The sequence below is a fragment of the Lepidochelys kempii genome, chromosome 8 (assembly GCF_965140285.1).
Source record: "Lepidochelys kempii isolate rLepKem1 chromosome 8, rLepKem1.hap1, whole genome shotgun sequence".
Taxonomy (NCBI): domain Eukaryota; kingdom Metazoa; phylum Chordata; order Testudines; family Cheloniidae; genus Lepidochelys; species Lepidochelys kempii.
In genome coordinates this window covers 5,114,259-5,185,245 of record NC_136387.1, presented here as the reverse complement: position 1 = coordinate 5,185,245, position 70,987 = coordinate 5,114,259, and the positions used below count along the sequence as shown (strand labels likewise).

General features: G+C 49.2%; 1 protein-coding gene and 1 long non-coding RNA gene across 5 annotated transcripts in view; both read right to left on the bottom strand.

Moving 5' to 3' along the window:
* LOC140915534 (uncharacterized) overlaps positions 1-3,680 on the bottom strand; it is a 46,991-nt gene extending 43,311 nt beyond the window's left edge. The window contains exon 1 of the long non-coding RNA XR_012160191.2: positions 3,581-3,680. This is a non-coding gene — a long non-coding RNA (uncharacterized LOC140915534). The remainder of the gene's footprint in view (positions 1-3,580) is intronic.
* A 9,634-nt stretch (positions 3,681-13,314) lies between these two features.
* Positions 13,315-66,085, bottom strand: LOC140915533 (LON peptidase N-terminal domain and RING finger protein 1). 4 transcript variants are annotated; one of them, XM_073355287.2, is made up of 12 exons: positions 65,062-66,085; positions 58,378-58,496; positions 55,128-55,250; positions 54,015-54,158; positions 53,010-53,160; positions 51,678-51,780; positions 47,627-47,741; positions 46,726-46,847; positions 46,058-46,216; positions 45,121-45,283; positions 44,192-44,338; positions 38,165-41,611 (listed from the first exon to the last, which is right to left on the bottom strand). In XM_073355287.2, the coding sequence occupies exons 1-12, from the start codon at positions 65,366-65,368 to the stop codon at positions 41,414-41,416; spliced, it is 1,851 nt and encodes a 616-aa protein (XP_073211388.1). In that variant the 5' UTR covers positions 65,369-66,085; the 3' UTR covers positions 38,165-41,413. The 4 variants fall into 4 exon arrangements, with proteins under 4 accessions (XP_073211390.1, XP_073211388.1, XP_073211389.1 ...); XM_073355289.2 differs by lacking the exons at positions 38,165-41,611; positions 44,192-44,338 and adding an exon at positions 13,315-13,474; XM_073355288.2 differs by lacking the exon at positions 44,192-44,338.
* Between the last annotated feature and the right edge of the window lie 4,902 nt (positions 66,086-70,987).

Genomic DNA, 70,987 nt, shown 5'->3' with positions numbered 1-70,987 from the left:
ACTGTATTGTCAACTCATAGATAGTAATAATCATAGGACTGGGAGGGGCCTCGAGAGGTCATCTGGTCCAGTCCCCTGCACTCAAGGCAGGACTAAGTATTATCTAGACCATCCCGGACAGGTGTTTGTCTAACCTCCTTAAAATCTCTTTAAATCTCCAATGATGGAGATTCCACAACCTCCTTGGGCAATTTATTCCAGTGCTTAATCACCCTGATAGGAAGTTTTTCCTAATGTCCAACCTAAACCTCCCTTGCTGCAATTTAAGCCCATTGCTGCTTGTCCTATCCTCACAGGTTAACGAGAACAATTTTTCTACCTCCTTCTCATAACACCTTTTATGTACTTAAAAACTGTTATCATGTCCCCCCTCGGTCTTCTCTTCTCCAGACTAAACAAACCCAGTTCTTCCAATCTTTCCTCACAGGTCATGTTTTCTAGACCTTTAATCATTTTTGTTGCTCTGCTCTGGACTTTCTCCAATTTGTCCACATCTTTCCTGAAATGTGGCACCCAGAATTGGACACAATACTCCAGTTGAGGCTGTATCAGCACGGAGTACAGAGGAAGAATTACTTCTTGTGTCTTGCTTACAACATTCCTGCCAGTACATCCCAGAATGATGTTTACTTTTTTTGCAACAGTGTTACACTGTTGACTCATATTTAGCTTATGATCCACCATGACCCCCAGATCTCTTTCTGAGTACTCCTTCCTAGGCAGTCATTTCCCATTTTGTATGTGTGCAACTGATTGTTCCTTCCTAAGTGGAGTACTTTGCATTTTTCCTTATTGAATTTCATCCTGTTTACTTCAGACCATTTCTCCAGTTTGTCCAGATCATTGTGAATTTTAATCCTGTCCTCCAAAGCACTTGGAACCTCTCCCAGCTTGGTGTTGTCCGCAAACTTTATAAGTGTGCTCTCTAGGCTATTGTCTAAATCATTGATGAAGATATTGAACAGAACCAGACCCAGAACTGATCCCTGCAGGACCCCACTTGATATGTCTTTCCAGCTTGACTGTGAACCACTGATAACTACTCTCTGGGAACGGTTTTCCAACTAGTTTTGCACCCACCTTATACTAGCTCCATCTAGGTTGTATTTCCCTAGTTTGTTTATGAGAAGGTCATGACAGACAGTATCAAAAGCCTTACTAACATCAAGATATACCACATCTACCGCTTCCCCCCATCCACAAGGCTTGTTACCCTGCCATGTGGTACTTTGACACAGTTGCTCCCAGTGGGAGCTGGAACCTGGGAGGTGGAAATAACCAACTGGTGCTACCTGAAGTCAGAACTCCTCAGAAATGGAGAAATTGGGCCTGATTTAAACTTGGGATGAAAGATGTGGGGAAGCCAGCAATTCCTATTGTGTTTGGACCAGTACTCTCCTTCTTAAACATGAATTCCTGGGTGGAAGGAAATTGTGTGTGGTGGGGTCAGTAATATTTTGTGATATGTTTAGAAAGCTGTTGGGGAAGGAAGACAGGATGAAAGTGAATTAAGTAAGGGAGGGGGGAAGCCAGAGGAGGAGGCTGCTGAAAAGCAGAAGAGGATTAAGCAGAGGCAATATGATCCATTTGTAATCAAATAGGGAGTATCTCAAGAGATCTGGGTTCAAAGCATGGTTCTGCTACCAACTCAGTCTGTGACCTTGGACAAGCCGCTTGATCTCTCTGAGCATCACTTTGTCCATCTCTTGTCAAGTGGAAATAATAATCTTTTCTCAGAGGTAAGGGACTTGATTCATGTTGAGCGTGTGTAGCGTACTGTGAGATCCGAGGACAAAAGGCACAAAGTATCATTCATGGTTCTGATTTATTCCGGCATTTCTGGCTGTCCACTGCCTGACTGCTGATACTTTTATTACTTAGACCCAACATTTCCCTTTTCATTCTATTCCCATTATCCAGCTCTTTCAGCTCTTTAATCTCGAGTGGCTGAATTGGGGCGCAACTGGGAAATAGCTGTTTTTGTGCACAGCCAGGTGAGACACTGGCAGTGAGAAATCGCTGATGCACAGGAACTCATTAGCACAAATGTCTAGAAAGCCTGATAAGAGTCCTCCAATAAGCCTGCCCAAGAGATAACAGCACTGGAAGAGGAAGAGAAATGGCCAGCCAGGGACTACAGGTTTGATTGGATTGTAACGAACCTTTAGTTCAGACACACATTTGCCTGTAATAAAGTTTGTTGGGCCAAAAAAACTTTGCTAAGAGTACACGTGATGGATGAGTGCCCAAGAGACACAAGGGCCCAGAAAGTGGAGCTGCTAATATGCAGGTGGGGTAGGTGGGGAACGTAGGAACTCTCTCTGGCTGGACCGGGGAACCCAGAAATGACCAAGCCCAGTTTATAAAGGTTAGAAATGCCTTGGGCAGGAATTGCCATCTCGTCTCTACAGGGGAGACTCTCTGGTCAGAGTCAAGGAGCCTTGCTCGGTCGCAGCATGGTGATGCTCGCTCTGCCTGTGCTGTATCTGCACTGTGGAGCAATGCCGGAGAGGACTTTAGTCGCAAGGGCTCGCAGTGCCTTTCACACCTCCTTGGCACAGTGGGTGCTGTCGGGGGATCTCCATTCAGGCTTCCCTCCTGTTGACCCTATGGCACTCATTCCTGTGGGCTGACTTTTTTTGTTGCCCATGAAATCCTGGTTCTGTGGCCCCTCCCTCTTCTGAGGGGTGGGGCTTCCACTCCATGGGTGGCTTCTGCCACTCCATGGGTGACTTCCTAGGACTTAAATAGGCTAGTGCCTTTCACACCTCTGGGTGCTGTCCAGGGTTCTCTGCTTAGTGTCCCCTCCCAGGCCCCTAGCCTCACTCCCCTTCCTGTTTTGTCCCCTGTACTCAGTTGATCCTTGTGGTCTATCCCTTTGATTTTAGGGGAAGATCTTTATTGCATTTGTGGCTGGTGCTTTGAAGGCTCCACCTGCCAATGTGGGAATCAAACAAGCCAGTACCTTTCACTAGCACTGACCGACGCAAAATCCATTGCACGTGTGTGTGCACCTTGGGCTTTTTCCCCCCAGGGCTCCCGGCTCCCACCTCAGGCTTTACTAAAACCACACAGAACATGGCTCTCCCTCAGCCGTGAGCTTGCCCAGATTCCGTGCTGCCGGGGCTCAGTGAGGAATCTCACGGCCTACAGGGGCTACGTTATCCCAGGGCTACCTGGGGCAGGATTAGGACGGTGTCTAACTTCAGCTTTGGAATTTCCTCAGCCGCTCCTGTTAGCTGAGGTCGCCCTGCCTACAGCGACTATTAATGCAAAGAGGCCCTCTGCAGTTGGCGCACGAATCTGAGCCAGCCAGCGGAGTCACTCCACGGCCCAGCTCTGGTGCAAGCGTGGTGGGTCTGTCCTCTGATATGAAAGAACGACAGCGTCCAGGGCATTATGTATCCTCCTCCCCACCACCCGCCAATGCTAGATTCTTCTTATCAGAGCTAAAATAGCCACAGGCTTTTTCTCACAGTGACAGGGTCTGCTTGGGCCCTGAGAACTCTGCTTCCTCTGTGGCAAAAGAGCATTTAATTTCCAAGGTAATTTGGCTTTGGGCAAAAAGCGATCTCCTCACCTCAGCCTGCTGCAGTGTGATCTGCCACATCCCGCGCTGCCTTGCCACTGAGAAATGGCTCTGCTAATCAGCTGCCCTGGGTAAGATGTGAGTGACTTAGAGCCCCGGGGCGCAGGGGCCAAGGAAAGTTGGTTTGGTTGACGTGTTTGTTTTAGTTACTTATTCAGCCTCTCTCTCCGGTGCAGAGCCCCGTCTGCTGCTGAGCGATAAGCAGCAAGGAGGCCGTGGTCTCGTCGCCACCTCTCCAACCCCAGTCAGTTCTCTCAGCCTCCGTTTCCTGCCAGACCCTGTTGCCACTAACACGCCGGCTGCACGGAGGAGCCCCTGCGTAAGTCTCTGCCAAGCTGCCGTCCTGCCCCGTGTCTGGAAGGCCGCGCTGAGCGCCATGGAAATGCTGTCAGCACAACGCAGACAGAAGGGCAGGATGGCAGGGAGGAGAGAAGGACGGGGCAACTCGTGACTTACTCAAACAGAATCCACCAGAATGGCTGTGCTGGGACAGAGCTGCAGCACCGGGATTATACACCCGCCAGCAGCTGCCCTACCTGTGGCATGCCATGCAAATTGTTTGACCTCGACGCTAATTGCTTTGCTAGCAATTTGCATATGTGCTACTAATATGAATATGCCCACATGCTTCAGCTCAAGACACCCTGCCCCAAGCCGTGGCAGGGATTAGGACCTTCAGCCTGGGCTCTGGAGGGGGCGTGTGCCACTTGGCAGGATGGACCCAACCTCGCCTCCATTCCCCCTCCCAGTGCCCCCTGGCTCCTGTACACAGAGCGACTTCCCTTGTTGTAGGTGCTACCGAAGCTCAGAGCTCTTGGCCAGCAGAGCATTGCAACCCATGTGGTGCTGCCCAGCAGGGGGAGGTTAAGGAGATGTCTCCTGGTTCCCTGGAATGTCCTGCTTGGGTGTGGGCAGGGAGTGGGGGCTAAAAATCCAGTTGGAGGAGAAATGGAGCCTCTCCCCACCCATTCTGCCAATACACCTCAGTACCGCTTTGCAAAACCACAGCTGTCTGTCTACCCAGATATTTGCATCACGCCCATCACCATGGTCTTGGGCCATGAAAAGAACTAAGGAAGCAAAATCCAATCAGCAGAACTGGGATCCTCCACTACTGCCTTTAATGATGGCATTGGAAGAGAGAAAGTAATGAAAACAGCAAATAAAAGTGGCGTTGCTGGGCCATCGTGAGATAGCCATTGTGAAAGGCAAACGCGAAGAGATGGGGCTGCTCTTCTGCTCTGAAGCTGGTGAGATCTGGGCTCATTCTAAGCTGTTCCAGCCCTGGCTACCCACCCCCCGCCCACACACACACAGCTCTGTTGATGCACCTCAATCCTGACCCCTCAGCCCCCCTGCTATTCCAGCCCTGGGTCCCCACACACAGCGCTGCTGATGCACCTGAATCCTGACCTGAAGCATTCCTCGCTCTGCCTCTGGTTTGGCATGGAGGCACCTGTGTAACTGAGCTGTCTATGGCAGTCTGATGCAGGGCGCAGACAGGGGAGCAGAATATACACATGCAATTGTCCCAAGTCCCTAGCCAGAGCAGTGACAGCTGCTTTGTGTTCTCTACCCACCGACTGCAAGCACCTGGGTTCCAGGCTGCTCTGCGGAAGGGAATGAGCAGTGTCTGACAATCCCACAGCACTACACAGCCTTCCTGCTCCCCCTCCTGGCACGCTAGAGCTAAACAGCCACATGGAGGTAAGATCCCAGGCCTGGGGAGAGGGAAGAAAAAATCATTCCAATTGCTCTGTCGTGTCTCCAATCTTGAGCCCCAGCAAACCCATCTGATGGTCTATTAAGTTATCCATCACACCAGTCAAAGGAACAGCAGCACAGAGAAACTACTCAGCAGGATTATATGGATCATTTACTTCTCCTGCTTTGGAAGATCTTTTTAGAAGCTTGTAAATATCATTTTTCTTTCTACTGATGTGTTCTTTATTATCTGTATCACAGCAGCACCCAGAAGCCCCCGCTGAGTTGAGGGCCCCAGTTTGGTGGGGGCTGTACAGACAACCTGTCAGCCAGTGGATATGCCAAAGAGCCTACAGTCCCAGTAGGCAAGACAGATACAGATGGGAGGGGAAACAGAGGCACAGAGAAAGGAACTGACTAAGGCCAGGTCTACACTACAGATTTCTATCAGTCTAACTACGTCACTCAGGGGTGTGAAAAATCCACACACCCACCCCGAGCGATGCTGTTATACCAACCTAACCCCCCAGTGTAGACAGCGCTATGTCAACAGGAGAGCTTCTCCCACTGCATAGCTACCGCCCTCGGGGAGGTGGATTAACTGCGCCGATGGGAGAAGCTCTCCCGTCGGCGTGTCTTCAGTACAGTGATACAGCTGCACCACTCTAACGCTGTACGTGGAGACGAGCCCTTAGCCAAAGTCACACAGCTAGGCCATGGCAGAGGCAGGAGTAAAACTGGTCTCCCGAGTCTTAGCCCAGCGTCCTACCAACCCCGCCCCTTTCGAACCACACCTTTCCTTAGAATTAAAAATGAACTGCAGGCAAAGTCAGTCTCTGCTTCATTTACTTTCTGTCCTCCCCCATCATGAGTCATACCACTACTAATCATCATCATTAATTAATCATTTGTATTGTGGTGGAGCCTAGGAGTCCTGGGCATGGCTCAGGACCCCAGGGTGCTAGGGGATGTTCACGCACAAACCCCACCCCTGGAATCTGGTTTCATTAGCTGCCGTGCACTTCCTCCGCTGGCTGCTTTGGCAGCAACAGAGAGTTCATCTTTTTAAGAGGTGACTATTTGTTTCTTTAAGTTCATGGGGACCCCGCTGTGTATTTGCAAAATGCAGAATTAAAAAAGCCAGCAAGAGTATTTTGCCACTTTAGAAAAGCAAAGTGTTACATTCTGTACTTGTTCTAGGTAAAAACCCATCACCCCGAGAAGTGTGAATTGCATTGCTAATTGGGCAATTATTTTGTTCGGTAACAAAGAAAAACTTGGAGTGCTTTCAGCAAATTCTGGGGCGGAGCAAATGATGACTTTTTAAAAATTACATACCACAGAAAGCAGTTCTTTGTGAGATTTGTTATTAGGCTTCAGGCATATTTTACTGCCAGTCCTTTAAAAAAAGACTAAAGCAATTTGTCTCATTAGCAAACACGTTACATGGTGGCCTTGCCAGCCAGGCCTGCTGATGCAGGCACCTGCATGCACCGAGAGGATCACTGACATCCACACCTGGAGTCATTTTGCAGCGAAGTCCCCATGAGCAATTTGTATTCACAAACGTCAGCTCTATGGGCAATCTGGGTGTCCCATGGTCTGGGCTTCCTATTTTCGGAAGGCGCCATTTTTCCTTCGTGTACATTTTATTTCCTAGGATATCGCAGGTTGAGAGGTGGCACAGTCTAGTGGCTATGGTACAGGATCGAGTCTTGGGTTCTGTTCCCTGTCCTGCCACTGCCCTGCTGTGTGACCCCATCTCTGTGCCTGTTTTCCTTCCCACCTTTCTCTCTCTAAACAATCACGGTGGGACCCAAAGTCTGTCTGAGCCTCTGTTTGGCAAATGTGGTTGTTATAGGAGTTGATTCTCTCTGTCTCCTACCGTCCTTCCCTCCTACCAAAAAAAAGTATCTCCTGGGTCAGAATGAAGTTTTCTCTCCATCTTGGCCCCAGGCTGAGCGTGTACCTGGCGCCATGAAAGAGAAGCAGAAAATAGATGAGAGAGAACGATGTCCCTTCTTAGCAAGTGATCACAGATGTTTGGGAAACAAACCTCTCCCAGACCAGAGGAACACTAAATCTCTTTGCTGCAGATCCATCCCCAGTACCAGCAGAAGCAACGAGCAGCAAATTACGGGGCATCTGCCTGTAGAGTTTTCTGAGATATTAGGATCCCGATCTGGAAAACATGGTGACATTTTAGCCATGAGACTTATTGGGCTGTTCAGTGGTAGCTGGCTGGTCAGGTAAGCCAGGTCTGTTGGTACTCTGTAGGCCAAATGAAAGTTGGCGTGGCTGTTTCCTAAGCTAATAAAAGCAAACTCAGTTTCTATTTATCTTTCCTGCAAATGCCCGTGTAGCTTGCACACATGCTCTGCCATTCAAAGCTGATTGCTTCAGAAAGAATGGGCAGAATTGTGGGTGTAAAGCCTTTACATTAGACTTCCAGTGTTTCCTGCTTTCACGGCAGCAGTGTCCGCATGCTCCCAGGGCAAACAGGCTCAGCACGAAAACTAGAAAGAATCAGCTGTCATGTCACTGAACATCCCACACATGTATTGTGGATGCCCTTAAAATCATGCAAATCTGTCCTTAGAATGAGGAAATGCTGAGAGGATCACATCAGCCAAACAGTTAAATAGTTTTTAATGGTGCCCAGTGTACACACAGAAACAGACCCGAGGGGTGGGTTGTGACTAACATCGTGCAAAACGTTCAAACCATATTGCTTGATTTTAGTATGGATTTCAACACAGCCTCACAAGACATTCTCAGAAGAAAATCAGGGCAATGCAGTCTAGATAAAAGTTACTATAAGGTGGGTGTGCAACTGGTTGAAAGACCATACTCAAAGAGTAGGTATCAATGGTTCACTGGGAGGGTGTAACTAGTGGGGTCAGTTCTTGGTCTGGTACTATTCAACATTTTCATTAATGACTTGGATAATGGAGTGAAAATAAAATTTGAAGGTGACACCAGGCTGGGAGGGGTTGCGAGCACTTTGGAAGACAGGGTTAAAATTCAAAACAACCTTGACAAATTGGAGAATTGGTCTGAATTCAACAAGATGACATTCAATAAAGACAAGTGCAAAGTACTTCTCATAGGAAGGAAAATCAAATGCATAACCACAAAATAAACCATAAACCACATAACTGGCTAGGTGGTGGTACTGCTGAAAAAGCTCTGGAGATTACAGTGGATCACAAATTGAATATGAGTCGATGATGTGAGGCAGTTGTGAAAAAGGTTAATATTCTGGGATGTTATAGTGTTATATGAAGACAGGGGAGGTAACTGTCCCGCTCCACTCAGCATTGTGTCCAGTTCTGGGCACCACGCTTTGGGAAAGATGTGGACAAATTGGAGAGTCCAGAGAAGAGCAACAAAACTGATAAAAAGTTTAGAAAACCTGACCTGTGAGGAAAGGTTAAAAGAATTGGGCGTGGTTAGTCTTGAGAAAAGATTATTAGGCGGGGGGGGGGGCTGATAAACGTCTTCAAATATGTGAAGGGCTGTTATGAAGAGGATGCTGATCAACTGTTCTCTGTGTCCACTGAAGGTAGGACAAGAAGTAATGGGCAAAGTCTGCAGCAAGGGAGATTCAGGTGAGATATTAGGAAAAACTTTCTAACAGTAAGGCTAGTTAAACACTGGAACAGGCTTCCAAAAGAGGTTGTAGAATCTCCATCCTTGTAGGTTTTTAAGATCAGGTTGGACAAACCCCTGTCAGAGATGCTCTAGGTTTAGTTGGTCCTGCCTCAGAGCAAGGGGCTGGGTTTGATGATTTCTCGGGGTCCCTCCGAGCCCTACATTTCTATGATTCTCTGCAATTATTGATCTCAAACTGCAACTAAATATGTGCATTCGGGACAACTTTCATTGCATCTGACTTTGCAAATGATCTCTCTAGCTTATGCTGTTGTGCAGAAAGTGCCTGATCCTGCTCCCAGGCGAAATCAAGAGCAAAATCCACACTGGCTGAAAGCAGACCCTATTTCCTTTGCTAAAAGTTCTCTCATCTTTAAAGTGTCTAAGGGTCCAATCCAAAGCCCACAGACTCCAATGCAAAGACTCCTACTGACTTCAATGGGCTTTGGACTAGGCCCAAACTTGTGTCCTCCTAGATGCCTCATGGGAAAATGTTGCACGTTTTCCAATGCCATTAGCTCAGACCCTTGTCAGATGGAGGCCATGCCTGGGTTACTTCCCCCTTAGACTTCAAGCCTTCAGTCCTTCTGGGAGCTGATCCTGCCACCCTGAAGCCAGTAGCTCTTCCTCATATGAGTAGTCTCAGTGACTGCAGTGGGGCTGCTCAAGTCAGCAATGGTTGCAGGAACGGGCCATAAGTTATAGGCATAAGAAAGCTGATATTTTTTTTCTGAGAAGGTTAGTAAGGAGACCCAGTTGCTGTCTCTCCTGCTGCCAGATCTTACAGCACCTTCTGAGTGGTTTCACAGATAGGTTAAAAGCTTCAATTGTGTCAGCTTTATCCCCATCTGATCAGTTTCACAGCAACTCTTTGGTTTGTGCAAAACCACCCATTATTCAACAGACCAGGTGTCCCCATGCTGAAAGCCACCGCAAGGATTTGCCCATTGGCAGGCTTGTTGAAACAAGCCGAGGGCTAAACAAGGGCAGAGGACTCTGCATTGGGGAAATCCTTTGTGCAAAGAACTCCCATGGAGACCAGTTCCATGTGGAAAGCATCTACAGGATGAGACCCAGGGACTGAACTACCTCTTCAGCCAGGGCTGAGGTGCAGAAGCTTGCTGCCCCCATGTGTGGGTGGGGGAAGCTGGCATTGCTCCTGGATTTGGAGAACTAGTTCTGAGGAGTCACAGAGGGCACCACGCCCCAGGACAGCCAGGCTGGTACTTCTCAAGAGCATTATTGTTTGCAGCTGGTGGGGGCTTTGGCATAGGGCTAAGTTCTAATAGCCAGTGTGAACACTCACTGGTGAAGTGAGCTGCAGTCTGAGTGTCTGCAGCCAGCTGTACAGTTCCTCGGCCCTAACACTTCTTTGTAATGGGACAGAGTTCCTAGCAGACCATTTGTCTCCTGACCTGTACTGTACTTCCATAGGGGCTCTTGTGCCAGAAACTACAGATTCAGCTGGTGCCCTCTTGCTTTTAAGCCTGCTAACCTCTCCTAACAGTTTCCTGGCATCTACCTTCCCTTCAGCCCTCCTTAAGGGGATAACGAGTGCCTCTGGTTTTGGTGTTCAAAATTCACTGTGGCCTTTCCTCTCATTATTTCATCTGCCTTCTTAACCAAACGTGAACCCACCCCAAATCTGAATGAATCATTCTGCTCTAAGAAAAGGAGGACTTGTGGCACCTTAGAGACTAACCAATTTATTTGAGCACGAGTTCTCCTTTTCTTTTTGCAAATACAGACTAACACGGCTGTTACTCTGAAACCTGTCGGTTCTGCTCTAGTTTCCAAGGTTTACGGACTCCGGTGTCTCAGAGCAATCAGACCTTCCAATTAGCCTTAGTCTCTAAGGGTCTGCTCCAATGCAGACTGAGGTGAGGGGAGTCTCTCCATTGGCTTCAGTGGGGTTTGGATCAGGCTCCTAAACAGTGTCATTCAGACGCTAAACCTAGAAACACTAAAGGCACATTTCCAGAGGCGGCGTCAGTGGGTGTGTCCACACAACCTGAGGCCTGTTTGCAGAAATAGTATTGTGTAATTACACATCAGTCTGCATTCCAGTGCAGGTTTCTGTGCACACAAAATGACCAAGTGGCAGCAGGCACTGCAGTTAAATCCGAACTTTCGGTATCAGCCCCTTTTTTCACCTGCTTCTGACTTTCTCAGCCCTCTCCTTCTGGACAGAAGTGCATTTACCAGATGCGTGAAACGGGAAGAAAGCAAGCTTTGAATGAGGGCCGGATTCTCCCAGCAAGACACAAGGGATCAGCCTGCTTAAACACATGATACTTTCCCAAACGTCGTGCACCAATTTGCATAGCTATTTTTCAAGTTTGGAAATTGACTGTCTGGTTGTCCCCTTTGGAGAATCTAGTGTTGTGAACATGGCTTACTGATGAAAGCAGCAATGAAGGAGAGATAAACAGCGCTCTACCTGGAGAGCTAGGTGAATGCCAATATACCTGTTGACACATCCTTTGAGAGGAAGGATGGTCTTGTGAGTAAAGCACTGGACTGGAACTCTGGAGATTAAGATCCCATTCTTAGGTCTGCTACGGACCCACTCTGTGACCCTGAGAAATCATTTAAACCCTGTGGATCTTAGACGCCTATCTATAAAATGCAACAACAATGTTTCCTTTTTCCCACCCTTTGTCTTGTCTGTGTAAATGGTGCCGGATTTGGGGCAGGGACAGTCTCTCGCAATGTGTTTGTACAGCACCTACCTCAATGGAGCTGAAGTTTCACTGTCTAGGCACTAGTGAAAACTGTTCCCATGGATATAAAATGAATTGGCTTCTTGTCTGCTCCTGTTTGCCTTCTGCAGGCCTCCATGAGACAGCTGTGTTTGGGTAAATCCTTGCATAAAGCACATTTTAACAGCTCACAGGTGATTTTTCATGGCAGGTGAATTTTAAACTGACCAGTAAATAAGCCAATCGAAGATATGCCTGAACCGTTTGGAGTTAGATCTAGGCGTGCACAAGCAATTACTTTCTGACAGGGATTATGCTGATGACAGAAATTTCCACCATGAAATGCCTCATCCTCTAAGCTAAATAAAGACATGTAGGATGAATTTTGGTTTTTGATTAATTATTTGTATTAAAGTAGCATCTAGGGGCCCCAGTCATGGATTGCAGCAGGATCATATTGTGCTAGGTATTGTACAACCACATAACAAAGAGATGATCCCTGCTCAAACGGAGTACAGTCTACCTTGTGGTATGACTTCCCCCCGCCCTTTTGTCTCATGAGTGTCAGGAGTAGGGCTATATTGTATGGGTGGTTAGACTGACAACCTACACCCATGAACACAGATTGAGACCATGCGATACATCAAGGAGAACCACAAAGGTTCTATATATCACCTGAGGATCTGGCCCTCAGAGTCAAAGATCTCAAATTATAGCAAAAACTGCAGCACTGACATGGACAGGTTAAGGGCCAAATTCAGTCCAGTGTAAGTGATCGCATCTGTAATTCTGCCTGAAGGGTGAAATCCTGGCCTCACTGAAGTCAAGAGGAGTTTTGTCCAAGACTCCAATGGGCCCCGAATTTCATCCTAAATGAATTCATTTAGATTAGAGCGTTCTGCATTCTTTCTGCTCCATTCCCTCTCTATATGTATGGGGCTCTCTGGTTTGGGGACGGGGTGCCTGCCTTCGAATTAAGCCACGCAGCTGCCGTGGCTGTTGCGTCAGCCCACTAATCTGTAGATATAAACTCTCTCTCCGTTAACTGGAAAGAGTTAAATGACCCCAAGAGCCCCATGCCTTTGCATGTAGGTGTGTATGAGAGAGAGGGCAGGGCAGGAGAATTAAAGGAAAAAACCAGTTCCAAGTGTTTCTATAATCTCTGAGAGTTGATTTGTATCCTGCTTACATTTAACTTTGCATGAGGAGTCGGGGAGTGTTTTGCAGAGAAGGGAAGGACCTTCTGATGGAATTAACACGTGCTGATTTTTCATCCTTGCTAACAATAAATTACTTGAAGAGAAAATCAGTGGGGACCAGCTACTGTCAGTTAACCAGTTTCAGAGTAACAGCCGTGTTAATCTGTATTTGCAAAAAGGAAAAGGAGTACTTGTGGCACCTTAGAGACTAACCAATTTATTTGAGCATAAGCTTTCGTGAGCAACAGCTCACTTCAAGTGAGCTGTTGCTCACGAAAGCTTATGCTCAAATAAATTGGTTAGTCTCTAAGGTGCCACAAGTACTCCTTTTCCTTTTTGCCAGTTAACCACGTACTTGAGGAAAATAATTGGAATGCACAGTTCAGTCATTTGTAGCAATACCCAGAATGTCCGTGCTTCCTGAGTTCTTATGCAGCAGGATCTGCCTCTCAACGACTTGGCATCCTTCAAAGGTTTTCTTCTGTTCTCTCTCTCTCTCTCTGGTGCTAATTGCTGTGTCTTTCCAGGAATGCTTGTTAAAATTTCAGGATGAAGGAGTCCCAGGAAGGCTGGCTGGACCCACGATTGTGTCTGTGACTTTTCAACTGTCATCATTTCCAGTGGCACTTTAAATAAAGGAGTTAGATTTAAGAAGAGTTGTTGTTAGAATGGAGACAAAGCCCAGCTGATTATTGGAATCACTTAGTTGAAAGCTACCAGTTAATATACTTGGCTCTTATGTGGCACATCTCATCCATAGCTTTACAAAAGGAAGTTAAGTATCATTATCCTCACCTTACAGATGGGAAGTCTAGGCACAGAGACAAGGGATATGCCCAAGATCACGCAACAGGTCAGTTGCAGAATCAGGAATGGAACCCAGATCTCCTATGTATTTATTAATTATTGTTCTTATTATTTATTGTTTCTGTTGCTGGAATGCCTAGAAGCCCCAGTCAGGGACCAGAACCCCATGTGCTAGGCACTGTACAAACACAGAACAGAAAGACAGTCTCTGCCCCACAGACCTTACTGTCTAAGCATGAGACAAAAGACAACAGATGAACACCAACAGACAGACGGAGGAGCACAAGTACTGATCAGAATGACAGGCATTGGTCTCAGTATATGAGCTACCTAACTGGTGTCACTTGGCAAAGGAGAGTTTGCAGGAGCACAATGAGTTAGCTTTGCGTGATGGTTACAGGAAGTTCCTTGTAAGCAAGAGGGACAGAATGGGCGAAAGCAGGAAGATATTTGTTTGAAAATTCAACAAGTGGGCAATGAAGCCTACCTGAGATTCCACCTCCACTGGACACCACGACCATTCAGAATTTCACGGTGATAGAGGAGGCAAAGCTCAGATCATTCTGCCTCAAAAGCACAGGCTCCTATTACTCAAGCTACAAGAGAATCTCCATTAGGTGTTTGCAGTCTAGGGCCTAAGACACATAGCTGATAAATTCTTATAATCTGATACCAAGACTATTGTTGCACCAGGTGGTGCCTGCTGTGGCGTGACTTTTGCTTGGAAAAATGTATACCGAAATAGAATGATAGAAATGCAGGGCAGGAAGGGACCTCAGGAAGTCACCTAGTCCATCCCCTCACCAAGGCAGGATTAAGTATACCTAGGTCATCCTTGATAGGTGACAGGTAACCTGTTCTTAAAAACCACCAATGAAGGGGAGAGGCAAAACAGAAAAAGCATGGGAGGAGAAGCAGAGAGACAAAGAAGCGATTGGCAGAGGCAGGGATAAAATTCAGATTTGCTGACTCTCAGTCCAGGGGCCCCTCCTGTGAAATGAGTTTCACTTTGTCTTCATGGACTACTTAGTAACTGCAGACACCAGTAAGTATTCTGTGGGGTCCTGACTTAAATTCGTCACCTGTGTCTGCGAAAATAAAAAGCAGCGATCACAAGAGAGAGCCTGAGATTTTGTGCGCGTGCACACCCACAAAGCTAACTTTTCCTTGGTTCTTTCCTACCCCTTTAGATAGTCAAGGACTCTGCTGTCTGCAGACGCTGACAGCCACTTTGTGCTGAGGCCAGTGCAGAAGTACAGAGAAGACACACATAGCATGCTCTCTCAGGGAGACTTTACTTTTGTTCTTCCTTTTTGGTTCTTTTAATCCTGGCTGGAAGGACATGATTGCCCCTTTGGGTATAGAGTAACAGGCTGCTACCTCTTTGTGTATTTGTGATGCATCCATCACCATGGCATCTAGGTACCATCTCGGTTCTTCATAATCCCAGAAATTGCTAAAGAAAAGAAAACCCTGCTTCAGATAAATTACGTAACTGATAGTGATGTAAATTAGGGAGCCCACTCCGACAGCGAAACAGAACGAAGAAACCTAGGATTTTCCTGCTAAAGGCTGCTGCCTCTGGAATGCACTCAGTTCAGAGATTAAATGACCACCAAAGCATTGGGGTCAGTGATGGGATGGAGGGAGAAGGACAGACTGAATGGAGGGACAGTCATTCTCATTCTCCTGCAGCTAGTGCCTTAAAGGAATGATCGCTGGGTTTAAATGCACCTGTAAGTATGTTCCTCATCTGTAATGAGCAGAGGCCCCTTCACAAAAGTTTGCTTTCACAAACCAATAGGGTATGGAGGAAGGGCAGGCGGCATATGTCCCTCCCATTCCAAAATGTCCACTCACCTCTTCCACACATTCCAGGCACCAAGTGCTGGACAGATGTGCTTGATTTCCTATGCTCCTTATGCCCCTGTGGTCACTATTGTGTTCCTATTAATCACCCACTTCACAAACCAGGCATCTGTCTTCTCTCCAGCAGTGATTGTGCAAGCAGCCACATGAGGGATGGCTAAACAGTGGAGGGAGGAAAACGCCTCATGTCCCATCTATTTTCCTTGTCTGGCTGGATTGGCGCTATGCCTGTCATGTGGAAGTGTGCTTTAATAAACAGCTGGATTCCCAATGCCTGCTGCTAGCTCCAGAATCATGTTGCTTCTTGAGCCAAAAGAATCAGATTAGAAGTAGAATCATCCCTGGATCCCAGCCTCCCTGAACTGCAGAAAGGGGATGGGGCAGGAGACCAGAATCCAAACCCAGATCTGGAGTTGAATTTGTAATGGACCAAATCAGATCCTCAGAGTCAAACACTTTGAGGAGTTTGAAGCTGAGCTGTATTGAACTGGTGCCCGATTCTGAAATACCAGTAAGAGAAAAAGTCTACCCCAAGTGCCCGGGATGATCCTTAACAACATCAGTGCAGCCCCAAAGAGCCTTAAGAAAGCCCTACGTGGATCAAGGCGACAAAATCATGATAGTTCCAGCTGAGAATCTGGCTCCCCCTGAGTGAATCAGTTGAGTTTCACTGCAGGATCAATTGAAGATCCAGGCCAGCCCTGGAAAAGCCAAAGCAGTGATGCTAGCCTGCCTTTCCTCTGCAGTAGGCTCTATTCCACCCCTGTGCACAAAGCACAAAGACCTTGGAGGAAATGAAATGACAAGAAAGAGCTCGGCACTCCGTTGAATGAGGCACAGAGCAATGACAAAGCAGAGAGCGAAGAGATGCCCACAGAGGACTCTGACCTTTATGGGAAATGCTAAATCATTGTGGGTTTATTTGTTATTTAATATTCTTCATTGATTCATTTCTATCTCCCTGAAGGGCAGGAGGATTTGACTAAGAGCCAGCACGGTGCATGCCATTAAGGCTAAGGGTATGTCTGCAAATGAGCTGGGAGGTGCGATTCAGTTTCCTAGTGTGGTTTACTGGTCCCTAAAGCAACAGACGCACAGCACTGGCTACAGCAAGGAACATTACAAAATACCTCCCCCCAGTCTCTGCTGGTGCTCCTCGGTCCCCACCTGCACCACTTCCAGCCCTGGACCCTTCTCCCAGCTCTGCCAATGCACCTCAGTCTTGGCTTCCTGCTTTCCAGCCCTGGCTGGCAGTCTCTTGAGCAAAGGTGGCCAAACATACTCCAGTGTAGAGGTGAGTGAGCACTGCCAAAAAGTATGTGTGGATATTCCTTTAACTTCCATGGAACTCCATTGTGCTGCCATGTCTGGGCCTTTCTTTGTTTGCTCCCGCACAAACATTCGTGAGCATCAGGTTTTGTTCTCAGGATGCTGGGGGAATAGCTGTTCTTCATGGGAACATCCTTTTCTATGCACAAACGGTATGTGTTTGCAATGTTTTGTTCATCCAGTCATGGAGCAGAAATAATACCAGATGACTCGGGGACCAATCACACGCAAGGAATAACAAACGGTGAACAGCCAGAGACTGGTTTTGTCCTCGTGGTCACCTGTAAAGCCCCAGTGCTTTCACTGCAGTTGCACAGGCCTCAGGGATTGGAACTTAGTACATAATTCCGTTGTTGATGCAAAAGGAAGACCAGACTCCAGACCAGCCATTCTCATGTGCGCTGGCTCAGAAGGGCTAACAGGAGCAAAAAACAGGAACCACGTAGGTTTGTCAGCAGTTCTGAGTGTGAATATTTTCCAAAGGAGTCTAAGAGAAGTGGTGTTGACGCATTTCATATAACAGGGTGCATAAGTTATCCCCTATAACCATTTGCAGCCATGACTATTGCCATGTGACCGGGAATAAAGGCCAGGTTTTTCCCCCTGCGTTCCTGTACACCCGCCTGGTCTGTTGCATGTGCAAAGAACCCTTCAACCCAACCATGCACGGAGTCTTCCTCGTCCGCTCTTCAGACTCTGAGTAATATCTGTCCCTGCAAGGATACGCACTTCTGTGTGCCACACTGTACTACCAGGAGCAGAACTGGTGAGCAAAGAGGCATCCATTTTAGAGCCTGTTTCAGGGTGCAGCTCCTCAGAGACACTTTTAGCAGCAACAGAAATAATAATCAATAATAATCAATAGAAGGCTCATATCCCCAAAAGAGCAGCCATTATCCTGCATGGTTAATAATTGCTTGTTCTCCCGATGCTCTTTCCACAAAACTCTCACTCTCTTCTTTCTGCTGAGTCATAACAGCCGATCCCCCCTACTCCCAGTGTAGTTCTCAGTCTCATCACTGGTTTTAAGGCCTTCATTTCCTGGTCCCTGACGAACGCCTTTGGGAATCTCGCTTATGAATTTAATTTTTTCAAAAACTATTTTAATTACTCCCTAATGTTCCGAACGCGGGACCAGCACTCAGCGTCTCTTTGGCACTTCGCTTTGTCGCTCAAAGGTGCTGTAGGCAGCATTTGCTAAGTGACTGCTAGGGAATACCATCGCTACCCCTGGTGCGAGAAGACAGCACAACAGGAGATGAGGCTTCTCTGAGAAAAAGCCCTCAGAAGTAATCAAAGGCTTCATCCCATCCCATTTCAGGACTCTGTATAAGTGGGCAGTATCTTGCAATAATGCAGCTGAAAATGAGTGACTATTATTATTCTTTATTACAGTAGCATCTAAAGGCCTCGTGTGAGATCAGGGCCCATTTGTGCTAGGCTTTGGGCATCCATGTAGCAAGAGACCGTTCCAGCCCCAAAGAGATCACCACCTAAATAGACACATGGTGCACTGGGATTTGCTCAAAATTGTGGCAGAATTAAGACTGGAACTCAGACCCCTAGATTGCCAGCCCAAAGCCATAGCCACAAGGTCACACTGCCTAGCCCTAAGGCAGCATACTGTCTTGTGCCATGCAAGCCTCCTCTCTCTCCCTGTGATGCTCAGGGCCCACCTGCAGCATTTCCTCCTACTATTCCTGTGTAAAGACCAGCTGACTGTGTGGAAGCTTTGGCAGTATCTGTAAATAGACGCAAGGGAAAGACCAGCAGATTCTCTTTCTCCTTTGAGCTTCGGCTATTTATTTGAACCTCTCTCCCTAGTATATTAACCCCTTTGGCCATTTCCTCTCTCCACGCTAACATGGAACTCCCCTAAAGGCAGAGCTGGCTTGGGAATCCATAAAGCCTGCAGCCGTCCTCCCCATCCATGTCTATCAAGTTGCCGGTTGCAGGATAGTGATGCCAGGGCTAATCTCAGCTTTGATGGTCAAACCCGACAGTGTCTAGTCTTTCTTCTCTGGCAGACCACGTTGGTGTCAAGCAATTGCTGGGTCTGAATATCCGTTACTGATTTTTCAACAGGTCATAGGTTAGTCAGTCACCATCTTCACCTCACCCACCCGGTTTGGTTCTGGGCCCCATGTTGTACTAACACAGAATAAAGAGATGGTCCCTGCCCCACATTGCTTACAATCTGGGTATGTAAGTGGCATGGTTCTCTTGATGGGTCTGTAAGCTAAAGCCTGAGTGTGACTTCTATTTGGGCTGGTAACCCAGCCACTTTGGAGTGGGAATGGCAGTTAAATCACTCAAGTGTGGCTAGCCCCCCAGTGCCTTCCCACAATTCCCCCCCGCCCCCGTGCCCAGAAGCGCAGACAAGTCCTCCCACAATTCACTGGGCAAGCATGAAAGAGCGGCTCATCTTACTGCAGTGTGAAGAACCAGGGGATATGCCCTAGAAGTCCTAGCAACACACATGGGAGAGCACTGCACCAGTCAGGACACAGTAACTTGGGTAAGGCTTGGCGGTGGAGGTGCTCACACCCGGGCTATGCTCACCCAAGGGCCCAGACATGGAGCCAATCACCCGAGTTAAGTCTGTTCTGAAGACCTACCCATAAACAAGGCAAACTCCTGTTCACTTGGCACCCGGGAGAGGTGAGAAAACTCAGCCCAGCTGAGCAGGGGAAGTCAGCACTTTTGGACATGCCGAGCTCCTGTCTGTAAGCAAATTTTAGGCTTTCTGTGAATCTGTTATTAGCAGGGAGAATGGAAAGCAATTCCCCCCTGTCCCTCGCCTCCAAAACAAATCACTCCTGGACATTCCCGGGTGCATTGCTTTCTGGTTTTCAGTGATTCCTTCCCCCATCATAAGCTTTTCTAAATAACCAGCGTTCTCAAGCGGCTGTTACACTTATCTCTTGTGCCTCTCGCCCCCTACCTCTTCTATACCTGCTATAATACTGTGTTCATTAACAGGAACCTTCAGTCTGCAAGGTTATGAAGCAGCTTCCCACTCTTATATAAGCTCTTATCAAGCATAAGGAGTAAAAAGCAGGAGGAGCTGGGAAACTGGAGAGTGTTTATTCTTTTTGTTTTAAGTGAAGTCGTTTTCCATTTTCAGGAGTTCATTTGATTAAGGAGGAATAATGATAACAGGAGATAATGTATAGATATTGAACTAGTAAGATGCTCCTTCAAAGCGATCTCAGAATATTTTTTTAAAAACTCATGGAAATATCCCTGCTAACTCCCTTATCTTTTTGGGTGCACCTGGGACTGTGAAAGATTTAAACTTGCAAATCCAAAGCTCGAACAGGGTAAATATTCTGGCTTCAATCAAACTGCCCTATAAAAAAAAATGACTCACTATATTTGGCCTTTGGATTTGTTGCACGTCTGTGGGAGGGAGGGCTTCATGGGAGCTTATGGATTTGTTTGGGAGCTGAAAAGCTTGCGCTTGCTTAGTAATCTTCATAGCAATGCGTTTAGGGGAGAGAAGCCCGTCTGCTGCTTTAAGTAGGGTTTGCTGCTGTTTCCTTCAATGCCCTCTTTAGTGGAGGCAGCACCGGCTCTGACTGTGGATCTGTATTTAAAGGGTCCCTGCTGGCACTGGAATGGTATGAAAGGGCTCCCGCCCGAGTCATTCGTGATACTCCGTGCCTGTGAAAATTGTCTTCAGGCACCGCTTTTTCCAGTGCAGTTCTTGCCTGCTTCCTCCTCTGTCTCCTCTCCCCATTGTCCTCCACTGACTGCCTTCTGCCCCCTCCTATGTTTGAGATAGCGGGCTTGGGGCATGCTCATTGCAGCCCTTTGCACTGAGGGTCCATGCTTCCAGGTGCCCAGCTCCCAACATTTAAGGCTGGGGTTTCCTTAAGAGCTCAGCTCCAATTTAGGCAGCTCACCGAGGGCCAGGTTTTCAAATGCTCAGCACTCAGCCCTTAGCTCAATGCCCAAGGAGCACTGGCCAGGCTAGCTCTTCTGAAAATCTGGCTACTTGCTTCAGTGCTTAGTTGGGTGGCCCTTGATGTGGGGCAACGGTGAATCAAGCCCTGTTTCTCCCACGTTGGTTATTTGAACACTACCATCCCTCACCCATGCTCCACAAGGATGCTTGCAATGGAAATTTTGGCTGCAGTCCCTTTGGCTCGAACCTCAGGCTACTTTTGGAAGAGTTAAAAAAAAACTATCTAGGGAGGGGTTGCCTTTTACTTTTATGCATAGATTTCTCCTCCTCCCCCCCTCCACCCTCCAACCCATCCCCCAAAAAAGCTATAACCAGCTTCTGCATTTAAAAAGCGGAAAGCCGGGTGATTCCAGAATTGGCCAGGAAATCACCCTTGTCATTTGCCCAATGCAGTCCCGGGAATCTGTTCCAAAGAAGCCCTGTAACGAGAAGAGTTCACCCAAGAGCTGAGGCCACGGGCCTGAGATGAGGTGCTTGGAGTGACTAACGTCAGCTGTGGAGCAGAGCCAGAGCCGGTGTAGACTGTCAAGGCTCCAGTAAAGCGCTATGATGGTTTACACCAGCTGAGGATCTGGCCCTGTGCCTCCCCGAGGTGAGGGGGAGGATCTGGGGTTGGCTCTCCTCTTGCTTGCACCAGTGTGATTCCATTGCCTTCAATGGAGTTGCTCCAAAATTACACCGGTGGGAGGTGGCAGAGAATTAGACCTGATAAGGTCGGAGTCATCTGGGGCAGGCTGCTTATCCCTCCCCTATTCTGCTGCTGGGGGCAAAGATACAGGCTTGGACAGCCCTAACTTGTAACTCCTACTGCCTTAGTCCCTAAGCAGCTTGTGGCAATGGGGAATAGCAGGGGTGCAAGACTGCCTGGGCTAGGCCTTCTAACCCCACTGTGCCCTTCCCTCCTCTGGCCCACCCCTGCTTTGCCCCAGTCCAGCCCTACAGCGCCCTCTGCAGCAGGGCAAGTGTGAAGGTGGCACACAGCTGAATGGGGGGTGTATTGTGTGTTGAGGGGGGATATACCAGAGAGCTGAAACACAAAGGGGACATTGCATGGGGGAGGGGGTGTCTGCAGCCCACCAGGGATGTCCCTCCCCCTCCCCCCCCCAGTTGACCAAGGTTTTCTGCTCATTCCACTCCAGGATTAAATCCAGCTCAGTGCCTGCAGGAGAAAGTCAGGAGTGTCAGACAATAGCCTCCCCAGCTGGAGATGGGGCTGGTGATCGAAGTCCCCCAAAGGCTCCTGGGCACACTCACTTTTTGCAAAGCATTCGGGCAGCTTTTGCCACACTGCCAATTTCTGCACACATTAGCAAAGTGAAACTCCATGCAGACAATAAATCATTCGGCTTCTGAAAGCTGCTCTCCCCAAGGAGCCTCTAGGGTGTCCTAAATGTCCTATCTGCAGACGGGCAGACTTCAGGGCCCTGAGACAACATTCCCGTCCTCATAGACCACAGTGGCAGAGGCCCAAACCATGTTGGCTGACCGTGAGATGACCCCTGAGCAAACATATCAGCCACTTGCTGTTAAAAATACACCACCCGAGGGCTCGGCCCGAACAATAAATGTAATGGGATGCACTTAACGCAGATAGACGCAAAGGGACTGTGCCAACTGTCCTTACTGAGGTTAGTGAGACTTTTGCCATTGGCTTCAGTGGGGACAGGACTGGGCCCACGGTACTGGAAGCAACCTTGTCTCCACTAAGAAAATGGCCTGTTGCTAATGAGAGCTGTAGACGAACCAGTGCTGAGCAGAGTTTAACTGCAGGCAAGGACAAGGGCAAACCACAATCAGCTCCATGTCAGAAACTGGGGTCAGACCTGTCCGCTGCACCTATTGTCAGCAATGGGTCATTTTCCTAGGCTGAGGGGTCAGGAAGCATCACGATAGCCACTGGATCCAAGTACCTTGACTTCTGCCATCGCAGTGGGACACGGGTCCTTTTGTAACCCTGATCCATGTGATATGACTGGAGCCAGGAGATGAAAACCAAGGCTGGGATTTTCAAAGTAGCTTGGGAGCTGGGTGTCCAACTCCCTTGGGCCATGTTTGAAAATGCCATGCAAGCTCTCCTGCATGTCAAATGGGATTCATGGGGTCTTTGTCTACACAGAGGACCATGCGCAGAGGACCATAAAGCATTCCCGGTACAGCCACAGTGTCAGTCATTCCCAGTGGAATGGCTCTCATGGTTTGATCATCAGTCTCACGACATTTGGTTTGTTTCTTACAGCTCCAGCTCCTGGAGTCCTGTGAATACATAGGGATTCCAGCTTTCATTTTTAAAAAAAGTAAGTTTCTAGCCCACATTGTTTCATAGATTCACAGATTCCAGGCCAGAAGGGACCATTTTGATCATCTAGTCTGACCTCCTGTACAGTACAGTACAGGCCAGAGGACAGCCCAGAATAATTCCCAGAGCAGATCTTTTAAAAAAAACAACCAACCTTGATTTCAAAATTGTCAGTGATGGAGACTCCACCACAACCCTGGGGAAATTGCTCCAGTGCTTAATCACTCTGACTGTTACGAATATATGCCTTATTATTGCTGAGAAAAGCTGGAACAAAAGTCATCCAAGTTCATCCTAATGGCCCAGAAACCTGAAGGCAAATAAAAAGAACCCTCCATGTATTGTTTTGTTTAGGGGGTTGGGGGGCTGACTCATGAGTTTTGAATGCGTGGGATTGGCAGTACAGTATCAATGGCGTGTTGGGGAGAATGGGTGTTCATATCTCGAAGGCATGGAGACCACAAGAGGGATAAAGCAGGTCCAGAACTGAATAGGAGAAACAGGTGTTCCTCTGCAGCTCAGAGAATGGAGAGAGAGACAGCGTCCACCTGCTGCCTTTCAGTAATGACACAATTTAGTTTCCGTTACTTTCTCCTTCTTCTTTTTAACATTGAGGTTTATGGCAGGCAACCTGCCCAGATGAACTTGAGTGTAACAGACATCTCCCTGTAGGTAGAAGCTGAACAGATCTATTCCTCCACCTTGTTAGCAATAATGAAGAAAGAGGAAGGTGGAAGAAATTCAGGGCAGCTACAGCATCAGGAAGATGATTACCAATATTATGAGAACGAGAGACCCCAGGAGCACACGAGAAACAATTGCAATTTCACAAAGTCCTTTATTAACAAATCCATTAAGGAGATAAACAGTCCCGCGAACACTGAAATACAACAGCAGATACAGAGAAAATACACAAGGTTTAACCCGCCGAGTGGCATCACTCCCATCTCCTGTGTGTCAGCTATTGTCTCCCTTATCATCTTCATTGTCGTCATCCTCACGAGTGCTTGACATTTTGGAGTCTCGCATGGCCTACAGGCCAGGTTATGCCTTTTGATAAGGTGTTACGCTGATGCCCCCTGGGGTTCATACATAATCATGAGGGTTTTAACCCCTATCTGTACTTCCACACCCCACTAACTTTGGGGTGCCCCATTTTTCACAGGCAGGGTGGGGAGGAGGCATGAAAATGCAGCTTCTTTTCCCATTGTCAGTGTTGCTGAAGGGGAAGCAATGGGTAATGAAGGATGCTGGGTGCATGTCACAGAGGGGAACGGACTCAGCGACGCAATGCAGAAGTACTTCACCAGATACCTTTCACCAGCTCCTCAGCTGCCTTTCCTTAGTTTTCCCTGCCCAGCGTTGAAAGGCATCACTTCGCCTATTGCCCCACAATGGTGCGTTGTTCCCGCAGAAAGGAACTGAAAATGATGATTGTTCAGAGAGCTCTTTTGCCGTCTAATTGTCACTGATTCCGGCATGTTCGCGTTCCCAGCCCTCCCGCAAAGGGAGGCGGTAAATCTAGGAAACATAATTAACTACCCCAAACATGCCGGCATAATTGAAAGAAATTAATCAAATTTATTTAGGCTTTTGTGCGCTGGCTTCTGTGGATCTCAATTTGTACAAGTCTCGCTCTCAAATTGATGGGGGAGAACAATTAAGGTAAACAGAGAGCAGCTTAGAGAGCTGTCCTTGCGAAAAGTCACATTTGATTTTAATAACATTATATTTATATAAGTCCCCCACTTTTAACGAGTTTCCCATCTTCTCGCCATTTAATCTTCTTGTAAATGTTTTGCTTCAGCTGAACGGTCTAATGAAATCATAAATCATCAGAAAGGGAGCTCTGTGGGAGAAGGAATGAACAGTTGATGGGTGCCTAATGGTATGTGAGCTGCGGGTTAGGGACTCAGAAAGAGGCTGCGTTAGACAATGGTTAGAGCAGAGTCCTGGCAATCGGCCCTCCTGGATTCTACTCCAGTTGATTTCCTGGGGCAAGTCACTAACCTCTTTGGGCTCCTCTTTACTACAAAATTAGCCGTAATTAACACTTAATTGCACTCACAAGTAGCCTCCCCCTTGTGGCACAGCCATGTGACAATTTGCAGGCAAGGGGCCTAGTTGCTCACTGAAGGAATAAACGGCCAGGAGCTGAGATAGGATTAGATATGTGGCTAAACGGTTAATGGTCTCCCTGTGCATGCAAGCAGCTCCACGTAAACTGCTGGGTTCCTCTTGCCTCGAAGAGGCTATGAAGAAAGGAAAGCTGGTATTTTATTGCAAGTAGTGTTCTAGCCTGCAGCTGTCCTAGCTGTGCCACTGCTGATGGGAAGCGAGCTGGTTCCTCTGCGGGTCACGCAGCTGCTTGGCCATCTTGCGCTTCGAAACCCTTGTCTGCAATTCATACGGAAACCCAACTGGGTGCTTGGAGAATCTTCAGTGCAGACCAGCAAACCTCATTGCTCAGTATTGGTAAAGTCCCTGGCAGCAGAAACCTGAGTCCAAGTTTTCATTGTATTGGCACGCTCTTTGACCCAAGCAGTTAGGTAGTATTTGGTGCCTTGCACGTTGTTTCTGTTAGGGGAAGAAATTGATGATGGAAACAGGTATTTCTTTGATGAAATCCTTTCTCTACAAAGAATGTTCACAAAGTTCTGTTTCCCTGAACATCGTATGAATCAAACAGGAAACCGTTTCCTTGGTCAATCCTCCAAGCCTCTTTTTCCAGCCAGCACTATGCCCAAAAAGCTTTCTCTCTCTTAGCTTTCTCTCAGGGTGTCACTACAAGTGCTTGTCTGGCTGCCTTTGGCTTTCTGCTTGCCTTCTCTGGCTGCCTCTCCTGTGTGTTTGGCTGCCTCTCCTCATACATACAGTTCCTCCAAAACAATACACAACCCTCTGCATTTGCATTCAGTCCCCAGTGAAACCCCTCTGCCCACATAGCTCAGTTTCTGACTGGCCTTGCATGCGTTTTGGGTGGTGACTCTCATTGTTTCAGCTATCCCACTCCTAAAGGAGTTTAACTATGTCTTACTTTTATTGAGAATGAAGGGTGGTGATTACAACTACCCCCTTCAACAAGGTTTCACCCAACCCCCAGAATAACAATACTGTCAGCTATTGCACTGTGCTATTGTTTAGTGGTGTAAAGACTTCAGTGAGCAGAGAATCCTCCAGCAAGTGACCCGTGCCCTATGCTACAGAGGAAGGTGAAAAACCTTCAGGGCCTCTTCCAATCTGCCCTGGAGGAAAATTCCTTCCCGACCCCAACTATGGCAATCAGCTAAACCCTGAGCATATGGGCAAGATTCACCAGCCAGATACCCAGGAAAGACTTCTCTGTAGTAACTCAGATCCCACCCCATCTAAGTTTTGCTTTGTCCAAGGGAGCCATGACCATTCAAGTTACGGGACCAGACCCTCAGCTGGTGTAAATGCATGGAGATTGACACCAATTGTGGAGTTGGGCCATGAGTTCTCAGTTACCAGCCCGGATAGAAATGAGAGCTATAGAACTATCCAATCCTGGGCCCTAAGGTCATGTCATTCTGCTGTCTGTCTTGCCTCTATGCACCACTTATCTCAGTCAAAACCTGATGTAAGCAGACATAGCGGTCATGGTTCCCACGTACTGCTGCATCTGGGTGCAGAAGCACTCGAGCATCATGAGAACAATGAGACCGATCTGTAAAGCCGTCCCGCTGCACACCCCTTCTCGTCCGTTTTGTTCTCGGCACCCTCTGACGAGCCACGTGTCTCTGCAAAGGGACGACTAGTAGTACAGCAGCTTCGGCTCGTTGGCATTTCTTTGATCCTGAGGCTGGCTTGTTATTGTGTAGGTGCCTTGGGCTGCAGCTTCTGTCATTGGAAGGCCCCATGATGCAAGAGAGGAGTGTGAACTAGTTGAGAGGACCAGAAACTCCGCTCTGATACATCCTACTCCCTTAGATCAGTCACTGGCAGCCAGGGGTCCTGGCACTGAAGGTGCTGGGGGTGTGGCAACACCCCTTGGCTTGAAGTGGTTTCCATCATCTACAAGGTTCACAGTTTTGTTCAATGGCTCTTAGCACCTCCCACTATGAAACCTGTTCCAATACCAAAGCTGGCAGCTCCCTGATAGGCTTCAAATCAGTTATTATTGCTATTTATTATTTGTATTGCCATAGCACCCAAAGGACCCAGTCATCTGGGTCCCTCTGTGTGAGGTGCTGTCCATACACCCGCACCAAGTAGCTTAGTCAGACCTTCATTCTTCATGCATGTCACTCAGGGCGTTCATTCCTTTCTGTGCTCTCGGGGCTCTGATATCGTGCCTATCTGAGGGTTCCCAGCCTGGCATCTTGTAGAACCGCTTCCCTGCCCCAGGACATGAGAAAACAGGAGGAAATGGGATGATCCCTGCACCCCTGCTGAGAAAAATCACCTGATCAGGAGCCTCTTCCTGCCCTCTCCAACTCCCCGTGTTTTTGCTGTCACCTCAGAAGCCCCTAGCTGTTCCCTTTCCATCTGAAATGCCCAACTGAGGTAATTCATTGGTGTGTAAGCACAGGGAGGAGAAGGAGGCTGCTCTGTAATTATAGATAAGCAGCCGAGCGTGCCATGCTATTAACGGCTGCCTGGCTCTAATATGGGGAGGGAATGAGAGGCTGGGTTTTTTTAATGCCTCTTACAGGCACTTCTCAGGCCTGTGTTTTCGGGTTTTTTTACATCAGCCTTTCTCCAGTCTGTGGTGACCTCAGCGACCAGGGGAGCACTTTGTGCAAGAAGTTGTGGGAAGCTGAAGCAGAAGAGCAAAGTGGCAGCCCGCAAGCTCAGTCTTTCACGTTCCCTCTGCCCAGGGCTTTCGCCCAGCGAGCTGCTGCCCCTTTCTCACATGAAGGAAAGCGCCCCAACTGGAGAGCTGGCACAGAGACGTGGGCCTCTGATGACAGAGGCAGTGGCTCGAGTCTGAAAGGAGGGCTACGTACGGACACCTCCTCATGCAAACTGGAGCACTGAGGCCATGCAAACAATGGCATCACGTCACTCTGGCCAGAAAGCACTCCCAGCGAACGTGGGAACTGGGCCGAGACTTGGTCTGCTGCAGTGAGCCCGCTGCATGGAATTGCCCTCATGCCTGGAGTCTCACGTGTATGCTTTAAATACAAAACAGCAAGTGCCATAGAACACTATGTGGAATGAGCCAAATTCTGCTCTCTCGGCCACCCAGGGGTAGCCCCAACTGGCCTCAGTGGTGTAACCTTCTGAGATTGTTTGTTTGCTTTCCACCATCTTCATGGCTCTGCTGCAAATAGGCTCCTCCTTTCTTCAGCCCTCTTCGGCCAATACAAGACTTTCATTTTGGTCCTGTGACGTAGGCAGCTGGTGGGGTGTGCCCAGTGCAGTGCTTTGGTACCTCCACGCTGGGCAAGCCAGAAAGCCGACTGAAAGAAAGAAGCTAGAGACGAAGAATGATCTTATGGTGAAGACACTGAGAACCAGGAGATGTCGGTTCACATCTTGGCGCGGGCACAGGCTGATTGTGAGACCTAGGGGAAGTCATGTGAAGCCAGATTTTGAAAGGTTTTTTTGAAAGATTTTTGGGCTGTATAAGTAGGATCATTGCTAGCAGATCAAGGGATGTGATTGTTCCCCTCTATTCGGCATTGGTGAGGCCTCATCTGGAGTACTGTGTCCAGTTTGGGCCCCACACGACAAGAAGGATGTGGAAAAATTGAAAAGAGTCCAGCGGAGGGCCACAAAAATGATTAGGGGGCTGGGGCACATGACTTATGAGGAGAGGCTGAGGGAACTAGGATTATTTAGTCTGTGGAAGAGAAGAATGAGGGGGGGGATTTGATAGCTGCTTTCAACTACCTGAACGCAGGATTTCAAAGAGGATGGATCTAGACTGTTCTCAGTGGTAGCAGATGACAGAATATGGAGTAATGATCTCAAGTTGCAGTGGTGGAGGTTTAGATTGGATATAAGGAAAAACTTTTTCACTAGGAGGGTCGTGAAGCACCGGAATGGGTTACCTAGGGAGATGGTGGAATCTCCTTCCTTAGAGGTTTTTAAGGTTGGGCTTGACAAAGCCCTGGCTGGGATGATTAAGTTGGGGATTGGTCCTGCTTTGAGCAGCGGGTTGGACTAGATGACCTCCTGAGGTGCCTTCCAACCCTGATATTCTATGATTCTAAGGTATTTAGGCAGCTAAATAAACAGACAGGAACCTGGTGGGGTTTTCAAAAGCGCCTAACTCCCACAGACATCAACAGGGTGTGATGCACAAGGGGTGACTTGTGGCTTAAAAGAACTTAGTCCGGCTCCTGCTGGCTTGGCCAAGGTGAACATCTGGGAACCACCTGACATGGCAGCTGCCTATGGACGAACTGGTGCCTGTTTTAATATGTAGGAAGCCCCCCCCCCCCCCGGAGGAGGAGGTCTGCACTGCAAAGGACACTAGAAGTGCAGGCTCAGAAGCATACGTCATTTTCAGAAAAGGGAGGTTTCGTCAGTGGCTGGTGGGGATCTAGGCTGACATGCCACAGGCAGATTCCTGCACCCGCTCTCTCTAACACACATCTTCATTGACATTAGCATCAGAATAAAGCCAGAGCTGTTACCGCTGCCCTGGGATGACTGGTGTGTCCGTCAGCAGAGTTACTCCCCATTTACACTGAGTGTAAGTGAGGTGAATCAGGATCAGGGAGTGAGCCCTGTTGCACCCAGGCAGTGCCAGCATTTTAATACCCCGGGACAAAAGGGAGCCGTTTTTTCTCTCTGGCACTGGCAGACAGTAGCCCTGGGAAGGAGGGGCGGGGAGTGTTGCCCTCAAGGACAAGGCCACTGTGTTACAATATTGTGTGGCCGTATTGCCAGGACATCACAGAGCAAATGTTAGCTGTTGACCTGTGACCTCAGGGTGCTGTGGGTGTCCAGGAATCCCACCTCACTCCATCAGCCCTGGACCATCCTGGCATCACTCCCAGGAGACGGCATTGCTGGACATGCCCTAAGGAGCGGGAAGATCCCTTCAGCTTGGAATCCCTCATAATACTAAGCAAGGACCCGAGGCTGTAACCACTCATACGGCCAGACCCAGTGAAGGCCAGGAGCACTCAGGCAAATGGTCCCATTGAGTGAAGCCTGCGCACATCCATAAGGGCCTGCAAGGTCAGGCTCTGACCAGCGAAGGGCCCCCAGCACATTTCAGCCACACTCGCTAGATAGATGTGTGTGAGCTCTGGGACATAGCCAGACTGTGCTGACTTCAGAGCTCCCGCTGCATACGTCTCCATGGCCCAGATTTCAAACTGCCACGCCGCAGAGCTTCATGCAACCCGCGAGGCAGCCGCTGCCATACTCAGGGTGCCTCCGCTGAGCTCTGTGTTTGCTTCTTGGGGGTTCCTTCCTGAAATGTTAAGGCAGTGGCAGAGATAAAGCAAGCCTTAATAAAACCCAATCGAAGCTGGAGGAGGGATGCCTTACTGCGGGACTCCCAGGACCCCAGCCCCAGAGGACAGAGAGCCCCTTCACTTCACTGCCTGGGCTGCGTCGTGATGCGGGATGCTCCGGCTGGACTGCAGCACCAAGGCCCCCCGGACGCAGACCTGTGAGTGGTCCTGGGCAGGAAAAGGCCGTGACTCACTGAGTGCTTCAGTACAGTCCGCTTGGAGGAAATAATGGGAACCATTTCTCCAGAGGGTGCTGGCCGCTTCCATTTAAACTGTTCCAGCAGGGGCTTACGTGGCTTGGGTCTGAGTCTATTCCAGGGGTGGGCCTGCTTGAAAGTGAAGACACATCCAGTTGATGTTATTTCTTCAAGCATCCGCCTCTTGCTTACATAAGGTATTTCAGAGCACTGGAGGCCAAGCTAAATCTCACCACAGAGGGACAAGAGTGGTACGCTCAGTCTTGAGTTATACTCATTTTTTTCCCTCTGGTACATAGGAAACTAGGTGGTAGTTTGTTTTTGTTTTTCCCCTCTGGTTGCCTCTGTTAACCTTAAAATGCAATCTGGTTCACTTGAGGCAAAAGCTTGTCTTTAAAGAGCTGCGGACCTTAACTTGAACCATTATCTGTTTATTTTTCTCTCTCTCAAGAACTGGCCAGTCCAATTAGTTGGGAGCCAAGCCAAATGCTAACGAAACACAAGGCCCAGCCAGACACCCGCTGTATTAATTACTCGCCTGCTTCGCTTAGTTTTCGCCCAGCCTCTAGACTGGGGAAGCTGCTATTGAGGTTTCTTCGTGAAAGCAGCTGATGGAATAGAGATAAAAGTCCCAGTTTAGGTGAGATGGAGAAATCCAGTTTGGTGTTTTTCTAATCTCTTTATTATTCCAGAGTGAGCAAGAGACCTCTACCGGCCTGGCCGCTCATAGCAATAGTGTTGTACCGACAAATTGCCACACGGTGGGAGTGTTCCAGAGTTTTGTCTGCAAGGGTGTTGCAATTCACATGCGGTCTGGCAGTAAGGCGATGCAGTGGGGGACTTTTATCAGATGTAAAACGCAGGCTGAAGAAGGAACATCTCCAACCAAGATTAGAGGAGGAAAGGAATTGGGTGCAGTGCTGGAGGCAGGCAAAAGGACTCAGGATATGGGTTCTAATCAGCGCTGCCCCTGGCCTGCTGGGCAATGTAGGGCACTTCTGTGCCTCAGTTTCCCCATCTCTGAAATGGGGAGACTGACACTGACCTCCTTTGTGAAGCTCTTTGAGATCTACTGAAGAAAAGTGCTACCTAGGAGCTAGGGATTATTAGGACTATTTGTTTTGAGGATTAAAGGGGAGCCTAAAATCACTACAAGGAAAAGACTTAGAAGGAAACATAGGGAAAGGAAAAAGGCTGGAGAAATTGGGAGTAAGGCAGGAGAAGAGGCCCAGAGTGCCAATCCTCACCACACTAATTAATCTTATTTGGATTATAAACTCTTTGGGTGAGGGACCATCTCTGTGTTCTCTGTTTATACAGTGCCTGGCACAATGGGGTCCTAAGCAGGGACCAGGGCTCCCGAACACATTAAAAATTATAACATGGCTGAGCTGAGTCACTGCCACTCAACCAACGTGGAAAGTGAAGGGTGTCCAGATCTGCACTGTCAGCTCGTTGGGGCAGGGAGCTTGTCTTTCCTGAAAAGAGCCTGGGACACACATAGCGGCCGGCACAGAGCTGTGGGGCAAAATGGCTGGTGCTGCCTATGGCCCCTGTAGGCCTTCCGCTAATGTGTGGGGAGCACATTGAACTGGGATGGATCACATGGCTGTGCCCTCTTTCTCTTTCAAACCCACCTCCCCAATGACCACACCTCCAAGTCCTTGGTGCTGCAGTGGGTGCCCCACGCCCATCCATGGCTCCTGGTACAGGGGGGCGAGCAGGGCTGGATTCCCAATAGGCAGACTAAGTACATGCTTAGGGCACCAGCAAAGCAGGGGGCACCAAAAAAAATGAGATTTTTTTTAAAAAATTTTGATTTATTTAAAAAAGCATCGAAGTAGTCATCATGGGAAAAATCGGAACTTTGTTAGACTTCCTTACACTTCACTACACACTCGGAGGCTGACGCTTCTTCTACTGGTGAAACAAACACCATTCCAGAACATGTGGATGTGTCAGAGACTGTAACTGATCATCCTATTCCTGGTGGTAAACCAGACATTGTTCTAGAAGGTGTGGATGTGTCAGAGACTGAACCTACTCATGCTGTAAATAATAGGAGAAAAGATCCTGGTGTGTGGGTTGATTTCAGTACCGATGATGTAACTTACTGGATAGATCATGGACCAAATGACTGTCAGCACGACACTGGGCCACTTGAGAAACCACGTCAGACTTTTACCAATGGAAAACAAACAAGATATTGTCCACAAAAAATATTTTTCGGCATGAAAGCGAATGGTGAGAAATACACTTGAGAATGGTTACTGTATTCACCATCAACAAAGTCTGTGTACTGTTTTGTTTGCAAACTTTTTGCGTATAAACCTTCAACATCCCGGGTTTGCTGCAGATGGATTTAATGACTGGCGGAATACTGTTTTAATTGACCAACATGAAAATAGCACTACTCCCAGAGACTCAATGTTGACATATTTAAATCGAAGACAGGGCTTTGGATTGGCACAAAAATTAGAAGAACAAATTAAAGGGGAGCGTGAATACGGACAAAATGGCTTGCAGCGTGTTATAGCTGATGTTCAAACATTAGCTGAACATGGTCTGCCTTTCCGGGGATCAAAGGACACATTTGGATCATTGCAGAATGGAAATTTCTTGGAATTGTTGGAGCTTGTGGCTCAGTTTGACCCATTTTTAGCAGGCCAGATCTCAAAATATGGGAATGCTGGCAAAGGTAACCCATCATACTTATCCAAGACAATATGTGATGAACTCATTGGTCTAATGAGTGACAAAGTTCGTTCAGCTATTGTGGATGAAATAAGTACTGCTGGGTACTTCAGTTTGTCTGTCGACTCTACACCTGATCTTTCACCTATTGATCAATTGAGTAGTGTACTAAGATGTGTCTCCCCTACAGATGGAAAACCAGTTGAACGATTTATAACATTCCTCAATTTGAAAAGCCACACTGGTGATGAAATGGCAAATCAAGTATTGCCTTATCTGTGCCAAGTTTGCAAAATAGATTTCTTAAAGTGCAGAGGTCAGTCTAATGCCAAAGCTGCCAACACGTCAGGGCGTTATCAAGGAATGCAGAAGAAGCTTTTAGAACAGAACAAATGCACCATACTCATACCATGTGCTGCTCTCTCTCAATCTTGCTGGCCGCGGTGCTGTTGATCATTGTCCAGTGGCAGTAAGTTTTTTCTCAACAGTCCGGTTACTTTATACATTTTCTCTGCCTCAACACACCAATGGGCAGTCCTTAAAACATACTTGGGCAATGATTGTGTGTTGAAATCTCTTTCTAATACTCGCTGGGAGGCACGCGCAGTGGCAACAAGTGCAATTCTGGAGTCCTACTCAAAGATTGTGGATGCATTAGAAAGTACAGCTGAAGACCAAGAGGCAGAAAACATTGCAAACAAGATGCAAGAACTAGAGTTTGTATTCACGTTGACCACGTGGAATGAAATTTTACAACACTTTGACCACACAAGTCAAGCTCTCCCAGAGAAAGAATTGGATTTGAAAACGTGTGCAGACCTCTGTCAATCATTAGCAGACCAATTATACACTTTGAGGAATGATGTCGAAAGATTTGAAGACATATCAAGATATCTTGCCTGATACTAACTAAAAAGAAGCCCAGTCCTGCAAGCGAATCAGGAAAAAACAAGCAAATGATAGCAGTGTATCAGAAACAGCATTGAATCCTAGAGACAAATTTCTCGTATCTACTTACTACGCTATAATTGATACACGTGAATTTCAGATGAAGAGGAGAGATGAAGTGTACAATGAAGTATCAAGTAGATTTTCTTTTCTAAATGATATGGACTTATCTGATGAACTATATTCACAAGGTTCCCAAAAGCTCGTTGACTCAGACCCTGTTGACTTGAACATGAATCTCTGTGGAGAAGTACGGCAGTTCCACTGTTATATGCACGCAACGTTTAATGAAACAGGAAAAATGAAATTCAGTCACATTCATCTTCATGACACAATACTGAAAGAGGGACTACAAAGTGTATTTCCAAATGTAGAGATCACACGACGTGTTTTTCTACCATTGATGATTACTAACTGCTCTGCAGAACGCTCTTTTTCTCAGCTGAAAAGAATAAAAAACCCTCAGAGAACAACAGTGTGTCAGGACAGACTTGATTCACATTCCCTATTGTGTATGGAAGCGGACATGCTTCGTTGAGTCAGCTTCGATGAGCTTATCCAGAATTTTGCAATCAGAAAATCTAGAAAGAAGCTATTTTCATTTCAGCATACATGTAAGTTTTGTGTCATTTCAAAAAATAAAATTTTATTTTATGGTATAGTATTGTTTTTATTTGAGTTACATATGGGGGGGCACCATAATCTTTTCAGTGCTTAGGGCCTCTAAAGGTCTTAATCTGGCCCTGGGGGCCAACATAGCCACTGCTATCTTTAGTGAAGCATAGACAGCATGGGGAGGTTGGCATGTGAGTTACCCCTTTCCTCACTGCAGTCTCTGCCTAGGTATGTGTACCCGCCCCAACACCACCACATCTGAGCCCCATGCACCAGATGGGCTGATCGGTGCAGGGACAGACTTACCTTCAAGTCAGATTAGAGCGCGGTAACCTGGCTCCGTGTTGTTACTGCCCCCCCATTGCCTTCCCAACCATACCGGCTTCGTTGGCTGACAAAAACAATTGCTCAGTACTACACCCCTGGCAGGAACGGGGAGATTCATTTCCGGATCACATAAGAAATTGAGCCAGCAAGGACGATTAATGACATGTAAAGAGCTGACGTGTGTGTGTCTGTTGTGTAAACATATCAACATGCATATCTATACACCCAAATATATTGAACTGCATATATAGTGATGAGTACATGCATAGACATATGGGGGACTCCTTCATGCTTACTGTGACTGTACCATTGATTTGGGGGCTGGGGGGCACTGATGTTTTAGGGGGACAGGGTGCAGAAAATAGGGTGACCAGATGTCCTGATTTTATAGGGACAGTCTCAATATTTGGGGCTATTACCCCCCAGCCCTGTCCCGATTTTTCACCCTTGCTGTCTGGTCACCCTAAGAAGGAAAGGAACAGGCATACACTCCAGTGACCTAGTGTATCACTTCTTTTCTCTCCCACCCTTCCCTTTGGCCTGTCTTCAGCTCCCTCGTGCCACCTAGTGGAAACAAGGCAGCACTGTAGGGAAACAGGAACTCTGAAACTTGTATCAGGTTTGCTGACACTCACGGTTTCAGTGCTGTTTTTGAGGGGAAACCTGGCAGAACATGGTGGAATGTACAGCCACTCATGCCAACAAGGACTGGCTGCAGCTGGGGAAGTGGTGCATGAAACTACAAGCACCCCCTATCTACCTTCCCAATGCAGGAGTGAGACTTGAACTCAGGCCCTGCTCCAAAAGATGGAGTCCCCACCCACTTGTGCTAAAGGAAAATCCCCATCATCGCGCACCAGGGCACAGATCCTCTTTGTAGGTTGCAGCCCCTAGAGGGCGGCAGAGTCGCAGGCCGTGAGCAAGTCAGACATTCCACCCCATAGGGGGCAGAGGGACAGACACGCTGCTGTACAGAGAAGCGAACTTGCAAAATCTTTAATATTATTGTGAATCATCCGTCGCTGAGTCTCCATCCTCCCTCAATAGACTGAGGGAGAAGGGGTGGCTGGGCACACTTGTGCTACCTCAGCCTCAGGACTGACTGTGGTTAGATTTTCGCAGCGGGTGGAGTATCCAAGGCACAGCGTCCTTGTGCGGGAAGAGAACTTCCCCATCGGTTGCCTTTGCCTCATCCTGTGGCTGCCCCTTTCCACGGCAATTCCTTGCGAACAACCTTTAACTGGCCTCCCCTCCTTCCTCTACAGCACAGGGAATGCTGCCAAGTGTAGCTAACCTGGCATTCTGCTCCCAAAGCATCCACCTTCTTGTTCCTCTTCGCCCAGAGCATTCAGTGATTGGCCAGCTCCTGGGAACTGCCCCACTCCTCTCCCACGGCGGGACCATCACCACATGGCTGCGGGCATTTAAAGGTTCAAACCATTTCATTATTTAACTAAAGCCAAAGACCCTAACTCCACAATATACTGAAGTTCAAAGTCAATGTGGAGGCTATTCGTGCTAGGCCTTGCTGAGTCGAGGCCTGAGTGAGCATGTGGTTAGCCGCCTTTGCCCCTCCTGCTCTGTCCCAAAGGGATTCCCCAGCCCTCAAGCCCTTTGATGAAGATTGCAGAGAGCCTCCTGCAGCGATGAGCCTGACACAGGCCAGGTTTGGGGCTGGAGTATGTGCCCCAGGGGACATTTCCTTAGAAACTTGCTGCAGCACGGAGGATTCTCCTACCCTTTGTGGAGTTTCTTTTTAAGCCTTTAACTGAAAAGCCCACCCCAGTTTCTCGCTCTCCCCAGTTGCTGAGCAGGAGGTGAACCCTGGGCTGGTGCTGCTCTCTGCAACAGGCAAGACAAGAATAGGTTTTCTTTCCCTTTTTTGTTGTTGGATTTTGTGGGTGGAGGATTCTAAGAACATCACCCTTGCGGAACAGGTGGGCACCAGGCCACCACATGCCATAACAGCCAGAGTGGCATTCCCTGGAGATGGCATTTCTCCTGGAGCTTTACTAAGGGGAAGGTTGGGGGGTGGCTCTTTATCAAGCCACTTCTTAGCACCTTATCAGTGATCGCACTGGGCTAGGTGGTGACCCTTGGTCCCATAGAGGGCGCTGTGGCACCTAAGCCCCCCGAAGGAGCTCACTCCCGCCAGAGGAGAGTGCACAGAGGGTGGGTGCAGGCAGGACTGCCAAGTTCTGTGAACTGGTGGATCTGGATGATGCCGTCTCCCTCCCACTCCTCTCTGCCCGCCATGTGCCCCAACATGCATGGACTACCATTGTCTCTGGCCCTTATGCAGGGCACCTAAGGTGCAGGGAAGCTCCTTGCACACACTCCCTCCTGCATGCGTGGCACAAAAGCTGGGGCAGCTATTTGCAACTGCAGCTCTGGCTTGGGAAGCAATGGGGATGCTGTGGGAACAGGGCTGCCCAACATGGGTGCATTTCATAACACCTTGGTTGGAATCAGTGGAACGCCCCCCATTTCCCAGCAGCCACCTCCCTCAGAGGAGCCGCAGCTGAACGGAGCCCAAGATACAATCAGCTCCCAGAGTGTTTATAGCTCTCCCTGTATACAAGTCTTCACACCTCCTCCACTGCACCAACCTCACTCCCTAGCCTCCTCCCAGGTCTTCCTCGCTCAGCCTTCCACCCCGATCCTCTCTCCTGCCAGTGCTGTGTCTAACCCAGACTGTGAATGTCTTAGGGCAGGGGCATTACCACTCCACGTGTCTGCCAAGGCCCAGTTGCCACATGAGGGCTTCTGCTCAAGCTTTGGTTGAGCGGGACTCACGGGAAGGAATCAAACCAACCCAGTCAGTGTTCAAACAGGCACAACACAAAACACTCTCCTTTATTTCTTTGACAATACGGAGAGTTTTGTTCAAAGAGGAAAAATCTGCTCATAAAAATCCAAATGGACTCCAAGCAAACTGGAGCGATTCCAATGAGTCTCTACCAGACGCGGACATGGAAGGAGAAGTGGCTCCGGTGGTCACCCTCCATGGGGCTTGCCAACTGCTAAGCTAGATCACTACTGCTAAATGGGAAAGTCTTAGCAGCAACTTCCAGACACTGCCCCCATCACATCTTATCTGTGCTGCCAGAATAAGCATGACAGCAAACCAGGTGGGTCCCGGGGGATGAACAAGGTGTAGGGTGAACAATGCTGGCCAGTCGAATCTGCGGCCAGTCGAATCTGCAGGCCTTCTGATCAGCTTGGCGAACTGGTTGCGCCCACCACAAATAAAATAAAGGCACTTCCCAAAGTTCAGTGGAGAGAAAACTGTGTGTTTGTCATTGGCTTTCAAACCCCTTTCATATTTCCATTCCTAGCAGCAGCCAATCCCTTCTGTAATACACTGCAGCCCCTCTGTATGGACACCCCTGCTGTCGTTCTACCCAAAACTCCGGGGATTCCCACACAGGCCAGGCAGCCAGAGCCCCTCACCCCCAGTTGTCCCACCACTACGGTCGCCTTTGGGGATCACCATGGGCCCAGTGCTGTAGTAACAGGTGCAAAGCAGGAGAGGGAAAGGCCAAGTTCAGGGGTGAAGACAAAAATCCAGCTTTGACCCATCCTTACCAGCCACCCCATTCTGTCTTTAGCTTCTCAGGAACTGCAGGCCTCAGTTTATCTGGATTGTCATCCCCCAAGCAAGGCACTTTGTCGGGAAGTAGGGAATCAAACCTCCAACGTTGGAGGGTGGGGGAGGAAGGGTGGTGGGGGTGAGCAGAGGTGCTTGAACTAGCTGAGGGGATCGGGGTGGAGCAGGCAGGGGGGCTGGAGATTCTCAATCCTTTCCTACATGGTACAAATAATACCGAACACAGTGAGAGATGATCACCTGAACCATTCTAGATCCAAGCTCATACGCCAGATACTCTGCTGGTGTAAATGGGAGTAGCTGAGGATGTGGTGCAAAAAGAGACAAAAAGAAAAGAGAGGAAGAGCTCCTCTACCTTGCTCCAGCATGGCCTAGACTGGCCTCTCCTGATAGCACATGGAGTCCCCCGATAGTAGTTGGGAGAGATGGGACAGGCAGGGCTACAATCCTGGCAAATCTGTAACCCAGCGAATAACTGATTATTTTTTAAATAAAGAACTAAATAAAATTAAACCCAGCCCCATAGAAATAATCTTCTTGTTGGGAGAGAAAACTACCAAGTCTAGATAATCTGCAGAAAAGCAGCCACAAAGTCCTAGCTCACCCTCATTTCCTCCACCTTTCATCTCATTCCATTGTATTCAGTGACAAGGCGAAACTAGTTAGAGGCACTCAGACTCTTGCTCTCCTGCTACGGAGAAGTTTAGATCCAGCTCAACCTTAGCATCACAGGCCCATCATTAGCCAGAAGAATCCCAGATCCACTCATCCGAACCATTCTGAATTTATGGACATTTAGATTTGAAGCCCCAGCCCCAAACCTGTCTCTATCAGTTTCATCTGAAGGTTGCATCCAAAACTGGAAGGACCTCATCTTCTGATCTCGGTTCAAACTGCAGCCAAAATCTAAGGACAAAAGCTTTCAGCCCAAAATGGCAGAAATATCACGAGAAATGCTGATCTCACAAGATTTCCATCGCCCAAGATGACGGAAATCTCATAAAATCATTTGTGGGCCAAATTGCCTGAGATTTTGGTGCCTTCAAACCCAAAGCTTAATGAGCTGGCCCAGAAGCAGAATCCCATTTTAAACTCAATCCAGATCCAACCGCGGCCTCTTTGGCACATCTCTAATCTGAGCAAACTCTCCCTGCCTTCCTCATTCCATGGCATTCCTCTTGCAGCAGATATAAACTACATGGGAAGGTCTCTGAGTTACTATAAAGAATTCTTTCCCACGTGTCTACTGGTGGGTCTCACCCACATGTTCAGGGTCTAACTGATAGCCATAGTTGCAGTCGGAAAAGAATTTTCCCCCAGGTCAGATTGGCAGAGACCCCGGGAGGTTTTTTGCCTTCCTCTGCAGCATGGGGCAGGGATCACTTGCAGGTTTAACCTACTGTAAATGGTGGATTCTCTGAAACTTGAAGCCTTTAAACCATGATTTGAGGATGTCAATAACTCAGCCAGAGGTTATGTGTGACAGGAGTGGGTGGTTGAGGGTCTATGGCCTGCAATGTGCAGGAGGTCAGACTAGATGATCACAATGGTCCCATCTGGTCTTAAAGTCTCTGAGTCCATGAGAAGCAGGTGGCTGACCATTAGGAGAGCAACGCAGCAACATCTCTTAGCATTGCCAGACTGAATGTGGGGCAGAAGCTTCCTGCAAATTAAGACACCCAAACAAAAGCAGAGAAGGAAGCAAACCTGAAAGACGGAAACATACTGAACTGGATATATTAAAATAGCAACTTCTCTTTCGGGATTTTTGGACATAAGCAGCTGTTAGAAGCTGACCTGAGAAGATCAGATTATTTCATTTAATTTAATTAATTTAACTTAACTCTTTTTTTTATGGACTATCAGATCAAACTCATGATTAAAGACAGCAACTCTAACTCACGGGAAGCTACTGAAACCTCCCCCCTCCCGTTACAACTCTTCCACTCATTTAAAACCCCTTTTCCTCACCTAGCGTGCAGAGACTGGGACAAACTAGCAAACACTAGTGACCCTGATCGTGGAAGAGCCCAAAACGATGCGACACCTGGCATTTATTTCTGGTTGCCCTCGAGAGAGATTTCTCGATACCAAAATAGCTTGGCATGTGGCTTTGGCTCATAGAGGCAAGCCAGTGTCCTTAGCCTGGCCCCACCTTCAGACTTGCTGCCTTCCTTAGACCTACTGAGATGCTCCTAAATCCCCTAAGCAGCTTATCAAGACTGCATGGACGGCGGTGGTATCACTAATGGATCAAGGACTCTAGCTGCCTCTGCATGCCATTGCCAGCTCTGTTTGCCAGAGAGGCTTGTGCGCGGCTGGTTGCTAAGGTCGGTGTGCGGATGAAAAGACAATAAAAACATGGAGGCCAAATACAGAAATAAAACCGGTGACATCTCCATCCCCGGCCCTCCCAAAGAAAGTGCTGAGCAAATTGGCCAAGGCACCGGCAACGCCCCAGATTTTAGATTCTGCCTCTCGGGCGGATGTCTGCGAGTTGGTGGCCGTAATCACGGTGCTGCAGGATGCCGGTCAGGATGTGCTTCAGCTGAGTGAGGCGGGCCCGCAGCGAGGTAGTGGCAAAGAGCCGGAGCTGGTCAGATGGGTCCAGGGGCAAGATGGAAATAAGCCACCAACACCAAGCTGGTCCATCTTTGGTGGCCTAGAAGAGAGAGAAGAAAGCTGCAGTTCAGAAAGAGGATGGGAGCTTGACACAAGCCCAGGCAGTAGGGCCTGGGACCTGTGGGATATCCTGTAGGAGGCATTATGCCCCTGGTGGACAGGATCGCCCCGTCAGACCATTGTTAGTCAGATGTCCACTTGGACATCTTAGTTACCCGTCAAGGGCCAGGCCCATTGCAGAACAGAACCAGGCTCCAGAATTGAAAGACTCAGACATATATACCACACGGTGCTCCAGAGTGCAGCTATGGCCAGAAAAGGGGCTGCAAACATGGCAATTCCTTACTCAAAACACCGCTTTCTGGGTCTTCAGATGGCTCCTTGCTTTGCTGACCAGGGGGCCAGATCCTCTCCTCTGTTATATCCACACAGCCCCACTGGGGCTACCCCACAGCAGTGTGCACTGTGTCCAGTGGCTTTTGCAGAAAGGAGAGTGTTGCCTACAGCAGTGGTTCTCAAAGCCGGCCCGCTGCTTGTTCAGGGAAAGCCCCTGGCGGGCCGGGTCGGTTTGTTTACCTGCCGCGTTCGCAGGTTCAGCCGATCACGGCTCCCACTGGCCGCGGTTCGCCGCTCCAGGCCAATGGGGGCTGCGGGAAGGGCAGCCAGCACATCCCTTGGCCCCCGCCGCTTCCCACAGCCCCCATTGGCCTGGAGCAGCGAACGGCGGCCAGTGGGAGCCGCAATCGGCCGAACCTGTGGACGCGGCAGGTAAACAAACCGGCCCGGCCCGCCAGGGGCTTTCTCTGAACAAGCAGCGGGCCGGCTTAGAGAACCACTGGCCTACGGCAGTTCTCAGTGGGGAAAGCCTTACCCAGGGTATCTTTAGGACCCTTTGTTTGCCCTTTGTTTGGGCACATGCAGCTCCTGGATCTGAATGCAGCACTGCAGCACCTATTCATGCCATTTAGGTGCGCAGTTGGGCACCTAAGTAATCTGAAAAAAATGCTCTTTAAAATGTAACCAGGTTTAAGAGAAAATACCCCACTCGGGGGAATGAGGACAGGGCCTGCCTCTAGTTTCAGGCTGTCTAAAGCAGCGTAAAGTCCAGTCACATTCAGAAGAGAATCTTTGCAACCAGTAGAAATGTACTCGCTTAAGAAAAGGAAAGCTTCTGTCTGCAGAGTCTGAATCCATCAGAAGAATGTGACAAGCGAGTCGGATCCAGCCCTTTGGGCACCTCGTCCCTAGCCAGAAATGCCATTTCCTTGAAGGAGCCGCAAATATTTACCTTTTTTATTTTGATTCCAGGAACAGTTTAAAAATATCTGTGGGCCGCCTGTTAGATAGCAGAGGGTCACAAACCGGCACTAAAAATTATGCTGAGCAAGGGAAACCCTCTCAAAATAGCAATAGGAGCAACTACTACGCGAGGCAGACCACGTTGCCTTATTTGTCCCCTCTAGGGTCCCCGCCAAACAGCAAGAGCTTTGTGGGGACTGGTTCGTCCCACAGCATATACTCTAAAACCAGGCAAATGGGTCTCACGGTTGACATATTCACCAGGACAGTGCCCGTGAAAACTCATGGTCGTGCACCTGGGATTGAGATATATCTGCTGAAAGGACCTCCCCCTGCCCTCCCTGCTCCAACTCAGACCCCTTGCAGGGTTTAGCCATGAGATCATAGTAGGTTCCCCTAGCAATTCATCTTGGCATGCAGAATACCTCAGTTTCCCCTGTGACCCTATCACTGTCCTCAAACCTGTTCTTGTTTTAAAAAGGAGAGAGTAATACATTGCTCTTTGGGGCAGGGACAAGCTGCAGCACCTAGCACAATGGGGCTTTGATCCCCAATTGGCACTTTTACAAACAAACATACATTTGGGCAGAAAATAGCCAGCCCAGTTGCTCAGTAGCGTGGAGTGCAAACTCCACCCCCTTTCCCCCCAGGTCTGCTAATGTACGATGGTGTGGCCTGCAGAAAGCCCTGATGGTCCAGTCCTGGGCTCCCCACACACTGCTCCACCAAGGCACCTCACTCTCGACCTGCAGTGCCTTTTGCTGCTCCTGCCCTGGACATCCGGGCCTTTTATTTTGTAATGATGGACTTCTGCTTGGTGCCTGTTCGATTTTGAAAAATCAGAGAGGGTACAGAGTTGATCTGCAAGAGTGATTCAAGTTTGGGAGAACCCCTCATGATGAGAGAGTAAAGGAGCTCACCCAGGAGCAATTTCATGACAGTCTCTAAGTGCCTACACAGGAATCTCTCTGCTATGAGAGGTCTTTAATCTAGCAGACAGAGGCATCGTGGGATCCAGTGGCTGCAAGCTGAAGTCAGCTACATTCAAGCTGGAAATCAGATGCAAATTTTTAACAGTGAGGGTAATGAACGACTGCACCAGCTCCTCAAGGGACACGGCGGATCCTCCTCCGCTTGGAGATCAAGCCTGGATGTCTTTCTAAATGCATGCTCTACTTCCACCACGGGGCTCCAGGTGATGCAGGAGCTCAGGTTAGAGCTCACAAGGACCCTTTCTGGCCATTGCATCTGTGGAATCTGTAAGTTTATTTCTAAGAAGGCAGCCATCCCAGAGGCGCCTCACCAGCAACTCCCTCATTACCTGGATGTCCTCTTCCTTCTCAGGCAGGGGGCCGCGGTGCATCAGAATCTGCCTCAAGGCAGCATCCCCGTGTTCACAAAACTTCTGCGCCTGCTGGTAGGTGCACTCGTGCAGACGGTGCAGCTCGGCCAGCTCTTCCCCTTCCACCTGGCCGGTGGGGAGATGAAAGCAGAATGAAAGGAAGAGTGATGGGGAGCACCCGGTGAGGGGGTGAGAGATCAGGGGAAGGGAGTTGGAAGGAGACAGTGCAGGAGTGGTGAAGACAGGAGAGGAGAAGAAAGCAATACAGGGATTTTAGATAAACTGGTTCAGTAACATAGTACATGCAGGAGCAGTGCGAGCACGGGTGAGGTTCCTCTCTGCAGCAGGCAGTGCCAACCCAGCATGACACTGCTGTCATCCCAGCCACCCGCCCCCACAGCACTGTGTCCATTTAGTGGCTCCTCGAAAGGCTGCGACCAGCAGAAGTTGGCCTGGGTCAGCTCACTCGCGGAGGGGGCCGATCCCATGTGCACAGCACCGGTTCCTCGTTCAACACCACCAGTGCACTGGCGAGCTATTCGGCCAGCGGGGGGAAGGGATGCCCTCCATGACGAACCTGGCCTGCAGCACAGAGGTGGGGGCAGCCAGTTAGGCGTTGGGTGCAAGGAGGTCAACATGGGTGAAACGGCTGAAGTCCGTTCTTGGAAACCCCCGCACGCTCTAAGCCTGGGAAGTAGAGATTATAAAGCACCAAGGGATGAGCCGGCAGCAGATGGCTGGAGCGAACGGAAATTCTGAGCCCCAGAAACGCGCCTGGAGAGAACGTTCCCATGCGCCAGAATTCACCGTTCTGGGGTAGCCCCATTTCAACCGGTGGTCTGCCCCGCTGAATGACTGCTACTGCCCCTGCTGTGCATTTATACAGCAGCCCTACGGGCTGCTCTCACCTTCTCGTCCTCCAGGTACTCAATATCAGCAGTGTTGTAACCGTCCCTGTGTCCCCGCCTCAGCACCCGGAACCGACACCTTCCTATCGTGTCCACCAGGGATCGCCCGTCGGCCAAGAACTCCATGTGCTGAATCTCCAACATGCAGCCGTAGTCCGCAAAACTGGAGCAGATGAGAGGGGAGTATGAGGAGGAGAGGGAAGGAGCTTAGGCGTGAGAGCAATGCGAGAGCGTCTTTCCACAAAAAAAGGAAGAAAAAGCCCCAGTAACTGGCTGGATGAAGGCCCTACACACAGAGAAGTTCCCTGTCAATCTGTAAAACCCTCCACTAAGCCACATACATCTGCAAGGGAGTGATTCCTCCAGTGTCCAGGACACTGAATTATGTCCAAGCTACGCAACCGGTAACTATGGATATATTTTACTCAGGGCTCTTGCATATCATTGCCGGAGCCCTGAGCATCTTTGACCCTTGTGACCCAGGTGGGCAGCCCACCATCTTCCCACCAGGGGAGAGGGGTTTTGCCTTTTGGAGCCTGTCAGTGCTGTTCTGAAAGGAACTAGAGGGGTGCCTCTTGGAGGATCTGTGCAGCTTCCTTTCCCCACCCTCCAAACTCCCTTCATGTGGATCATTCTCCTAACGGGGGTTTCCAACAGAAATGCTGGAAGAGCTGTAGACCACAGCACTGCTGTACCTGGCCCTAACCACTGGACCATCTTTCTTCCAGCATTGACAGTGGCCCCCCGTGGACATCACAGGGCCCCTAGACTGACAGCTACTATTTTGGAAGATAAAGACACAGGAATTGACATGTCTACAGCAAAAAATGGGGCAGTCGATAGGTCTGAGAGGATGAAGCATAGGTAGTGGGAGGAGGGGGTCACAGATGGAGAGATGAGAATGCAGCTGCAGTTGGTGCCTTGGTCCATGGCTCACCTCTTCCCACTCTCATACATACACATGCCAAACATCTTTGTGCCGGTCTCCTGGCACCTCCGCATCATGAGACGGTAGCGAGGTTCGAAGACGTGCAGCGGGCACGAGATGCCCGGGAAAGACATGGTGCACACAAAGATGGGGATGTTCTTGGTCAGGCTGCAGGGAAGGGGATGACAGGAAAGAAATTCTTGGTCACTGCTTTGAAACTTCACCCCTTTTCCGTGTGGACGTGGCAAGAGCAGCACATGGAAAAGCATAGGACACCAAGTCTCATCAGTCTCAAGGAGTCAATTTATACTTAGCAGGACCTGACCAGTCTCACAAACCTGCTCTTTAATACTGCATTCCACCAAGAGGCAAGGGATGCATGAAGAAACAATGCTCTGGCCTTGCAGAATAATAAATCATCGCCTCAGATCATCCAGGGGGCTATAACTCTGCCAATGAAGCCATCCAGCTGATCTGATATGGAGGCCCAGTGGAGAGAACCCCACCAACCCACCAGGTAGCAGCTTCTCAGTGAGATCCTCTCTGTTCTCTGAAGGGCCCTTTGAGACTGAAGGTCTCCCCTGTCCACATTATGGTACAGGCACGTACACTCGCTCTCCCGCCCCTCTCCCCACAAACACACCCACACACATATATTGAAGATGTTCTTTGTTTACTTTGAGAGCTCTGCCATCTCAGCCTCATGCACCCGTTTCCTGTCTGCCAGCTGCGAGGGAAAGGTGGCCGCCATGATCTCCACCAGCAGGACGGTGGGGTTGTACTTCCCAGCCTTCAAATACTGGAAGAGAGGGAAAGAGAAAGAAGTATAACCTTGGTCAAAAACATTCACGGTAGTGCAGGGGCCCAACTGAAGCTGGGAACTATCCCCACCCCTCATGGAGCCAAAGGCCATTTCAGATCAAAGAATGGGAAGGAGAGAGCCCACAATCTTCTTCTCCCAGTGATGTAGGCCCCTCCCATTCCAGCTATAGGAGGGTTTCCCACAGGTGTAATAGGATTAGGTGTTATAGGAAAGGAATTGCCAGACTGGATCAGACCTATGGTCCATTTAGTCTAGTATCCTGTCTCTGACAGTGGCCAATATCAGATGCTTCAGAGGAAGCTTCAAGAACACCCTGAGATAATCTGCTTTGTGATGGTCTCCTCTTAATCCCTGTTAGTTAGAGATTCCCTTAATCCCTGAGGCATGAGGGTTTAATCCCCTTCCATTTTTGTTAGCCTTCACTATTATAACCCTAGATGTATATAAATGTGCAGTTCCTCTGTGAATCTAGCTAAATTCTTGGCCTCAACTAGTCTTGTGGCAATGAGTTCCACAGTCTAATTGCATGTTGTGTGAAAAAGCATTATACGATCACACATACATGAGCAGACCCAGTACCCCATCTGGTAGAGAACAGTGCTTGCCAATGTACAGCACAGTCCTAGTCTTATACCCTCCTAGTTTGGCCAATATTGCTTCCAGGCCTGCTGCTTTTACAGCTGGAGCGTGTTAACAGCAGTGCTCCGATCTCCCTTCTGCTCCAACCCACAGAGTCACCAGAGGCTTCCTCTTACCTCTCTCAGGCTCTGTTTGCACAGTGGGCAGTTGGGCCTGTGGTCCAGACAGCGCTCCAGGCACTCCTTGCAGAAGGTGTGGCCGCAGGGCGTGGTCACTGGCTCAAAAAACATCCTGCAGAACCACAGGCACAAGGTTGAGCAAACCGAAGGCAGGAGGGTGGAAGAGGGGTGCGTGGAGTTACAAGCCATGATTTGGCCTTAGAAGAGCCGAAAGCCCAGGACGGAGAGAAGCAGAGAGCAGGCCCCCCAGGTAGCTGGGTCCCAGTCTAGTTAAGGTTTCGTAAGCCAGCAAAGCATGTGTGCTCTCTGGGCAGCCAGTGCGAAGGACGTGTGGGAGGCTCGCGGACGCACACTTTGAGCTGCTGCAGTCTGAACCAAAGCAAGGGCACTGCTTTGCGGGCAGCCCGTGGCAGATGGAGTTACCACACTCTGGGTGCCACGTGACCAGGGTGTTAGGGGGCAGGGTGCATCTTGCCCGCCACTGACACATGTCTCTCTGTGGCCAGAGCTCACGAAGGACCCACCGCGCTCTTAAAGCTCCAGCTGTGCCCTATGGCACCTAGGACTCACCGGCTATGCAACCTGTCAGGATGCTTTACTGGGGACCTGGCGGAGGCCGGAGCCAACAGGAGAGGAGACTGTGTTGCCATGCTTACACCCCAGAAAGGGGACGAGCACTTTACTGGGGATCTGCTTGTTAGTTTGTTCTATGAATTACTCTCACTGCTGGGAGGCAGGGGGGAGCTCTTAGAGCTAGAGCAGAAGGATGGCCACTGGTTAGAGCACTAGCGGACACCTGGGTTCAAGCACTGCCCTGCCATAGACCTCTTGGGTGAGTCTCATAAACCCAGAAGGGACCATTAGATCTAGTCTGACCGCCCCTGTATCACAGGCTATTAACCTGCACCCAAATCCCGCTATGTCGAGCCCAGTGACTTCACTTAAACTCAAGCATTTCAAACCTCAGGAGACTAAACTGCTGTGTACCACAGGTATCAAGTACAAGTGAGACAGAGATCCCACTGATGCCCTGCAATGGCAGGGAACTGAGTAGGTGAGACAGAGCTTTGTGATCCCAGGAGGGGAGCCAGGCCTCATTTGCGGAAGAAAGTGAAAAACTCCCAAGGTCCCAGCCAGCCAGTGGGGGCAGATTCCATCCTGACCCTGACTATAGCGACCAGTTAGACCTTGAGCATATGAGCTAGACCCACCAGCCAGGCCTCTAAGACAGACGATTCTCTGTACCAGCTCAGAGCACTGGTCCACCCCAACCAGTATCATGTCTCTAGCTGTGGCTCATCTCTGATGCTTCAGAGGAAGTTGGGGGGGAAAAAATTCAAAGTGTATGTTGGGGGTGGGGATTCCTTCCTGACCCCAGCAAGTGACTGGCTGAAGCCCTGAAGCATGAGGTTAGACAACAGTCATTATCATACTGTAGAGCTAAACGTGTTATGAGCATGCTGAAGGCAATGCAGACAATCCCATTCCCTCCATGGTCCATGAAGGAAGGGGCTGAACAGGGGGAAGCACAGACTCACAGTCAGTCTATCTGCTTCAGGTGCCCATCTGTAAAACAGGACTAACAGCCCTTCCCTCCCTCACAGGGGTGCTGGGAGGATACACAGCTTAAGAGGGTCAGGCAGCCAGAGGCTATGGCAAATAGAACCATAGAATTACCATAGACAGAGAATTCACCCTCTGACACCTGCCCAGCACCTCCATCTTACAATGCAAGTCAGCTCTCCTGCACCTGGTGCTCACTCCCCTAACAGCCAAGCCTCCTGGCAGGCAACTGACTGTAAAGGAAATGTGCAGCTGAGTATGACTAGTGTTTGGAAGACACGTGACCCCATGACACTCAGTGACTTTGCCCCAGAGCCTCACACATCACTGAACATCTCCGCTCACATGGCCATCTCCCCTTCGCCAGGAGCAGCCAGCCTAGCAAGTTATTCCCAGAACTTGCCAGCACTTGCCAGTCAATTTGCCAGGAGGCCCCAGCTCTGTGCAGCATCTTGGCTCGCACAGACCATTTCCTCTCATCGAACTGACGTCTACACTAATGGATTAATCGCATTATTATTTTTAATCGAGGGAACTCAGGCTTAAAAAATAACCAGCCCTTGAGCTGCAGACCAGGACTGGGTCATCCAGAGGGATTAGCGCTTCAAGCCACTGCTCCTGGGTTCAGAGGCTGATCTGAAGTCCCAGGGTGGTCACGGGGGCCATGGCTCAGGGACAAGTTGCCTGAGCGCAGTGCGGCCATAGGTCTCTGCTAAACAGAGGCCTGAGGAGGGAGCAGCAGGTTTAAGGTCAGGACTGAGGAGCCCTGGCAGAGCTGTTTGTTCAGGTCCTGTCTGCTGCTGGCCAACATACCCAAGCACAAGGCCTAGTTCTCCTCCCGTCCCTGCTGGTGGGCATTAAGGGTAGCTCCACTGAGCCAGAACACAGTCAGACCCAACTCGGAGAAAAGGCCGCATGTACCACTTCTCCTTGTTGCAGGGGCAAGCCATGTCCCAGATCTCCTTTCTCGCGGCTGGGAGAGGCCAGCCGTTTGTGAGGGAACATGCCCACCTTGGCCTGCTGCTTAGTTAGCTGAATGCTCCAGTGTGAAGCCTGTCTGTGATGCTGGCTTACTGCTTAATCAGAAGTATAAATCACCGAAAGCTTATGCTCAGATAAATTGGTTAGTCTCTAAGGTGCCACAAGTCCTCCTTTTCTTTTTGCGAATACAGACTAACACGGCTGTTACTCTGAAACTTCCCCTGATCGGCAGCCTGGGCTCCGATCGATGGAGTTAAACCACTAAAACCTCGGAGATCAGCCCCACAGCATCCCTGCTGGAGTCCTGGTGATCCCACACACGCTGTCTCGTCCCTGCACCTGCCTAGAGGCAGGGCAGGGGTTTCCTCTGGAGGCAACCGGGGCGGTCAGCATTAGGCAATGAAAGACGCTACATCCCACCAGCACTGACGAAGGCCAAGCATGCTGCCTCCAGAGCGTTCCCAGCGATCTCCTCGCCCAGAGAGCACTAATGACTGGCCTATGTGACTTTCCGTAGCAGGTGGCAGGGTCCCACCAAATGGCCCCAAAAGCCTTCCCCCGGAGGAGGGGAGGGTCCACCCAGACATGAAGAGTAACAGATTATTTGGGACAAACCCAGGGAAGGGAGAGAGGTCATGGGCCAGCAAGAGAGTAGGGACCAAAGAGGGACATAGAGCAGAGAGCCCTGGACCAGTGCCCGCTGCTTGGAGAAGATGTTAACAGGCCAGGATGTGCTGCCCAATGGAAGCGCCAATCATTGGGCTAACATTTCTCTCCTGGCTTCTCTCTCTCCATTACAGTTTGGGCTTCTGGACACTTGTACATGCCTCATTCCCCTCCTCAAAAAACAGTCCTGGGATTAAACGACTGGCGATTTTCAGGTACATTGGGCCAAATTCACCCCTAGTTTAACTCCACCCTCCTCAGTTCATTTACAGTGTGGGTGGTACATTTCCCACGGTGCCCATTCGCTGGCTGAACCCCCCCCCGCCCCCCCCCCGTGTAGCTACTAGGAGCAGGGAAAGGGTTAGGAGCGGCCTCAGGCCCAGGCTGCAATGTACAAACGTCTTTGTCTTCTTGTTGCGCGCACATGAGCCTTCAGGAGCGGGGAGGAGGACAGCTGTGTAAGGGTTCCAGGTACTCAAAGAGTTAAGTGGATAATGAAGTTAATTTTAACACACCCTTTGGCAAGTTTCACTTGGTTTCGCTATCAACTCACTCAATCACATGGCCCTCAGCCTACGGGTGCCTAGTGTTTTCATTACAGTGAATCACACAGAGTGCACTAGGAATGCTGACTTACGAGTTGGTGGTAACGGACTCTGTTATCGACATCAAAGGGACCGACCACACATTGTTATCCGTGTCCTGCGCGCTTTATCGTGCGTCCCTCGTTTAGCTTTGCCTGCGCTTGGGCATGAAAAATTTAGCAGCAAGATGTGAGCAAAAGGTCTGGGCCAGCAAACTGTGCCCCCAGCTCGGCAAAAGCCGTTTGGTGACTCACCGTATGCAGAGGGAGCACTCCAGGTCAGACACGCTCAGTAGGTCCCTTAGCTCTGGCTCGTGGCGATGGCTAGATTTTGCTCCTGCTGTTTCCTCCCCGATACCTAGAAGCAGAGGAATGAGTGATGCCCTCTGAGAAACGCTTGGGGGTTTTCATAGATTTAAGGACAGAAGGAACCTCTGTGATCACCTCATCTGCCCTCCTGCAGCATACAGCCACAGGGTTTCAGCCGGGTGGATTTCAAATGTAACATTTTAGCAGGCAGTGTGGCCTGGATCTCAAGTCTAGTGAAGCAAGCGTAAGACCAGGAGCAATCATTTCTGCCCTGCCGCTGAGTGAGTCATTCTGCATGGCCTGAGTGAGTCATTTCATCCCTCTAGGTCTGTTTGCCCATTTGGAGAATGAAACTAATTCTCTGCCTCCCACGGGTGGTGTGAGGTGTAAATCGTTACTACCCAGACAATGCTTTGAAGAGGAAAAGCCAAAGTGCTAGGTAGCGTTATCTAATTGCATGTGTGTGTCGTGGCAGTCATCATGCCCAAAGCTAAGGCCAAGTTCATACTTTGGAAAAACATTTTCCCCCCGTGTGTACAGGACAGGAAGTGTTTCTCACTCCGGAATGGAGGGCCTGATCCAAAGCCCCTGGAAGATATTGGGAATATTTCCACAGACTTCTGTAGGCTTCTGGTTTGAGAGCAAAGTAACTGCACTTGTCTTTTAAGCCTGTCTATGTGGAGGACACACTGTAACTGGAGCAGGCATTAACAGCTGCCTTTCTAAGTGAGAGTATGCATGGGGAAATCACCCTGCTAAATATGCTGGAAGCACATCTGCTGGAAGAAGGGAATTCACAGTACAAATGGGATGGGATGGAATTCACAACCACATGATGCTGTACTTCCAAATACAACTCCAACCTGAATCCAAATACCCCAAGCCAGTCCCCCCAGCCTACGAGACCAGGTGAGGGGGATAGACACTGTCCAGTTCAGGTCATGGCCTTCTGCTCTGTACTTCCTATGATGAGGAGTCTGAGAAGGTGTGACTCTAGGGTGGAGTTTGACCACATACAGTCAGAAGTCTCTGGAGTAGACTTCTCTACCCGGCTTGGTGAGGGGACACACTCTAGAGGAGACTGACAAAGCCTCATTAAGAAATGTTGGGTTTCCACAACCACTGAGACTCTTCTACTCTCCATGAATATTAAGCCCTATCCACCGTAGGTCCCAATGCCAAGAGAGAGGCTGCAAACTTCCCCTGCAATGGAGGACAGGGTGACACACACACTTGCGGCATTTCGATGGGCTTCCAGGTGTCTGCAAGGCCTCCTACCTAATGATCTCCCCTCTTGCTTCTCTGTCGAAGTCCCTGAGTCTTTCCTTCTCCTCAACCACCAGGCAGGCTGCTGGGGAATTTGAGGCTCCAACTGGCTAAGTTCAGACAAAGCTTCCCCCTTCCCATCCTCCGTCTCTCTCTCTGGATCCTGGATCACAAAAAATAAAAAGTCAAGCCTGATACCCCTGCCTCTCCTGCATTCCCCATAGACACGTCTGCACTACTGAGTCACAAGGGGGAAGGATTTTCCACTCATGCTGGGCATGGGAGCTCCCAGGGAAGGATTTTACACCCACACTACAGAGGAGAAACACACACACATTACAGAGGAGAACAAAGATGCCGTCCCCTTGTTATCCAACCGGGGCACCTATCATGCATGCAGAGGATGGCCAGTGTTGTGCTTAAAACATGGGCCAACTCTCTCCAAGCTCCGCCCACTCCCTGGGTATGGCTGAACCCACACTCCCCCGTCTCCACGTCCCTCCTCACCTGGCGGGGTCTCCCAGAGAGGGTAAAGTAACAATAGGAGAGGAGCTTTCATTAAGAGAGCTGGCCTGAATTTTTCCTCACGTAAAGCTTTTCAACAAAAAATCCCCCCTCCCTTTTTTTCCTCGAAAAATGAAACACGGGGGGGGGGGGGGGGGGGAATTTGCTGTCACATCTTTTGTTGCCTGAGATCAGTTTGGAAATATTTTGCTTACCAAAAACACAGCAGGGGGGAAAAATCTGGAAAATGGGCGTGTTCTCATACCTGCCCAATCCCTTCACGAGATGCGGGGGTATCGCTTTCCCGGTGTTCAACCCACCCTGTTCACCCCTTTGCGGTGCTGAATCTCTGCTAGCTGCAACTCCCTCCGTCTTTCCTTCACCCCCTTCCCAATCCCAGAGAAAGACACGTCAGTGCTCTTGGTTACACACACCCATCCCTCTGAGTGACTATCTTCACCTGATCTTTGCACCTGCACGCATAACCATAGCAGGCCCAACAGGCCTCCTCACCTGCCCACACTCTCCTGCCGCAGAGGGCCTTAGCAGAGGGCCTGCTCCTTCCTTCCCTGAGCTGGAGCTTTTAAAGTCCAGGCTGGCAGCACTCAGTAGTTCCACAACAGTGCCGGGCAGCGGGGAGTCATCCTGCGTGAGGAGCTGCAGGCAGAGGAGTCACGTCACACGTTTGGTGCAGGGAAAGCACACCATAAGGTGGAATGTGGATTCTAGATTGGGGTGGAAAAGTCTAAGCCCTCAACGCCCTCTGTCGTCCCTCCTCCCCTCACAACCCTCTATATTCTAGAAGCTAGGCAGGACCAAACTCCAGCCATGCCTGATGGCTATAGGACAGGGTAGAGATGAAGATCCAAGCCCAATTTCTTATCTTCAAAGCCTCTGGACAGAATCCTGGTTTCCTGCTGCAATGACACACCAGTTCTACCCATTGCCACACTAATGCCTGGGCAGCGCAGTGAGCCGGGAAGAAAGGGCGGTAGAAGACAGCGAATACGACGGTGGTGATTAACAGCCGTGGGGACTTTGCCAACAAAACTGGTACAACACGGGCAGGTGCAGGGCAAACCGCTCCACCCACAACCGTGTTCCTCGCCTTGGACTCGGATGGAGGAAACGTCTCTGTGCCCATGGAAGCATGCCAGGGGTAGCAAGCGGTGCCAAAGGTCATGGTGATTTCTGTAAGGGGAGGGACACCGGCCAAACAGGATCTGCACTGAGATCCCCGCACTCCGGGCTGGCTTGACTGCTCTTTTTTAACCAGCCTGGGTGCAGTGCCTCCGCTAAGCATTGCCAGGCCAGAGACTTGGAGCTGCGGCTCGAGAGGCAGTTTTCTGGACAGGAAAACTGCAAGGCTTTTGCCTGGGGAAGGTGGGGGGTGAGGGGAAGGAAGCCTGTTCATAGTTGCCCTCAGGAAGAGACTATTCCTCACTCCCACGCTGGCAGGGTTAGCGACTCGGTGGAGCAGGATGCCCAGTCTCCGGGAGGGAAGGAGCACCTCATCGCTCTATTCGAGGGCACTGAAATCCATGCCCAGATTTCTACCTCCTGGGGAAGTCGACAGGTTTAAAGTGGGGCCTGGCTCTTGGCTGAAAGGCCCCGGGGCACACTCACCTTTTCCATCTCGCGCTGAGCGGCAGGGAAGCTGGGATTCAGTGCAAGGCAATGGTGGAACTGCAGCAAGGCGTCGGACTTCTGCCCCATCTCCAGCAGCACCTTTCCTTTCCTGAAATAACCCTGCAGAGGAGCAAAGCAAATAGGACCGAGCCATACAGATTCCCCGTCCGGATTAGTCACCAGCTGGTTGTTTTCTTTTAAAGGGAACCTCATGCCTCTGAGAGGCACGAGCTTGGCAGCCCTAGGAACCCAAGTCCTCATTATATCTGCTCAACAGGCAGCATTAATATAAGTTTGCCTACCAACGCAGACCTTGCGGAACCCCCTAAAAGAAACCCCAAATGGCCACTTCGGCTTCCCTCTGAGAAGCCCCATGAACTGAGCTATGAATCCCATGAATGTCATAAAAAGCCGTGTGTGGAGAAATGTGAACTCCGTACTGCTGCTGTCTCCAAGAATCACAGAAATTACAGATGGAAGAGACAAGAAGGCAGCTAGTCCCGCTGAGCAGTACGGAATGTTTTGGAGGCTGTGTTTTTAACACACTGCCAACATGGGTACTGCATGATATGGCTGGTTTTCTATAGGATAGCGACCTACTACTGCTGCTGGCTCATAACTTTACTCTTTAAGCTCACACACGAGTGTTTGTTCTGTGGTGCTAAAACAGGGGTCAGCAACCTTTGAGAAGTGGCAGGCCAAGTCTTCATTAATTTAAGGTTTCACATGCCAGGAGTAAATCTTACATTTACAGGGGCCCCCGACGGAGCCCCAGACTGGCAGCGGGGTTCAACATTCAATATTTGCAACTTGTCACTTAATTTGGTTAATGTGCTTCCAAGCAAGACACACCCGATGACTGTGTAGAGAGCAAGCGCGTGAGTTCAGCATTAGCAATGGACCATGAGCCCGGCTTGGTAACCAGCTGCACCAGGGCTGCTGGAAGGTGGTGGCATTCAAAGGTTGGATCCTCTGCACAATGAGCACATTTTCCCATCCACTCTCTAGATCTCTGTTGCTGCTCTCTGCAAGCTGTCCCTTTCCCAGACATCCCCCAGGGACACAGGGAAGGGCCACCATGAAAGTTTTCCAAACTATAGGCCAAGGAAGGCTAGAAGAAACCCCTTAGTGGCTATTGCATTTCCCCTGCACTGCCGGGACCTGGCTCCAAATTAACCTGAGCTGAGGGTAAGATATTTGCATCTGGGTGGAAATTTGGCAGTTTTGGAGTCCAAAGAAAATTTGTGACACTGAAAAGAAAAATCCTCTCATCTTTCTGTATAATTTGTATTAGTACAGCCATTAAAGACATAGCACCACATGGTGCACTCCAGCCAAGCAATGCTCAGTGCAGAAAATGAGGGGACAAAGACACCTTTGTGCTCAGTCCCCAGTGTAAATTAGAGCAACCTCAAGGCTGCTGTAATTTACATCCGATTGCCCACAGCCCCCAAACCTCCAGTTCACTCCAGCCATGCTCTCTCTTTTCCTTGATGTGCCCCTGGTACACAGTGGGCTGCAAGGGAAGACAGCACAGAGCCAGCCATGCCCGCTCTTCCCATGGGGACCCACTTATGCTGAGAGTACTCCCTCATGGGGAGATCTGGCTGCCCTTGTGTAGCTGGAGAAGTATAAAGGGGCCACAACGCCACAGAGAATCCAGCCCACACTGTGCAAACACACACAGAGAAACCAGATCTCTCCAAAACCTGGGCAAGTGAGCTCAGAAAAATCAAACGGCATGAACATTTGTCACTGTCATATTATGTAAAAGGCCATGCTACTCCCTTGCTCACAGACGCTGAACGAGGGCCAAAGAAAAAGAGGTCAGCTCCACCCATGGTGAACAAGAGCCTGTGTCATAAAGAAACCATGGGCCCATAGTCTGGCATAATCAGCCAGCTCAGTTTAAGCAGGCAGGCTGGAGACCGAGCTGCCTTTCCCCTTCAAGGTCTGGCCTGAAATCTCTAGCAGGGCGCTGGAGGTGGGAGGGAGCCATGCATATAACTCCTTTTATACTGGGCTTGTCTAGCAAATATCCTGTTGTACCTGGCCTGTGGGGGGAAAGCCAAGAAGAAAGCACCTACTTCCAGCATTTAGTGAGCTACAGGAGATCTCACCATAGAGAAAACAACTCTATTTTGCCTGGCAACATACAAGGGAACAACAACTGTGCCAGCGGTAACAAAAAATGGCCTGGTCCCCTTATGCCTTTGCAACACTAACTATATAAGGGATGAACTTCCTGCCAAAAGCACCTTGGAAAACGCCATCTGATTTCCCAAGAGAAGGGATGAGGGAAGTGTTCCCACCTGTGAGCGTCTGTCCTCAAAGGCTCGATAGTTTACAGCATCACATGACAACACAGAGGCGTCGCATCGTGGTGGAGCATTGCAATGCACAAAACAAATGGTGTGCGCTTGATAGTCTAGCAAGTTAATGCTTGATCCAATACCCATTAGAGTCAATGGAAAGAGTCTCAATTTTTATAACAGGCATGGGATCAGGCCCTAAGACTCATGGGATGCTGATCTGCCCATGAATTTCAGGAAGAGCGGCCAAAAGGCAAAGCACCCTGGAGCTGGAGGGGGGAAGAGGCTTAATGGAGAAGACCCTCTAAAACTGCAACAGCTGGAGAAGGGGAGGGATAGCTCAGTGGTTTGAGCATTGACCTGCTAAACCCAGGACTGTGAGTTCAATCCTTGAGGGGGCGATTTGGGGCAAAAATTGGGGATTGGTTCCGCTTTGAACAGCGGTTGGACTAGAAGACCTCTTGAGGTCCATTCCAACCCTGATATTCTGTGAGTTCTGAGTCCCAGTGCTGAATCCTCATGCACCAGCAGATAAGTTGCTAGGTGCATCCTGTTTGATAACAGATTCAAATTTTGCTCTTAAATATTTGTAGGACCCCCTCCCCATCTCCTTTGGACAGCTCTAACTCTCTCCGGGGCAGGGCAGGGGTTCATAGAAGTGTGGCAAAACAAGATCAGGGAGATGCGTGGGGCCAAATGAAGCCCTCTGGAGAAGCGGGGAGGGAGAGCTCGCCAGCATTTTTAACCCCCTATTTAGAGTTCTAACCGTCCCAGGAATGAAATCCCCCTGTCCCTGTGAGCAGATGGCTACAGCCCCAAGCTCAAGCTCAACATTTTGCACCACATTTTGTTTCAAGGAGCCGTTGTAGCCCACAGCAAGTGCCCCATCCACCTTCTTGTAGCAGAACAAACCCACTAGCCATGCACTGACGCACCTCAAACTCTTCTGGCTCACTCCGGCACACCACCTCCAAATCCTCCAGCGCCTCTGAATACTGCTGCAGGGCCACATACACCTCCGACCGGCACAGCCTCAGCGAAACATCATCAGGAGCTGCAGGCAGAAGCCCTCAGTGCCGTTAATACAAGGTCTGCACTCAGGATCTCCTATACACGGCAAGCCACATTCTGACCTAGTGCAAACAGGTGCAAGTCCTATGGAAATCTCCTGGACAAATGCAACTGGGAGGAAGGGGGGTGTACAACATCAGAAAACAGGTGTCAGGGGTAAGTAGTGTAACTTGCACTGACTTGGCATTGGATGAACAAGGCAAAATAAGCACAGCTTGCACATCGGAGCGCGGAGGAGAGGGTGTAGAAGGAAAGCCAGCCAACAGGATAAAACAGTTGTGACAACTGTTTTGCACACTCATTGTATGCCAAATCGGTGAGACTTGCGCTATGTTATCACATACACTTGCATTTGCATTCTGATCAATTTACGCCATGATTCTGTCACCACTAAATTCACACTGTTGGCCCTAATTATTTTTTGTTAATGACTTAATTTCAGGCCAGGATGCAGAAGAGTCCATAAGGCAATGAATATGCAGGTTAGCACTCTCAGAGTAGAATATTCACATCAGGCACATGACTAAGAGATCTTATCCAGCTAACTAGATGATCCAGTCTGACGTGAGTCACAGATGTCAATATTTTATAACAGGAACTGGTAATGCAAAAGCAGGCTACGATTAAACTAGAGTTGGTCAACAAAGCTAAAGACTATATAATTCCAGACCTTAATTCATGAAAACTCTGAAATTTTCAAAGCTGTTTTAATTCTGCTGGGTTTCCAAATGGGCCCAGTTTTTCATTTTTGATCCACAAATATTTACAAGGATTTCTTTTATCTGCATTACTATATTCCCATGGTTTGGAAATTTCTCAAAAATGATTTTTTTTTCAATTTTGAAATAGACACTTTTCATTTAGGGTGTACTTCTGATTTTTTGCAGAAGCCTGGCGCGTGGTGAATTGGTCCGATCCAGAGTGGTACAAGCGTCAAAAACAAAAGAAAACAAACTGAAAACTGATCAGTAAAAAATGAAAATGATACATAAAACATGAAGAAAACTGTTTTTCAACTGAAAGTTTTTGACCAGTTCTACTTACTTAGGGTATCCCAAGTAAACTACCCACCCTTAGAATAATGAATCATGTATATTATCGTAATGCCTAAGGACCAGCAAAGATTGGGGCCCCACTGTGCTTGGTGCTGTAAAAACACAGAGTAAGAGACAATCTCTCTCCAGAATAGATGAGCCAGACACAGGCTATGGGAAAAGGACAGAATAACAAGCAGAGCAATCAGTTACAAATCAGACTGCTTAGAGACAGGAAATCAGAGCTTCCATTTCATCTAGTCCCTTTCCTTGCTAATGCTGAACTGCTCCCTGGTTTTTAATCTCAGGTGCTTGGTGTAATAAGGCTGAATCACAGCCAGCATCCCTTCAGAGACTATTCAACAATCTATGAAACCTAGGGATTCCCCTTTCCCACCCCAAATATCCAGCCTTCAATTTCCCTTCATTCCAATTTATCCTGATGTACCCAATCTCTTAGCAAGACCTCAACTGAGTGGAATCTGACCATGCATATTAGAGCTGCCTTTCAAGAACAGGACCTATTGGTTCAAAGTTGGGGGGTGAGGTAGGGAAAGGGGCTGTTCTCCAGACATCCAGGAGCAGTCTTTTGGGACACAGCTGTGCTTCTGTGGCTGGAGAAAGAATATAAATAGTCCCTGTGGTGGGCTGTTGCCATAGAAGGCCCAGGGGCGTCTGCTGTGAGTCACTGAGCGATGCTGCTGTGAGACATTCCAAAACAACATGTTGGCTGAGGACCCATAGGCTGCAGGGACACGAGACAGCCACTAGGTCCGTCTGACCAAGTGTTTGCGATTTCCATGTCAAGGAAGATGGATGGAGGAGGAATATGGAACAAAGAGAGGGAATCTGTATCCCTTATTGGCCAGATTCCCAGCTGGTGTAAATCAGCATAAATTCAATGCATCTACACCAATTTACACCTGCTGAGGTTCTGGCTCTATGTTTTCAAGTATAAATTTAGACTGAGATTCCCCAAAGCAGCCTACGGGAGCGAGGAATTCAGTTCTCAATGACAGATTAATTGCAGTTGGGCACCTTCGAAGTTCCCCGCTTTAGTACCAACGAAAGGTGCCATAGTGCCCATTCTACAGACCTCTGCTAGCTCCTGGACAGACGCTTACACTGGGCCTCATCCACTGACCTGGTGGGATCACCTCTAAGGTTTGCCTTTCTTCCAGCACTTCCACTGTGGATTCCAGGGGGACTGCTGATGTCACATGGCCACTTGTTCACTAACACCCCCAATTCTAATTTCATAGAGGTTACCGGATAAGCATAAGATGATATTACTTTCAGACCCTACTGACCTAGGCTGGATTTCAGCCGATGACTTGTAGCTAAAAGGCTCCCTGGGTCAACTGGTCATACCATATATTAATTTGCAGAGGGGGCCACCTATCCCCCAGTGTGCTGGTAATTTTCCTGGCCAAGCAGTCTGTCTATGAATATTTTCTCCCTTTCAGGTTTCAGAGTAGCAGCCGTGTTAGTCTGTATTCACAAAAAGAAAAGGAGGACTTGTGGCACCTTAGAGACTAACCAATTTATTTGAGCATAAGCTTTCGTGAGCTACAGCTGAATGCATCCGATGAAGTGAGCTGTAGCTCACAAAAGCTTATGCTCAAATAAATTGGTTAGTCTCTAGGGTGCCACAAGTCCTCCTTTTCTTTTTCTCTCTTTCAGTCACTCCTCGTGAGAATGTTACATGACTGCTGATGGGTACAAGCTTAATCAATGAGAAAGCCTGGCTGTGAACCCCCTGCCCATCTCTGTAATCCACAGCTGGCAATGCACAGCAGATTAGAGAGAGAAAATACTAATTATACTGCTGGCTCTCCAGCATTCCCAGGAAGGCTCATCTCCCCGAGCACTCCAGATGCTAACTTCGGAATGTGAGGAAAGGCCAGCTCGATAACATCGCCTCCGTGTTTGTGCTGGGGAAGCCGTCACCCTGCAGGGGGTTTACTCGGGTGGGTTTCGTTTGGGCTGCCCTGGTGCGTTAAAGTGAGAGCTTGACAGCAGAGACCCAGAACCAAGCTATAACAAGGGCAGGCGCGTCCTTCTGAGTGAACAGAAACGCAGTGGCCAGGCATCCACCTCTGGAAATTCATTTGTGGACAAAGAATAGTCTTGAGAAAAGAAGACAGAGGAGGGAACTGATGACAGTCTTCATATGTGTGAAGGGCTGTTCTAAGGAGGATGGTGATCAAATGTTCTCCATGTCCACTGAAGGCAGGATAAGAAGTGATGTTAATCTGTAGCTTCAGGTTAGGTATTAGGAAAACTCTCTAACTATAAAGGTAGTTAAGTTCTGGAATAGGCATCCAAGAGAGGTTGTAAAATCCCCATCATGGCAAGCTTTTAAGAATAGGTTAGAGAGGGACGGTCTGGGTTTATTTGGCCCTGCCTTAGTACAGGAAGCTGGACTTGACGACTTCTCGAGGTCCCTTCCAGTCCTACATTTTGGTGATTCTATGATTTTATGACTAAGGGGGGCAAAAATCTGCTGCTTGATGTGAGTGTTAAACTCCCACTCTAAGCTCTAAGAAAACTCAGCCAAGGACTGCTCTGTAGCCAAAGAGGAAAAGGGCCTTGGGCTAAAATTGAGCAACAAACTGGAAACGCTTTCCAAGCAGTTATAGTAATTTAACTACAGATAAGAGATTCTAGCAAAACCGCTCTGAAGAAGACACGCTGCTGAAATGTTAGCAGCGCTCTCTTCTCCATAATAAAACAATCGTAAGCGCTCTGAACATATGCTCTGGTGGATTGCTCTGTAGAAGCCTGAGGGTGTTTGGGGTGTGCAGCGGATTTGGGCTTGGTTTGCTAGGTACGTTTCCCAAGCACACAACACTGCCAGTGTACCTGAATCCTCTGCCGTTCCAGGCCTAGGCTCTGATACAGTTCTGCCAATGAGCCGCAGTCCTGGCGGGCAGACAGCTGTGACTGTGATGGCCAATGAGACTATTTATTCATGCAAACATACCTGTCTTTACTGTAACCTTGCCCACATCCCCATGTGTCTCTTTATCCACCTGTTTCAGAGTAACAGCCGTGTTAGTCTGTATTCGCAAAAAGAAAAGGAGTACTTGTGGCACCTTAGAGACTAACCAATTTATTTGAGCATAAGCTTTCGTGAGCTACAGCTCACTTCATTGGATGCACCTGTTGTGTCTTGTCATAATCCTGGAGAATGAGCTCTCTAGAGTAGCAGTTGCCTTTCCTTACTTATCTGCTCGGTGCCTAGCACAACAGGGCTCTGATCTCTGACTGGGTCTCCTCTCCCGGGTGATAGTACTATATATATAATAGAAGGAGATGCAGCCCCTCCTCCCAATGCTAGTCTTTGAGCCAGGACTGCCAACCAAACTGAGCTGTGCAGTGTGTCTTGTTAAGACGAGAAATGGAAACCACGGTGAAATCACAACTCATTTTTCATTTGGGGCCTGAGCGGAGCTCAGAATCCGGAGGGGAAGAGCTAGGGTGTGACTATTTTGCACTACTTCACCTGTCCCCTTCATGTGTGTGTAAAGACAGAATGCCATGGCCATTAGTATTCACAGGTTTAATGATGCCTACAGATCGTGTTTATTTGCCACGTGCATCGAGACACATGTGAACTTGAGCTTGCAGGGGAAAGTTCAAGATCTGGCTAGATGTTCTTTTTGTGAATGTTCTGTTTTACGTCTGTGGTTGTTGCCTAATGGTATTTCATAATCTTGATTGCCACTATAAGTTAAGGAGAGGTCCACGATTCCCACTGATATACTAGCTCATTGGCAAAAGTGACATAAGGCAACTGATGGATTAACAAAGCACTGCCTTTGGTTAACTGCAAAGTGCTTTTTCATTTCCCTTGAAAATAATACAATTTTTTAAAATGTTGTTTATAGACAGGCAGTATCCATGACCAAGATGGGAAGTTCTTCTGGGCAGGGATTGAATATTTTCTCTATGTTTGTACAACGCCGAGCACCAGGAGACTGGTGCAACAGCAATTCAAATGATAAGAATAAAGACAAGTTGGGGATATGGTAAGCATAGAACCAAGAACCTTTGGAGCACACATATAGTGTAACAAGGATTTGGAACTTTGAACATTTTTCTTACATTTCTTTTGCAGGAATCCCATGATGTAAAATAAAACAGTAATGAAAATGTTAATTAACACACCGGCATGCATTTGCTTCAAGACTGTTGATCAAGCAATGGTGATGCTGAAAAGTGATGCATGCCTTTTGTTAATATGTTGGATAAAAGGATCTGCTCAGGACACAGTGAGGATTTATTAGCCATCAGCAAATTAGTTACATAGAAACACTGCATTCCCAGGTGCTGGTACTATGGTGATTAATGAATCAATATTTGTGCCATGCACTGGAAATGCAAAACTCTAGCTAAACGCTAAGTGGTACTCAGTATTGTTCCTGTCCTAGGAGCAATCCACATTCCCTCCTATGATCAGAAAATACAGGGCCTGATCCTGCCGGCAAACTTCCCCTGGAGGTCAATCCTAAAAGAAGACTGCAGGATCCAGCCCTGGCCCTTGGAGACCTGGGAGAGTAGAGAATTAGCCAACCCTTGGCTAAGAGTCTTTGCCATGGCTGTACTCTCCCAAGAGGCAGCGGTGACTCAGACAGGTGTAACTGTGGGTGGATACAGGGCGATGGTCTCACAACCCTGCTGATGATTTTCCATCTTCATAGCCTTTTTCCAAATGGCTCCAGCCCCTGTGACCAGCAAAGTTGGGCAAAGAACTTCCTCTGGGACTGACACACCGCTGGATGTGAGCACTCTGCAGCTACTGGTCTTCCAACTTCTAAACCAGCTGTTCCCCTCCCATCCTCTCATAAACTCACAGCCCCCCCCGTAAATAATGGCTCCGATTCCGCTGCCATTTACACACATAAAACCCTTTGGACTAGTGGCTGACAGCAGAATTTGCCCCAGCAACTGTACCCTTCGCCCTGCTGAAGAAGATGCCCCTGAAGGAAGAGCAATGACTGCTCACACGCCTGGAGGGAAGCTATATACGTGCAGGTGAATAACGTAAACAGGGCGCAGGGCTTGCAAAAGAAAATATCGGCAACTGCATGACAAGCAGAGGGCTGTCGCTATCTGAACTTTGGAGCTTTGGTACAGATGATAATAAAAGTGCCCTTTTGAAAGTCCTGCGGGGTGGGGTGGGGAGGAATTAAGCCCTTCATCTGCGCAAGCCTGGTGAAAATGAGGTTGGCTTCAGCTGCATCGGTGGGTGACACCGGGCGAAGGCACAGCGTCGTGCGCGGAGCTCTGATGGTGGGGTTCCCATCTCAGCTAATAAAGCGGCTCTTTATTGACGGGAAACTGATAACGAGAGAGACGGTGCCGCCTCAGAAGCAGGCGCGCCTGGCGAGAAGTTACATAACCAGGAACGGGTGGGGGTTCGCTTTGTTTGGGTGCCTGGATCCAGACGTTGACCAGCCTCCCTCCCCACCACCCCCAGACCCTTGACCCCCCCCCCGCCACGCTTACCCAGTTCGAGCCCCTTCTGGGTTGCCCTCAGGGCGGCCCTGTAGTCGCGGCTCCTGAGCAGATCTTGCAGGTGGCTTTGCAGCCGGGCCAGCTTGGTGTCCCGGTCCAGGCACTTCTCCAGCAGGCTGCCCAGCAGGACGTTGCCCTGAACAGCCCTCAAGCCCAGGAGTTTCAACCTCCCCCGGCACAGAAGGCAGCGGGAGGGCAGCGCGTCGCCCAGGCACCGCTTGCAGAAAGAGTGGCCGCAGGAGACGGTCACCGGGTCCCACAGGACAAACCGACAAGCGGGGCAGAGGAAAACTTCCATCGCGGGGAGCTACCGCGACCTTCCCGGGGCAGCGGCGCGCCGCATGGGCGGGCGCCGGGGGATGCGCCCCTGGAGCGGGGGACACTGCGCCCCGGCAAGCAGGGGAGACGGGGAGCGGGGCTGCGCCCCTAAACAAGGCGAGGGGCGCAGCTCTGTCCTGGCTTCTCCTTCCCCTGGCTGCCCGGGACCCGCGCAGGTTGCTCGGGGTGGCCCCTGTCTCCTGCCCCCAGCGCTTTCCTCCGACGCCTGCCTCCTTCTCCGGCTCGCCGGCCGCCCAGCCCCTGCCCGGGCTCAGCGCCGCGCCGGGGGGGCTGCTGCTGCGGGACCCATCCGGATGCACCCAAGGACCCTCCCACGCCCCTTACCCCATCCCCGCCCGCCGCGCCTGGCTGGCTGGCGTGCACCCCCTGGGGGCAGCGGGGCTCGCTCGGGCTCCCCGCGGGTGACACCCCCTCCGCGCTTTTCCTTCCCCCTTCCTGCGTGCCGGGGTCCCCGTCTCCGACCCGCTCTGACCAAGCAGCAGGTTTCCCCGGATCTCCCCTTTCGCATCCCTTCTGCTGCCCTGCCTGGGGGAGGAGGCTGCTCCTCCCACCCTCCTCTTCCCCGGGAGGAAGGCAGAGGGGGGCCAGGTGGGTGCAGCCACTTCCCCGGGGCTGGAGCAGCCCGGCTCCATCCCCGAAGAGCGATTTGTCGGGGGGGGGGGGGGGAAGGGGGTGTTGCCGCCCCCCTTGCGGCTTGCAAACGCTTTTGTTGCTTGCACAAAACTACATTACGTAAAATCTAGAGCAGCCCCCATGTGATGCGGCTCCGGCGTCTGCCCATTGGCGAGCGGCTCAGGCCCGCCCCTGTTGTGAAACGAACCTTGCAGGCGGCATTTCATAACCTGCTCCGAAGTCGGCAGTTTAAAGAGACAAAACAGACAGAGGGTGGGAGAAAATATGCTTTCTATTATCCCTGTTAGCCCGATGGGAAAGTGACACCCAGGGAGATCAAGAGATTTCCTCCAGGCCACACACGAGTCCACACCACAGCTGCGAATTGAATCCAGATCATACCAGTCCAGTTCTGTAGTCAGAAAACCACCCTTCCCCTCCACTGGAATGCAATTAGAAATGTACAGATCCGTAGTCACATGACATTTTTTTTCATATACATTCATGCGTCTCTGTGTGGGGCGTGAAGGCGATATGGTAGTCTGGCTAGCCCGGAGGACTATTAATCTAGTCTTCTGTCATTCCGCAGTACAATGACGTGGCAAAGGCCGTTTTATATAATGCATTCCTGGGGAAATGAGGGCACCCTATTAACTTTATTGTACTCTCTGCGGCTCGGCAAGTCGTGCATTATATAAAGTATGTTTGCATATCCAACCTGCTTGGAGGAGGAGGTTTGTCTGTTCCTTGCGGGCTCCCTGAGTTAAAAAAAAAAAAAAGACTAAGCAAACGAATAGAAAGCATGAGTAAAGGTGCGGAAGCCTCCACCTGTTCCCAAGGCAGAAAAAGGGGGGGCTCTAGGCATTGGCTGAGTTAGATGCAGCCATTGCGGACCAGACCAGAGCGGCTGGGTAATGGGTTGCAAGGGCATGGAACTTGCTCGCCAGATCTCCTGTCTGGATGTGTGTGATGCAGTGGTTTTATACCTGGGTGGACTGTGCCCTTCGGCATTTCAAGCTACACTTCGCGTGGAGCACAAAGGGGCGAGGAGACGTTGTTATAATTTCAGCCCGAAGAGTGGGGACAGTATTCAGTCCCCCTGGCAACAGACAGCCGCACACGGGTCCTTTACGCTGGTCGGGGGCTAGAATAGCAAAGCCTTTCGGTAAAGGTCAGATATTCGGTATCGGCGACCCATGCTGCTCCAGCTATCGGCTAGTCCTAAGAGCAGGGGTGACTACTGAGAATATAAGAACCTTAAGCTCAAGGTATTTTTTCAGCTGCATTTGTTCCCCCCACTAGGCATGTTTGGGGACCGCATGTGGGGTGGGAAATTCATGCAGAGCAAAGGAACTGTCTTCCCTAATATTGACCTGCCCCGGTCAATAGTCCCCACCTTTGAATGCATAAGGAAATATATCCCTGATCACCAAGAGTGGCAGGTCCTGCTCTCTGGATCCAGGGCTACTTAGCCCCATCTCTCATGACACTGCTGTTGCTGGGGATGTCAGCGGTAGTCCCACACCTAAGGCTGTGCCCAGGGTTTGAATGGAAGATCTGTTACTAAAGAACCTCCCCTTCTGCTCACTCCTTCATTTAGCAAGAGGGACCTTATTTCAGGAGTTGTCAGCACATGCTCGGAGTGGGGGTTGAATTGAGAGTGATCTATGGGGTATGGGAATAATTGCTGAAATAACTAGTGATGGACTGGAGAAAGAGGGAAGGGGAGTTCCTTTGGTTAACTGTTTGTCATTCAACCCTGAGCGCAGCCGCAGGTGTGGGGCTAGTCATGGCTTTGAAGCAGGCCTGCGGGATGATTTGGGCTAATTTTTGCTGTTGGTTACAACCTAATAAATAGGGTCATATGCATAAAAACCACCAAAACCATAGTTTAGCTGGACCCATCATGTTTCGCTTGTACCCTGTGCAGTCAGTAATACTTCCTCTCTCAGGGAGATCTTCTCCATGTGGAAAGGGTCCCTTTAAAAATTTCTGCATCTGGCCCAGTTTCCTTCACAGCTGATTTCTTCCTGCTGGTCGAGGATTGGACAGCAGGGCAATTACCCAGAACTCACACCATTCATTGCTGCTGAGAAGTTTTGTTTCCATTTCCCCTAACCCCACACTGGACGGTTTTTTCTTCATACCATAGAAAGCCAAATGCAGCCACTTTCCTGACATCAAATTTCTGTTCCTTTCATTGACTTTTTTGGCCTGAAAGTTTAAAAACCACCTTAAATACCCAGCAGTGATCATGTTGTCATTAACCAACTGAGTGAGAACTTCCTGTTTTGCACAGTGGGTTACACAATACAAATTACATTGATTTACTAGGTGATACTTGCAAAGCACAGTAGGAATTTTAATATGGTGCACAGCCCAGAGCCAGTTTAGGGTAGAGAACTCTGCGTGATCATTACCAACCATCTTAACTGACTCCTTTCCCCCCAGATGTTGTCCACCCAATCAGTATGTGCACAGGCTATTATCCTGGATAACATGTTCCACATTTTTCAGAGTAGCAGCCTTGTTAGTCTGTATTCACAAAAAGAAAAGGAGGACATGTGGCACCTTAGAGACTAAGCAATTTATTTGAGCACAAGCTTTCATGAGCATCCGATGAAGTGAGCTGTAGCTCAGGAAAGCTTATGCTCAAAGAAATTGGTTAGTCTCTAAGGTGCCACAAGTCCTCATGTTCCACATTGTTCACTGGTGCGGCATTGGAGTCAACGGAGTGACACCAGGGAGGAATTTGGCCCCTATGTGTGTACGTGAAATCTGATATCACAACTGGCTGTAGATATTTAACAAGCTCATGATTAAGAGGAATGAGGGCAGAGGTGAATTTAGCAGCACAAAGCTAAAGGCACTGCCTGTGAAGGTAGATGTCATAGGACGTCTGCAGTGAGCACCTTGGACTGCTAAATAGGTGTATACTAAACTGGAATAGGTAATATAGAAATAAATTTTCAGTCACTTTTTAGGAAAGCAGATCCCTATTTCTGTATCTCTATTCAGCAAATAAACTATAGGATCGATCTATCTATCCACACACCCACCCCTACCTATCTCGCTAAATATCTAGCTATCCCCCCACACACCCCTATCTATTTACCTGTCATCTTGTGTGATTCTCATCACCATCATATCTGAGTACCTCATGGCATCTATTTTGTCTATTACATTTCCTTGGAGTAAACTGGATTGAAGATATGGTGCAGCTATGGAAAGAACTGTCTTCCCCATATTGAAGGCAGTGGAAATCAGAAAACTTCAGTTTCTGTAGCCATTGTTTTTTAAGGGTTAATGTAACAGGTGGTGAAACCAATTATTTTAATCCCCATACATCCAAATAATTGGCAGCAAATAATTGGCATGATTCATTTAGCCCTTTCCTCCACTGCCAGGGTGCCTGCCAGGGGATCGTATGTCCATGGAATGTATCTGTTCTTTGTGTAACGATACATTTACTTGCAGTAGATAATTCAACCACTAGATTTCTCTGATTTCTCTGATGCAGAGACCTAGACAAGTCCTGGTAAACAAAGACCAGCTGGGTGGAAGCCTGTTTGCTTGTGTCTACAGCTGCAGCAGTTTTCTTTAATAAATGCCTCCTCTTTGCGACGGGCTGGCATTCTATGTGTCATGACCATTTGAAAGCACTTGAATTTTGACGGGACAGTTATTCTCTCTTGGGCTGATCATCGACAGTTTGCTGCAAGGGGCTGGTATTTGATATTCCAAATTTGAGCTGTTGCTTAGTTATGAATAGTCACGTATGTTCAGTGGCATTGTTTCAAGTCCATGAATGTCTTATCATCTGGAGAAGAACTCAAAGAAGCCACCACAGCGCTGATCTCCTCAGTAAGAGGGATCGGATAAACAGGATTAGGGAATTAAAGAAAATGTTAATCTTTTTCCTTGCTAAATCGAACCGACTTTGCCTGAAGTGACATCATTCCTAGAAAAACCATCAGATTTATTGGTTGCCGACCCAAGCTCAAATTTAATTTCTTCTCCTCCCAGCCACACAGAGGAACTATGTGTTCATCTAAGGTCCTGGCTATGAGGGACATGGCTCAGATGCCTCTGTGCCAGGGATCTGGTGAAGGGCTTGAAGGAATTCCGTCCCCCTGCTCTTTGAAGCAGCTTCCCATCTATTATTAAACATACCTCTCTGGGTGTGAATACTCCAGCTTGCAAGCTTAGCGCACGCTCTCCGCAGGCATTCATGTGAATAAAAATGTGACCTCTTGAGAGTTCCTGGAAAGTGAACACAGCCAGGCTACAGGCATGGCCAGAGCTGACTCATTCGTCAGTTCAGGAAGATTGTTATGAAACGTATTTGCAGTATTTGCCCTGCTCTGACACATACAGACACTTCAAATGCTTCTCGTGGTTCTTTATTCTTTGTAATTGGATACAGTGATTAGAGCAGTGTTTCTCAAATGCGGCCACCGTGGCCGTATGCAGCCACCAGGAGCTTTTCTGGTGGCCACAGCTTCCTGGGCAGTGATGGGGGCAGGGGGGGAAAAACAGCAGCCCCCTCCCCAGGAGCCACCAGCAGTGGTTGGGCCCCACCCTCCTCTGGAGAGACTCCGCCTGCAGGAGCAGGCAGCCAGTGAGTTCCCCACCTTCCCGGGGGTGGTGGGATTGCATTTCAGCCCTGGGGTGGCAGATGGCAGGCTCCAGCCATGGGGCTTCAGACTCTGTCCCTGGGGTGTGGGACTTTGGGCTCCATTCCCTGGCTGCTCGGTGGCAGGCTCTGGCCCAAGCCCACCCCCACCATCCCCTCTGGTCCCCACTGTCTCCCCCAGTGCCCCATCGCCCATGCCCCCACTGGCTCCGTACCTACCTCCCCATCCAGGGCTTAATTTGTCCCCGAGCTTGCCAGGGCTGAGTAGGTCTGCTGTGAAAAGTGATATTAACAGACATACAAATATCACTTTTCGCAGCAGACTTACTT

Bases quoted from the DNA above. Each gene is read 5' to 3' on its own strand.
- LOC140915533 (XM_073355287.2), bottom strand. From the start codon at position 65,368: ATGGAAGTTTTCCTCTGCCCCGCTTGTCGGTTTGTCCTGTGGGACCCG. The intron at 53,161-54,014 runs GTGAGGAGGCCT...TTTGTGATCCAG, and splicing joins CGGCAGGAGAGTGTGGGCAG to GATCCAGAGAGAGAGACGGA. The intron at 45,284-46,057 runs GTGAGCCATGGA...CATCTGCTCCAG, and splicing joins ATGTATGAGAGTGGGAAGAG to TTTTGCGGACTACGGCTGCA.